The 72089-nt window shown below is 32.7% G+C and overlaps 3 protein-coding genes across 3 annotated transcripts in view; 2 read left to right on the top strand and 1 right to left on the bottom strand.

The window, feature by feature from the left end:
- The first annotated feature begins 4825 nt into the window (after positions 1 to 4825).
- Positions 4826 to 18306, top strand: LOC108545822 (bromodomain-containing protein 4). The gene is made up of 6 exons (XM_017897614.1): positions 4826 to 4837; positions 13078 to 13207; positions 13807 to 14064; positions 14806 to 15076; positions 15352 to 15693; positions 17745 to 18306. Exons 1-6 carry the CDS (start codon positions 4826 to 4828, stop codon positions 18304 to 18306), a joined length of 1575 nt encoding a protein of 524 aa, XP_017753103.1.
- Positions 18307 to 28573: 10267 nt separating this feature from the next.
- Positions 28574 to 32984, top strand: LOC108545823 (single-stranded DNA-binding protein). The gene is made up of 3 exons (XM_017897615.1): positions 28574 to 28585; positions 31647 to 31734; positions 32563 to 32984. The coding sequence occupies exons 1-3, from the start codon at positions 28574 to 28576 to the stop codon at positions 32982 to 32984; spliced, it is 522 nt and encodes a 173-aa protein (XP_017753104.1).
- A 29093-nt stretch (positions 32985 to 62077) lies between these two features.
- The window catches only part of tll (nuclear receptor subfamily 2 group E member tailless), a 15540-nt gene continuing 5528 nt past the window's right edge, over positions 62078 to 72089 (bottom strand). Inside the window, exons 2-4 of the mRNA XM_017897612.1 lie at positions 64941 to 65177; positions 63818 to 64041; positions 62078 to 62749 (exon numbers count right to left, since the gene is read on the bottom strand). Of these exons, the coding sequence (XP_017753101.1) occupies positions 62078 to 62749; positions 63818 to 64041; positions 64941 to 65177 (1133 nt within the window). The remainder of the gene's footprint in view (positions 62750 to 63817; positions 64042 to 64940; positions 65178 to 72089) is intronic.

Here is a 72089-nt window from a genome sequence, read left to right on the forward strand (position 1 = left end):
GTCTTCGAATTACTATTTTTCAGTAACGAAAAAATCGCTGAGTACAAATGGTTAATATTTTACGTACAATTGATATCTTAGCTTCGCGAGGTTTTTTGACAAAATTCTTCCACTTCTTTCAAACGAATTTGAGCAGTTTTTTAATTTTTTGCACTCGAGGGGCGACCCTCAGTCGCCATTTAATCGGATTCCAAAGATGGATGTTAATTAGTATATCAAATTTACAATTACCCAACGATGCGTGGAATATCGAGGTAAAATAATTCTACGTCTTAAATTGCATAACGAGGGGCGACCCTCAGTCGCCATTTAATCGGATTCCAAAGATCGATGTTAATTTATATATCGAATTTAAAATTACCCAACGATGCGTGGATTATCGAAGCAAAATAATTCTACGTTCCCCTTTGTATACGATTTTGCATTCACCGTTTTAAAAATATCCTCGACTTTATGGCAGAAAGTCTTCGAATTACTATTTTTCAGTAACGAAAAAATCGCTGAGTACAAATGGTTAATATTTTTCGTGCAATTGATATCTTAGCTTCGCGAGGTTTTTTGACAAAATTCTTCCACTTCTTTCAAACGAATTTGAGCAGTTTTTTAATTTTTTGCACTCGAGAGGCGACCCTCAGTCGCCATTTAATCGGATTCCAAAGATGGATGTTAATTAGTATATCAAATTTACAATTACCCAACGATGCGTGGAATATCGAGGTAAAATAATTCTACGTCTTAAATTGCATACGATTCCTTATTTACCGTTTTAAAAATATCATCCACCTTATGGCAGAAAATCTTCGAATTACTATTTTCCTGTAACGAAAAATTCGCCGAGTGCAAAGGGTTAATATCGAGTTTGGAGTAAGAGGATGAACGATCACGGTGGTTAATCGTGGATAACGTGATTAGGAGGTGGAATTTATTCTTGTGTACGAAGATAAATATCTGCTGTCATGTTATGTAAGCTTTTATGGCGACTGCTTCTTACGAGCATCAACTTTCCTGACTGTCGTGAGAACTGTTTAATGGTCAGGGTACTCTATGAAATCATTTCTACGCGAAAAATATTGTGGTAATGTTTATTTTATTTCTTTTTGTGGCGATGAGCGATCTCGTGTCTTGTATATTATAAAATAGCAATATAACAGTGTTTGAATATAAAATAATATTAATAATATAAAGTAACTTTTTGTTCCAAAAAGATATTTTAAAAAACAAATTTGTGTATATCGTTAATTAAATTGATTAAAGACAATAATTATCGAGACTCCAAAAAATAAATTCATAAAATATATAAAATATATTATAAATTAGGATATGTTATATTATATGTACTGTATATTATAAAATAGAAATATAACAATGTTTGAATATAAAATAATATTAATAATATAGAATAACTTTCTGTTACAAAAGAACATTTTAAAAAGCAAATTTGTTTATATTATTAATTAAATTGAAGGAACTTTTAATGCATATATCTATCAATTTATATACTAACTTAGTATATAAATATTGCATAATGTGTTAATAACATATTATACAAATACAATAATTATTGAGACTCCAAAATATAAATTCATAAAATATATAAAATATATTATAAATTAGGATATGTTATATTATATGTACTATATATTATAAAATAGGAATATAACAATGTTTGAATATAAAATAATAATAATATAAAATAACTTTCGTTACAAAAGAATATTTTAAAAAATAAATTTGCATATATTATTCATTAAATTGAAGAAATTTTTAATGCATATATCTATTAATTTATATACTAACTTAGTATCTACATATAGGATAATGTATTAATAACATATTATGTAAATACAATAATTATTGAGTCTCCAAAAAATAAATTTAACTGCATTATAAATTTAATTAAAAAAGATATTTAATGTAGGTACAATATATACCTTCATACTAAGTTTATCTATACTAATTACTGATATTCTACTACAAGCATAATACAAGATAATATTATGATTAATATATTAATATAATCTAATACCAATAAATAAATTAACTTTAGATAGTCATTGCTATAAAAACTCATCTTAATCTTTCTTGTAATCAAACATTCTTATTACACGACTGCAAAAAATTGGAACATAGTAATCAACCTCTACCATTGGCCATGTTTATCTCATTCGCTTTTTAAAAATAGAAAATAGGATTTTTTGTTGTCATTACGAGATTAATCGAGGAATAGCGCACTACATGCATATCGTATTATGAACTGCAGGTTTAATGTAATTACGACTGAATTACGCGAAAGTACATCTCATTGTGCTCAAAGTGTTACACGAAGAAGCAGCATCTGCGAATGACGAGCATTTGCGTTATTTGTTTGCAATGATTACCTAAGTTCAACGTGCACAATCGCATTAATTGATGTACGCGGTCGCTGCATAGTAACCTTTGAATGGTCGCTGCCTGGGAAACGTGTCTTTGAATCGCATTCCTCGTCGACGGCTGCAGCATTTTCCAACGATGCAATCGGGTACACTTTTACGAGTAATGAGAGACTGCGGTACACGTACGCTCGTGTCAGCTTCGTAACACTTTTAATAGTTTTTGAAACGCGAGATGGGAATGCAATAGTCGAATGCAATTTCCGCGAGCGCTGTTAAGAAGGCAGATAAACGTCGATCAAATGAATGATCGAAATATGCAAACGAGTGTACGATTTATTACGAAACTGAATTAAAGAAGACAATATCGTAACGAAATACCTTGTAGAGAACAATGAACTTAGCTGGTCCAAGTTTATGTTAGCAATAGCAATTGAAATTGATTAAAATTGAGTTATTTAATTAGTAGAAACGTAGGTTAATTGTATTTTTGATGTTTGACTAATATTTCTCAATATATATTATTCTATATACTATTATATAGTTGGTCCAAGTTTGTGTTAGCAATGGTAATTGAAATTGATTAAAATTGAGTTATTTAATTAGTAGAAACGTAGGTTAATTGTATTTTTGATGTTTGACTAATATTTCTCAATATATATTATTCTATATACTATTATATAGTTGGTCCAAATTTTTGTTAGCAATAGTAATTGAAATTGATTAAAATTGAGTTATTAATTGGTGGAAATGCAGATTAATTGTATTTTTGATGCTTGACTAATATTTCTCAATATATATTATTGTATATACTATTATATAGTTGGTCCAAATTTGTGTTAGCAATAGTAATTGAAATTCATTAAAATTTAGTTATTAATTAATAGAAACGCAGATTAATTATATTTTTGATGTTTGACTAATATTTCACAATGTATATTATTATATATACTATTATATAGTTGGCCCAAGTTTGTGTTAGCAATAGTAATTGAAATTCATTAAAATTGAGTTATTTAATTAGTAGAAATGCAGATTAATTGTATTTTTGATGTTTCACTAATATTTCACAATATATACTATTATATATATTAGTATTATATTTCACAATATATTTTATATCGATTAAAAATTAATAGTAAGTTATATTAATTATAAGAATATATTAATATTCATATTTTTAATATACTTATTGAACGAAGATTGAGTAAAATCTGGAGAACAAAATTGTGAAGAAATTAGTCAATATTCCTGTATTGTGGCGAATAATAAAATTTATTATTTAGTTAATATTTTAATTAAATTAGCAACAATATAGCAGAATATTAGATAAAAATGAAATAAAACAAATTTATTTTATGATTTCACGTAGATACATATATAATAAAGGAAAAATGAAAGAAATTTATTCTATGTTACATTATTTGTAACTCATTATTCATTTATTCACAGCATCATGATTTGTACCAAAAATAAAATTAATTTAATATAAAATACAATACTAATACACTTTAATAGTAATAACATATATCGTATAATTAACATAATTACAATATTATATATATATAATATTAATCATTAAAACTTCAATTTAGTAGTACAATATTTCAGTATTATTTAAAAAACAATACTGAAGTATCATGCAAATAATTGCATATTAAATTACAAATTACATTCTGAATATATTCCACATTTGCTATACTTAAACCCACAATTATATTTTCCTTTAAATACATAATTTATATAAATTCCCCAAAATCCATTTTTCATACCTTATCATCAACTACAACATCACTATAAAAGAAAAAAAAATCCTGAACGAACCTTCTCATCCCAAAACCCCATCTACATTTTCAATATTTAAATACTCAATTCCACTCTTTTTTAAACACAATTTCTATAAATTCCAATAATTTCTATAAGTTTCCCGAAATCTGTTTTCCATACTTCAACATCAACTACAAAGAAAGAAATGAAAATGATAATTCACTATTCCATCCTAAAAGAACCAGACATACACCTTTCTCATCCCGAAAACCCATAAAAAATCTCAACCTCTAAATTCCAATTTCTCCTCTCATTATTCCGCTTCTCGTTCTCTAGACCAAGTCAAAGCACTTCCTCCTGCTATTCCGGTACCACAGAGTATCGATGGCCAGCGGTCGGCCACACAGGCATTGTTCCGTTCATCTAGGAAGAATGATGGCCGCCGGCAGCGGGGCAGGCCAGCGGCGCGGACCGCGGAAAAAGGCTGCACGCGAACTGAAAAGCCAGTTCCGTGGCACGGTAATCCGGGGAGCCGATAAAACCGGGGGCTGGTGGAGGTGGCAAGAAGTCACATCCCCGTCGCAGAAAGGCGCCTTTTACGTAGCCGCCTATAAAGTTGTTCCGGTGACCGCGCGGCCGCCTCAGATACACTCCACCCTTGAACGCATCGAGCTGCTTGCTTTCTCGCCATGAATTTCATCGTGAGTAAATCTTTTCCGTATCTTTTCTACGCTCGCTAGACATTACGATTACGCATACCGGCAGGCTTCCACGAAACTTTCATAACCTCTTATAATTCATCCAGTCCGTCTAATTTCTACAATGTATTTATTCCGAATCGCTCGTGAATCTAGAACGTAAATCGTGGACATAGAAAAGTGCGTCTCGAGCTTCCATGTATTTCCTTGGGCTAAAGGCGCGTTTAGAATTGAGGTTAACTCTACGATTTTATCGGGGATTTTATTTTTAAGCTATATAGCAGTGAGATAGGAGTATACGTGTATTACGAGTGCAGAATTATTTCTTAATTTTTATTATTTCTTATTATTTATTAAGTCGAAAATCGAAACGTGTCGCGTGCTGTTAATTGTTATAAGTTCTCCTGCATAGATTCGCGGTTCTCGCGGCGTCGTCAAAATGGCGGCCGCCGTCGCGCATCTTGGATTAATTAGACGGCGCAGGATCGTGCCGGAAGGAAAGTTAGTGCTGTGAACGTGGCTCGAAATTAGTCGTGATATCGTTTTCAACTAGGATTACGAACTGTGGAATGTCTTGAATGTATGGTAGTAAGCGTGGTTTCATCAAAAGCACGGAGTATAAGGATACGAGAGTTGGATCTAAGTTACGGTACATTAGACTTTAGATCGTTTCGAGATTAGGCTAATGATTTATTAGATCGATTCGAGGGTAGATATGTAGCTAATGATTCATAGGAAGGAATTTGAAAGAATCTAAAGTAGTATTACGTTCGTAAAATTCTGTCATGATTGAATATCATAGTAATCGATCCAGTTTAGGTATCCAACGATAGTTATCGTTAAAAATGGAAGCAATTAAGTAACGATTTATAGCAGAAGATTTTGATTAATTTTGCTATGGTTCTAACTAATCGAATGCAATTTATGGAATAATTAATGTTAATGATTTTGCAATAATTCTGATTATGTCTCGTGCTGTTAAAAATAGCGTGGATCAAATTTATATAAAAGCAGATAATTAGTTTGTCCAATTTTTAATTTGCTGTATAATAATTCTATAATTTATATTGAAGAAGAATTGTGTTAAAAATCATCACTTAAGTTCACTTTAAAGTGGATAACTCGAATTTCTAATTTTGCAAGACTATTTTAATTCGTTTTTAGTGTCAGGTAGTAACTAATTCTGCTAGCAAGAAATGCTAACGCTAATTTATTTGTCTATGGTTAACAATGCATAATTCTTTTCGAACTGTCACGCTTTCGCGTTTTACGAGTACAGCAAACTGAACGTGACCGTAACATCATTTGCGTTGGTCCGAACACGAGTGGATAATAATACTGGGTTTGGAATTGAAAGGGATAGCGGGATAATTGCTTCGATGTTTATCGATAATTGTTGATACGTGAAAAGGAGACCTAACCGTTTATTAATAGCACGTAAATTAGGAAAGTACGATTGTTAAATATTTTTTCTTGCTATCTAAATAGGATAAGAAAAATTATAGAAAATTATATTCAAATGAAGGTGAAAGTATACCTAACGCAGCACAGTCGATAATTTCACGTGTTTAGAGTGGATTGATATTACCTTGAAGAACTTTCTTCAAATTCCATTGTGAATTTGATATCCTCTGGACCATTAAATTTATTCACTTATGAAATTAGAATTGTAAATGGAATAATGCATAAGCGTTAACGAATGTCAAGGAAGAGCAAATTTCTAATGATGTACAATGAATTATACACGATATCGATTTTATTTCTTTAATGGAGATCGATCGTGCAGATTTTATAGTTAATTTTTATAGTTAATTTATTTTGAACGGTAGCTCGGCTGAAGAAAGTCAAAAAGATAATGATAGGCTATGTTATTCATGTTTGTAGCCTTTCTTGCTCTCTTTTTACAATCACTGTAGACACGCAGAATGAAAGTTCCACAAGAAATAAGTATAGTTTTGTATCCTGTACTACTTTCAGTTCCAATTCTTCTATCTACTTCGCTGCAATTTCTTGCAGTTCTCTAGCAATTAAAACGAAAATGGAACACGTATGCTTCGGTCTTGCTAGTAAAAGTGCTAAAGTTTCCTTTCATTCTCGATGGAAAATCGAGAAGTGCGGTGTATCGTATCATATAGATTATTGCATCTATCGAAGGTGAACTTTTACAAAACGACCAAGGTTTATTAAGTTGTGGCAAATAAATGTAATACTTTCACAAAATAAGTAACAACTTTAAATTACCGACAGCTGTATGCTGAAATAAATAAGACACTTTCACGGGATAAGCAAATAGTAGGTAAATAATAATTGAATAAATAGAATAGAAATAAGTGACATTTATAACAGACTGGATTAAATGAAATGCTTTTAGAAAGTGACTGAACATTAAACTGAAATATTAATATAAACAAAATAGTTTTGCAAGGTAATTTATATTTATAAAACACTGATAGAAATAAATACGGTACTTTTATAACATAATTAAATTATTCTATAATAATTTATAAAGCACTAACGTAAATAAAATATTTATAAAATTAAGATATTTTAAAGAAATTTACAATTTACAAATAAACAAATTTACAATACTTTTAACTATACCCTCGCATAATTTCTTATCCTAAATAAATTATGTCCAAATTGTACAATTGCAATTACAATGAACATGTAATATTAGCTACGAATAAAGTAATTAAAATAAAAATTAAATTCGTCGAAATTAAATTAAGGAAAGACAAATTCGACAGAATTAAATTAAAAATTTGGAAAATTCATGGAAGTTAGTTTAAGGAAGAAACAAATTCGACGAAATTAAATTTAGAAAGAGGAATTCGAGAGAATTAAATTTACAAAAACAAATTCGAGGGAATTAAATTTAAAAGAGAAACAAATTCGACAAAATTAAATTAAAAAAAAATAAATTTGGGGGAATTAAATTTAAAAAGAAAACAAATTCGACGGAATTAAAATTAAGAATTTTTAAAATTCATGAATGTTAGTTTAAGGAAGAAACAAATTCGACGGAATTAAATTTGGGAAGAGGAATTCGAGGAAATTGAATTTAAAAGAGAAACAAATTCGACAGAATTAAATTAAAAAAATTAAATTTTAGAGGATTAATTCTAAAAAGAAAACAAATTCGATGGAATTAAATTTAGAAAGAGGAATTTGACGGAATTATATTTAAAATAAAGAATTCGACGGAATTAAATTTACGAAAACAAATTCGAGGGAATTTAATTTAAAAGTGAAACAAATTCGACAAAATTAAATTAAAAAAAATTAAATTTAAGGAAATTAAATTTGAAAAGAAAACAAATTCGACGGAATTAAATTTATGAAAACAAATTCGAGGGAATTAAATTTAAAAGTAAAACAAATTCGACAAAATTAAATTAAAAAAAATTAAATTTGAGGGAATTAAATTTAAAAAGGATACAAATTCGACGGAATTAAATTTAAAAAGGATACAAATTCGACGGAATTAAATTTAAAAAGGATACAAATTCGACGGAATTAAATTAAAAAAGGAAATACAACAGAAGGTTGGCCTGGAAAATGAATATTTCGTGTCGCGATGGATTTTTGCAATATGGAGTTGACAGGGGGTCGCTTCTGGACAAATCTAGAACCCGTAACATGGACCCATTTTTTCGCGTGTAATCGAAGCAGGCGTGTCTTGTCGGTTAATTTATATTTCACTTTCTACAAGCGAGCGTGTAATTCTTGCAATGGTGTGCCCGATAGCTGCGCGCCGCTGCCTTAGTCCCGGTTTCCAGATAGGTCTCGTTCCTTTTTCTTGCAACTAGACTGGAATGCTCGGAGGAAAGGTATAGCAACTCGTCGCCTTTTCCCGATTACGGAAACTGCCGTTGCTAATCGAAGACACGCGAAACTTTCCCCTCTGGAAACTGGAATTTTATCCACTTTGCTCGATTGAACGGATAACCGCCGAAATTTCGCTTCCACGAGGTGGTTTGCACGCGAAAAGGAATTTCGAATAACCTGATTAGCTGCAGCGAAGGTTCGCGAAAGATCTGCGCGTAAACGGTGCAGTCGAGTTTCTTGAAATGAGAATTTTTATGGGGTTTGCGAGTTTTGTTGATTGTGAGGCATGGTCTTGGCTCCATTTTGTAATTAACGATAGGTCTACTGAAAAAATTAAAATTTTTAAATTACTTTGCATTTTTTATTTTTGCTGACACCAGAAATATTTTAGAAGCTTTCTATGGGAATGTTAATGGTGATTTTTGAAAAGTCAGAAAGGTAATTATATGTATTTAATTATAATTATTATACTATTGGCTCTTTTATTTGTGAATTAAATTAAATTAAATTATTTATTTTTGGGTGAAATAAATTTGAGTTAGGTTAGGATTATTATAGTTCCTGCTTGGTTACAGTTTAGTTTTTCATGGGGTTTTGCCTTCTTGTGTCTGGTGGAAAATGATACTATGTGAAATATATATGGGTACTGTTATTTTAATTTGATTTTCTATGCAGGATCCTAATTTTCATTTATTGATTTATAATACTAATTACAAAAATATTAAATATTAATTAGAATATAAATTAGAAAATTAATTAGATTAATGTTAAATTAATGTTGAACTAGTATTAAATGAAAGTATGGATAACTATTAATGTGTAATGTATGCTTGATTCATTTGGTATTTCTAGTTTATTTCTAATTAATTTCTAGGTTACAGTAAATTATTTAGTAAATAAATAGTTTGTTGTTTATATTAAAATTACTTACTTATTATTATATTACTATAATTACTATCATATTCTTTTACTGCAGGGTTTGTCAAAATAAAGCATACTTCAGTATTAAATGATTGTTCACTTAGAATGTCAATCTGAGAAAAAATATTATCTTTTATCAATAGTAGATAGGTATCGATTTCTCTTCGAACATAATCAAGTAACATAATACACACGTTCTTCCATGCACAGAATATCATTACGTGGGATGCTGTGGAACTTGATAAATCATTTTGATAAACGAAACAGATTAATCCCGATTTACCACGTTTAATTAATTTAATTGGCACTAACGAATGAATTAACTTTATCTAGCAGCAGGTAGTGCAGGTACTCTTATGCCTTGTTTGATCTACCATTTGAAGTTAATTAAGTCGATTGTCACACGCAGTATGTGAAATTTAATAATAATTAATTATTGAAAATTGTTCTGTGAATTATGTACATTTTAATATTAAATTAGAATAATAAACTTTTATTTTACTAAAATTAATAAGTAAATAATAAAATTATTAAATAAAATTCCCCTTAAGCAAAATTTTCTTTTGTAACAATATTGAAGAACAATACATAAGAGTGATTCATATAGATATAAAGATGAAACATTTAAGATTTATTATTATCATTACTATCTAGATATCATTATCATTATTATTATTTAAGTTATTCATTTCTACATCAGGGTGATATATAACATAAAAATGGAAAATTGAAAATTTAATATTATTATTTAAATATTATTGTCACTATAGCAATACACGTGTTATCCAAATAATAACTAAATTACTATTACCAATTCGATATTAATTATTAATTAATTATTCTTTTAATACTTTCCATGCAATTTTTATGTCTCGTTGATATTCATTATTCATTATCTTCAATATCCCCAGATAATTCTAAAATATAAATAAGTTCTTCTAAATATTTGTAATTTTATATACAATAAGTTCTAATTCTAAGTATAAAATTAAATATAAAATATAAAATATATCAAAGTATGGTATCGGCAATGCCTAATTAAATCTATTTCTAAATAAAATCTGAAGAAAATCGAGAAATTCGCAAAATTTTTACGTGACTATTACCCATCAAAAATAGAAAATCAGAAAGTAACCAAGCGTTTGAGGTATCGGTTTTCGTTATGCTCCTGAAACACGTTATTATTAACTTTGCCTGATCACGAAGAATCTGGTCTTGAAGTCACCACTTTCCCTTGCAGCCACGTTGCGCCGCTGTCGAAATGCAATTCCATATAAATGCATACAACCGGTGGGTAATCATGGCTGCCACTGAACCATGCGCCACCGTATTAGATAACACCGTAATTAGAACCCCGAGTTTCGCAATTGGACCTTAAAATTCCATTCATTGCTACGCTTCCGCCGATTTACCGCCGCCATTATGGCTGCATCGAGGATATTCAGAGCAAAACCTCACTGTCAAGGATATTTATGCCCTATAAATGATCTTAACGGTGTTTCACCAAAGCTGAAGCATTTAGATCCTAAACCTAATTACCGTGGATTGCTTTTGCGATTAAAGAAAAGGGAGAATAATAATTTATTTCTATTTTTCAATTATTTCTTTTTAATTTTAACCCTGTGCACTCGAGAGGTGAGCTTCAGTCACTGTTTCATAAAATTTTAATAAATTTTCATAAAAAGAGCGATATTAATTAATTCTTTGCGCTCGACAATTTTTTGGTTAAAGAGCTGTACGAGTTGAAAAATTTTCTGCTATAAGGCTGATGATATTTTTCTAGCAGTAAGTAAGAAATCGTATAATAATTGGCAGGTAGAATTATTTAATTTCGATACTTCGCATACTGTTACATTATCTTAAATTTGATATATTAATTAATATCGAGCTTGGAAATTTTATCAAATGGCGACTGAAGGGCGCCTCTCGAGTGCAAAAGGTTAATATATCAAATTTTAATTAATATATTTACTTGCAGTTTCATCGTATCAAATTAAAATTACTATTACCTATACTTAAGTATTATCCCTTTGCACTCAAGAGGTGATCTTCAGTCACCATTTCATAAAATTTGGAAGATGAATATTAATTAATATATCAAATTTAAAATTACCTGACGATGTGTGGAATGTGGAAGAAAAATAATTCTACGTCTTAATTTGCATATAATTTCTCATTTACCATTTTAAAAATATGTAAGTGGTAGTGTATGATAAATAATAAGGAAATTAGTTGAACATGATTAATAAATATAATGGGTAATTTTGACGAGTTTCATTATGTTAGTGGAAAAATTGGAGTTAAATGCAGAAATCGAAATTCTTATACCCAAAATAAAAAAGAATTATGATATAATGATTAGATATATCTTTTTCTAGATGATTCTAGTTGATAGTCATCGTAAATCATTTAAATTTTGTTTGATTTCATATTTAGCTGGGAATAATTATTATAAACGATGGACACTGTTTTTGTATAATAAAATTATTAAAACACAATATTTTTTATTTTATTTTTTCTTTATAAACATTCTTGCATGTTATTATTTAGTATGCTTTATAATTAATTTTACATCGTTGACATAAAGATACAGAAAAATAATTTTCATCATTTATAATTGTTATTGGTAATCAGAAATGATTTTCGTCATCTATAATAGTTATTTGTGACCAATAAGAATTTCAATCACTTTTAACGTGTAACAATTGGAATTTTTTTAATCATGGCATTTTTTGATGAATTTTTTAAACATTTATTGGTAGATAAGAATTAACATTAATCTTTATAACTGTCATTTTTGGACTTTGATCAAATATTAGATGGTTGTAATTGTCGAAATTAATTTAGAGCATTTTGAAGGACTATAATTAGAAAGTGTGCCACTGTTGACTTATTATGTAAGACGAACCTTCTTTTTTCGGATAGCACAAAACACTTATTAAACATGTAATTAGTGGTTTGTTACTTAATACGTTGAATTAGCTTTTCCTGATGGGACCACTTGTTGGATTATTACATATTAATATGTAACAAGCTGTTCCATTCAGTAAGAAGGTAATAGTAAAATAACAAGAGGAAAAGATAGTAAGAATCTGTGAATGAATGACAAGTGCAAAATGACAGAGAAATATTAAATATTATTTCTTAAAAAGAGGAAATATGTTATTTGTTCTGCTTCTTTTGAAATGACAAAGAAATATTAAATATTTCCTTTTTTATTAATTTTTGCAATTCCAAACTATTTTCATCTTAAAATATTTTCCATCTTTAAAGTCGTATTTTAAGTCATATTTAAAAAATAAAAATTATCAATATACCTGGGATATGTTTAAGAATAATCACATGTTCCATCCTATCACTATTTCTTAACAAAAAGGAAATGTGTTATTTGTTTTGATTTTTTAGAAATAAATTTAAAAATTCAAAAATTTTGGGGGAAAGATATTAATTTTATAAAGATGGAAGAGTGAAATTTGAATTATTATATTTTGCAGATTTTCTTGCTAATAACACTTCCTGCGTGCTTGGCGCAATTCTCGATACAAGGACCCAGTGACGGGAATCGAGTCGCCCAGGGCTTAAGAATAGAGGAAGGGAAAGGAATCGAGTACACAGATCAAAATGGTAGAACACAGATAAGAGATACTGTTACCACGGGGAGAAAAACCTTTCCGCATAATTTATTCTCGTATATGTCCTGGCTAATACGAATTTATGATCAGATTTGCTCGAAGTCGGTTGCCAATACCGTGTCAAAGCACTGTAAACAGTTGATCCGAATGAATTACGTCATAACGGAAATGTTTTTCTCCTTTTTGATTAAATGAACAACGAATTGTATTTCAATCGTGAGCTTATTTAATCAATAATCATAATATAACGTAGAAATTTTAATTCTTTCAATAAATTCTGGAATATTTTTAATCTTTATAAATAAATAAAATTTGTAATAAATAAAATTATACTTTAGAAAATGATTAGAAAATAGCTTGCTATGAAAAATATTCGTTCTGTTTATGTTAAGTAAAAAATAAAATATTCTGTCAGAAAATGATTCTTCTTTATCATTTGAGGATAACCATAGTGGAAGGACAGTGAATTTTTGCCCTTATTTTTATAAAATATTTATACCAAAAAAGAAATTTAATCAGTTTGTTTAATTTCCAATTAATATGTAATTTTAGTTATCGATGAAATTAATGGTGAATTTTTCCATTTTGCAGAGTCACACGATGGTGGTTTTAGTATCCAAGGAGCCACAGATGGAAATGCTCAGATACAAGGTGCCAGCGATGGCCATTCCACTTTTCAAATACACGGTGCCACTCAAGGTGTAGCTGAAAGATATAACGTACAAGGACCCAGTGCAGGAGGATACAACATTCAAGGAGCGACAGATGGACATAGTCAGTCTGTCATTCAAGGTGCCTACGATGGTAATCCAGGTACTACGAAATCTCTTCAGTACAACGACCCCAGTGGTAAGTAACTTACACGTATTACTAAAGTAACTACCAATTCTTTCACGAGTACGATTGTATGTGTATGGCTGAAAAATTTGCAATAAACAACATCATGCAAACAGTATGATGCACGTAGTAAGAAAAAATTTCAAGATTATGTCAATAAAAGTAGAAAATAATTCAACAATACATACGATATTTACGATATACGTTTATTGTAGATACGAGCCGTGGTGGCGCTAGTGAGTTAAGTGGAAAATCGTCTTAAGTCTGCAGAAACGCTTTCTCGTGAAAGGGTTAATATTTAAATAAGCATCGTATCTTTATTAATTTCGAATTCATTTCTACATACAAATTTTCTGAATAAAATTGATAAACAAAATTCATAACATTGTTAAATAATTTTGATAAATTGATAAATATTACAGAGCAATATGAGAACTTACAATAAATTTACTTTTTTAAGATGATTATTAAATAAATTAAATAGAAAATAGAAATAAATTTGTTTTCTTATTTCGATATTTCATAGAAAATAGAAAATATTATTTAAGCATGGAATATTATTTAATAAACACATAATTCAGGTGTTTTGGGATATATTTCTTCTACGTCTCTTCTGAAAAATGCTAAATTAATTATTTAAATCCGATATGAAGTTTTTGTATAGCAGCGTGAATTAAAAATTATTTTAGAATAGGAATTAATTTACTAAGGAAATTTGCGATATTGGAAATTAATTATAAATTCTGTTACAAGGTTTAAGGGTCAACTGGAGATCGTACGATCGTCAACCAAGACCAGCGGCACAACCGGAAGCACAGTATTCGGAAGCTCCGATTGCAAGCGTGCCAAGAGCACCACACCGTCAGAGAGCTCATGCACCAAGGCACCCACAGCCACCACCACAACCTGAACCAGTTGCCTTTCAGCAATCGAAAGCTTTAGATCATGCACCTTCGCATATCAAGCATTTGCTTCAATTACAACAACAACTTCCATACGTGAACATCATCCCTGAACCGTTTAGGTAATTTACAGGCTTTGAACTTCACCCTTTTGCAAATCCAATTTACTATCTTACAAATCTAAATCATTTTGTTGCAAATCAAATGCATCCGAATTTATTTATAAATTTAAAATTGTTATTTAAAATTATTAAAAAATATATTTAAAGATTCTCATGACACTCAAATAGAATCCATTTGTGACTCAAAATATCTGTCAACTTTTATTTCACTAAGATAGTAGGATCTGTAGAGTATTGTTTACATAAAACCATCCATTTTTCTTTTTCTTTTGTAGATATGAGAATTTGTTATCTACACAAGGCGTACATCATCCTCAACAAGTGTCAGGTCATTACCAACCTCAGCCTCAATCTCAACCTCAATATCTGGAAGAACCTGTACCAGAACTACGACGTCCAACCTATCGTGGTAAACCACGTGGTCCGCCTAGACACAGAAGACAGGCACAGTACAAACCGGAAGCTCCTGGTGCATCACAGCAGCAGTATCGCAGACTTCCGCAGCCACCGGCTGACCCTCAGATCAAATACTCACCTAACCTGCCTCCTCAGTTGCAGCAACTGTTGAAATACCAGGCTCAAACTCCCTATGTCAACTCGATCCCTGAACAGTACAGGTGAATTTGATATTTTATTATTAAACTACTATTTCGTGATGTCATTTTATTTAAAAACCAAAGCTCGAATGGTGTGAGAAATAATTGGTGATAATTGTTACCGAAGGGTTTTACCAGAATATTTTATTCTATTTTATTCTTCGCACAAATCTTCAAATTTTATTCTCCTTTCTTCTCTTAATATTCAAGAGTGTTTTTAAATTATATAAACGAGTCGAATGTTATAAAAATATTTTAGTTGTCCAGTAAAAAGTATTTAAAGTTAATATTAATATTTTGTTCCAAATATATTGCATTAATAAATTATTAAATAATTTTAAAAATATTATTAAATTAAAGTGGAATGTGAGTTAAGTGGACATTGGTAGATCTTAGGAGCTATTATAGTAATAAAAAATAACTATATTACTGTTATAGTAATCATAAAAATTGAATAAATTGCAATTATTTAATAAGAATTCTTCGGAATCAATTTCGTGAATCAGTATCAATATTATCACGATTTTCACACCTGTTTAAAATTAAAAATATCTATTTATTTGTATTTATATATTCATGTTCTATAACATTATTATTTATTAATATTATTTCATGTGCTTATTACCATACTACTTGCTATTTTCCATTCTTACCTATCATTAATGACAAATTTCAAATTATTTATGCAGGATTGATAATAAAAAATTAATTATTCTTTTAAAATAATTTTAGGATAATACACTTTATTATAAACAAAACTTAGTTTCTATTGAAATTAAAAGATATTGATTAAATTCAGTATATAGTATAAACTTTATACAATTTTTCATTATACTACAATATAAACTTACATCATTTAAAATGTTATAAAATATTAGAACTTTAATTGTTATGCTTTCTTTTACATATTTAACATGACCCATGTTATGACGACCATTGGTAATCCACGGCAGCCAGCAGAAATTAAACTTTTATTAGGTGAATAGAAATATTATTTGCTGTACCGTTTAAACAATATAAATGCAAGATAAAAAGGTAGAATCAGTTCATTGCAATATTCTATTAATTAAATGTCTCATTACATCTTCTCTATATAAATTTAAATATCTAAAATCTCTCGTAAGAAATATCAATCCATTTACTATGGCAGAATTAGGCATTTATTCTGCTACTGTATGAGATATTTGAGTCGTCTTCATTCACAAATTATTATTAATTAAAATACAAATTAAAATATCACAAATCAAAAGCAACTATATATTGTATTATAATTATTCAATATTAAGAATCATTTAATTTTACAATCTTACATACAAAATTTCAAAATACAAATTTGCACACAAATTCACAATACAAATTTCACAAAAACGTTTAATAAAACATTTTTCCATATCAATATCATGTTACTATATACATATATTAATATGATTGACAAAATAATTATACAAAAAGAAGAAATAGTCAATATTATCTCTACTATATCTACTATTTCAACTGTTAATCATCCACCCAAAATTATCCTATTGATATTTTAGCTGGTCGTGTTTTTAATTTCAGAAAGAACGATACTTTTTATTACGTTGTATATTAACATAAAATAATTATCCAAATACTAGAAAGCAAACGTATCATTAATAATTACAATAACTAAATTAATGTATCCATTTTTATCTGTGATAACCGATTTTATTTTTACTATTTAACCCTTTGCGCTCGACGATTCTTTGGCTAAAGAAGGGTACGAGTTGAAAAATTATTTACTATAAGACTGATAATATAATATTTTTCGAGCACTAAATAAGAAATCGTATCATAATTAACACGTAGAATTATTTCATTTCGATATCTAGCACGCTGTTACATTATTTCAAATTTGATACATTAATTAATATCTAGCTTCGAAATTTTATCAAATGGTGACTGTAGGGCACTTCTCGAGTGCAAAGGGTTAATCTGTTTCGAACTCTCGAAGCCTATCCCTTCCATTTCTTCGCAAACATACGCCATCTTTGAACGAAATCACCGCAGTCATCTTCGACAAATCCAATAATAACAAAGAAATCGATTTGCAGATTCAATCCGGAGCCATCGGCGCAGATGCAACTAGAGCAGTTCCGCAATTACTATCAAGACCTACTGAGACAGCAACCAACATCTCCCGTCGTGCACACGGTGGAGCAAGCGCCAGCCCCCAGGGGCCCACCACGAGGGCCACAACATGCAGGGCACAGAGAAAGAAGACAAGCACCTCACCAGCACCAGTCGCAGCTGCAACGACAGCCATTGCCAGCCGAACCTGTGCCACGATACTCCACCAACGTTCCCGGTCACATCCAAAGCTTGCTGAAGTACCAGTCTCAGATCCCTTACAACATCATTGCTAACCAGATCGAATATCGTCTCGAAAAGCCATACGTGCCTCAGCCTGCACAGCCTCCGTCACCTCCTCAGGTTCGGTATCAACCTCCTGCTACTGCTGACTCGTACCAAGGTCAATCCAGTGGTTACAGCCATGCGTACGCTCCTCAGCCAGAGTATGCTCCTCAGCCAGAGTATCCGCAGTACACTCAGGCTCAGTTCGCACCCCAACAGCCTGGGCACGGCGTGCGTCCGGTCACTGAGAGCCAATACTAATGATAATCGTTGCTTTTCGATTAATTGTTCGTATTCTTACTTTATTTCATCTGGTATCGTTCTCTATCCATCGCTTCGGATGCTTGGATCGATCCTCTCGCGGTTTGCGTCTTGGAAAATATTGTCGCCAGTTTGTCATTCAGTGATGGGATTGCTTGTGAAATTTGACTTAGGTGCAGCAATTTTCAGTTGCTCATTAACCCTTTCAATGGGAATTTTATTCTTTGCAATTTTAGGAGAGGAGAGGGGAGGGGAGGAATTGTTTGGTTCGTTTTTTGGTGAAGCTGTGAGTTGAACAGAGTTGGTTTAGAATTTGTAAAATTTGTAGAAATTTTGAGATCTATGTGTATTTTTGTAGAGTTTGGGTAATTTAAAAAATTGTGAGGTAGAAATTAAAACTTAAAAATTTCTAAAGTTTGGGGAAGGAGAGAAATTGTTTGATTTGTTAATTGCTGAGGTTAGCATCTAAAAATAGTTGGTTTCGAATTTATTTCTAATTTATTCCAAATTCCAATATAAAATTGCTAAATTTTGGGGGTCAGAGAAATTCTTGGTTTGTTAATAGGTGAAGATATGATTTAAAAATAGTTGGCTTGGAATTTACAGAATAGGGATTTATGAAATACAATTTATAAAGTAAAATTTCTATAAAATTGGTATGAATAGGTATAAATTGGCAAGATAGAATTTTAGGAAATAGAAATTGCATAAGATTGGAATTATTTCGATTACGTTTGCACTGAAATACAATTTATAAAATAAAAATTCAGTAAAATTGAATAAATACGAATTGGCAAGATAGAATTTTAGGGAACAGAAATTGCATAAAATTGGGATTATTTCGATTACGTTTGCACTGCGACAATAATTTCATCAATATGCTATTCGTTTTGCGTGATATGGAGAAATTACGGAGAAATCGACGCTTTCGCTGTGATTGTTTTCTAATACTGCCTGAAATATTTAACGATTTTTATGCACTTATACATTGTACTTAGGTTACTCGCCAACTGAAATACTCGAATAATATTTTAAACGTTATTATATGTCTTCCTTGTTAAAAAGCAATTCTCCAAGACGAATTTAACTTTTGCCCGAGAGTTATACTTGTGCTAAAAATAATAGATTTTTAGTAATGCAAACGGAAACATCATTCTCCTTTGACAGTAGCAGCGAAGAATAATTTATTCGTCGATGAGAGGAATTTCTTGTCTGCTCTTAAAGACGTAATATTTATTTCGACAGATTAATATTGTTTTCTATTTTGTTACGTATGTAATTATGGCCGGTGATACAAACAGTGTAACTTTGTTGCTCGACTATTTTTTATGTTATTAAAAAAAGTAATTTCACACGAATTCATACCCTCTTTCTCTACAGCACGTTACATCTAACAAAGTTCTTCTTGCGAAAAGAAGTATCACATGCACAGAGAAAAGCAGAAAAGATTTCGAGGTTAGCAATACTATACTTAGAATTACACCTAATTAACATTTACCTAACATGTTAATAATATTCTCTGCTAAGTTTATATTTACTTTAATTACATATTTGTTACATGTTATACTAAATTAGGTAAACTTATTATAACCTTCGTATACACAGAGATCTAATCCTTTGTACTCCAGTGGCGCCGCTGCGGCGAGATTACGAAGCTGCAATTTATTATTTCCTCCTATTTTCACAAATCAAAATGAAATGTGAGTAAGTCTATTTTATAATATTCTTTTATTCTAATAATAATATTAGAATAAAATTATATAATTATATTCTTAAAATTATATATTAATATAAATTATATAATTATTATTATAAAATTATAATAATATTCTTTTATTATTAGGTAAATTCTTTTCCTTTATTTTAGGAACTAAATTTTGAATTTCAAAATGTTTCTCATTACAAAGATATTTCTTAGAGTCACTCATCGACCTAACCAAAAATGCATGGAGTGCAGAGGGCTGATATAACCTGCCACGTTTTCTTTCCGTTTAAACACATCAGAGCTCCGAACAGCAGTACCTTGAAGTGAAATAAAGGAAATGAACTGCTGACGGAAGCCATTTGTTGCTCCATGAATTTCCATGTACGGAAATCAACGTGGAACATACGCTTCCGGTGAAAGAAGACAAAATGAAAGCTATGGACGCCATTTTATTTGCGTCGTTCAGGACCTACTGCGTTACAGTAAATGCGTCAGCTTCTCGATTAACAATAACTATCATGGTTAAATTCAAAGAGCATTATTTAATAAGCTTGCCTGTTTTTATAGTTTTTATACTTCGATGTTTTTAATAAAACATTTTTCACCCAAAATGTACCTCAATTAATTATATTCGTCTAACGAGACTGATCGTAATCAACCGGTCTTTGAGGCTGTACCAGAAATGGTTCAAGTTTATTCACGTGACGTTTGAGTCGAGATAAATTATTTCAGCTTTAAAGCAGGATTATAAATAATTACACGTAGCTACATATTTACCATGGCGTTTATAAATTAGTTTTATAACGCCACGTAATAGAGTTCAAGGATTAATTCGATGTAACGAGGGTCACGTATAACCTAAACATTATGATGAACCATAGGAAATGAGGATTATTAAAGAAATTGTTGCAAGTTTCACGTACTCGGTTTTGCATATGATCTACTTTCACTCGAATAATTTTTCTGCATTTTCTAGTCGAGTTAATTGTTCTTGTGGTTCAATAATTCAAAAAATTGTTCGACATTTGAGGTATCAGACTAGTCAGAATGACTAATTTCAGATTTTTTCTTCTTTGTATTTATTGTATAGTTGTCTTTGGCAAAATTGAGATGGATTTTTATTTAGTAAAGTATATACTCCTATTCATTTATTTTCGTCATACAACTTCATATACTATAATTTATACGTAGGTATGTGTTTATATTTAAGTATACATTAGAGATCGTTAATTATAGTATTAAAAAATTGTTATCTTCGTGTACGTATTTATTTGTATATAGGTTCATTACAGGTTGTTAATTCTAGTATTGAAAAATCATTTAAAGATAGCCGGAAATTATTTTAGAATTTTTTTTTAGAATTTTATAGAATTCTTAGAAAATTGGAAAAGGCTTATGAAGTTGTTAATGTTTCATAGTTTAGAAACTAGGGTAATTATTTTAATGAGGATTATGTAAAATATCAAATCAAAGAGATTTTGATCAAACGATTTTTATTTAATTGTGCGTTATTTATATTATATTTAGTATTGCTATTCCTAAAGATTCGAAATTATTTGAGAACATTACAAATTGAAATAGGTAGATATATTATTTCTATTGCAAGCAAATTTTTTAGAATTTATGTCGAACATATATGTTTCTTCAATTATGATGTTCCTTTTTAAATATTTTCTCTTATAAGATGAGGCGAAATTTAAAATTGTTTTTACATTTACTGTAAATGATACGATAGCATCTTATACTTCAAAAATTGAAATATTCTGGAATAATCTTGTATTTTTGTGATTTTTAACAGAATACTTTTCTTCAGGTGTGATGCATCGCAGTTTAATAATTGTACTAAATGTTCATAAGGCGAAAAAAAATTTTTTTTTATAGAAAGCAAAAAGAAAGTATAATTTTTCTTGCGTTTTTAATATTCTAGAAATATTCGATTGGACAAAACGGTAACATTTCACATCGTGCTAGATCATGAAGGCATACATATCGAGAAGTAGAACGGTGAACGTGGAACAGCATTAAGGTCAGATTGTTTTTGCGAGCAAGTCATCGATTAAATCACGCAAATTTTTCTTGGAATATAAAGTGCCTCCGTAGAAATGGTGCACTTTGTGCGAGATATTAATGTGACCGACTTAGGAATACGGAAGTGACCGGTGCATATGCTTCCTGTAACCGGTTGCTGTACCGTTACGTGACTAGAAATACGTGTTTTACCCGCGACGTGTTTTACTTATTCGTGATTTACATTTACGTAGATATCAATTTTTTGACTTGTCAAATTGAGTTTTTCTTCGATTTTAATTTTGGTCGAATTGTATATTTAATGAGGTATTTCCGAATTTAGCAGTGTATTTAAATAGATTCTCAATTTTGTGGGATACTTGATTAAGGGATATAATAATGGAGAGGTGGAAAAATAAGAAGAATTATATTTCTTTTTATATTGGTCATTTAATATCTCAGAAGAAAAATAACGAGGACAAGAAGTTTACAATTATTATGTTTTATTTCTGGAATTTATTTAATTTTATGTTACATAAATTTGTGCAAATTATAGTGTTAGGAAATAATAAGGTAAAAGTTAAGAATATCGTTTGGAAAAAAGATATTTCGAGTGTCAAATCATGCTTGTATTGAAATATATGTTGAAATAGTTTTATTAAATTCAGAGGAACATGAAAGAGTATACTTATTATATTTTATGTTAAACTATATTTATAACATTTATAATATTTATAATATTTGCAATATTTATAGTATTCATAATTTTTACGATTTTTACAATTTTTGCAATATTCATAATTTCAACAATTTGTACAATATTTAAATTAATCACAATTTTCATAATATCCATAATTTTTGCAAAATGTACGATATTCACAATTTTTGCAACATTTACAATATTTTACAATAGTCTAATATAATTATAGAAACATTAATAACACACTTCTCAATTTTAATCGTTTCAATCGTTTTATTTAGAATTACATTTAATTAACATTTACTTAACACGTTAATAATATTTTCTGCTAAGTTTATATTTACTTTAAATACATATTTGTTACATGTTAATAATTTCAACAATTTGTACAATATTTAAAATAATAATAATTTTCATAAAATCCATAATTTTTGTAATATGTACGATATTCACAATTTTTACAATATTTACAATATTTTACAATATTTTAAAATAATTATAGAAACACTAATAACACACTTTTCAATTTTAATCGTTTTATTTGGAATTATGTCTAATTAACATTTACTTAACACGTTAATAATATTTTCTGCTAAGTTTATATTTACTTTAATTACATATTTGTTACATGTTATACTAAATTAGGTAAACTTATTATAACCTTCGTCTACTCAGAAATCTAGTCCTCCGTACGATATTTTACAATACTCAAAAATAATTATAGAAACACTAATAGCACAGTTCTCAATTTTAATCGTTTTACATTTCAGTCGGTAGCTTCGCTTCATTCAACATAGTTATGCCAAAGAGAACAATTCGAAATTAATTATATGCCACATACTTCATGAATGATATACCTATATACATAACAGTTTTGTACCTTTTTTATTTTCAAAGTTTCTCTACAGAAAGTTGCGGTTCGCTTCTATAATAACAGATGCAATTTAAAGAATTCGATTAGCCTAGCAGACAGCTGAGAAAACCGGTTTCGATTAAGTAACAATCGACCTCTCGTCTGATCGATTAACTAGCAGATTTTCAACATTCTGACCCTTAGAATCTCACCCGGATACCTTTTCCGACAAACGAGCAAATCCTGGTATCGTTCTTCCTTCCTGGAACTCATAGTTAATTATCTTCCTCGAGGTAAATTCCAGGGTGCACAGTCGTCAATCGTGTTTGAAGGGAAATGTTGATCGAGCGACTTTCACGTAACTTCAAATTAACCTCTGATATAATACGTACTTGGGAAAAGCGGTTCTGGTTTTCAGGCGGACTAACCAAGTCCTTTTTGCAGGGAAAGTTCATTTAAGGGATGCCAATTGGTCGTTTAGGTAACGCAGTGTAGCTTGAAATCTGAACTATTGGCGAAAAATTTGCAGAGTGATAACAGGGCTATAGGAACATTGCTGATAAAATCGCGTGAACGTAAAGCAATGAAATTAGGTAAACTATTGGGTAAAGCTTACCTAGTTAAGTTTAGTTACTAGTTTAGTTACTAGTTTAGTTTCTAGTTAAACTTGGGTGAAGCAGTAAAGCAGTAATTAGGTGAAGCAGGTAGTAACAAAACCGCACGAATATTATGCTGGTAGAATTATGACAATGTTGCTAGTATATTCTAGTAGTTAAATTGTATAATTTTTATGTTACTAGTATAATCATTGATGTAAAATATAAATATTATATCTACTAGTTAAATTATACAGATATTGTTGGTAAAAAACAATGCTCATTCGAGGTTTCAAATATTGAATAAAAAGTTATTTAAGTATTTTTAATAATAACTAAAATTACGTAAATAGTAATAGAAAATAATAAGAGTATTATTAGTAAAATTGTATAAATGTTAATAAAAAGTTATGCAAAAATACTAACGAAATCATGTGCCTAAATATTGGTAGTGAAATCATGTAAATATCACATGTAATTAGGTGAAGCAGTTAGTAACAAAATCGCATGAATATCATGCTGTTAGAATGATGACAATGTTGCTAGTATATTCGTATAGATATTCTAGTAGATAAATTATAGAATTTTTATGTTACTAGTGAAATCATTGATGTAAAATATAAATATTATATCTTCTATTAAATATAATATTAAATAACTATTAAATATTGTTGGTAGAAGACAAACCTCATACGAGGTATCAAATAGCGAATAAAAAGTTATTTACATATTTTTAATAATAATTAAAATCACGTAAATAGTAATAGAAAATAATAAGAATATTATTAGTAAAATTATATAAATGATATTAAAAAGTTATGCAAAAATATTATCGGAATCATATGCCTAAATATTGTTAGTGAAATCTTGTAAATATCACTACCAAAATCAGGTAAATATTACTAGCAAAGTCGTGTAAATTGTGTCAGTAGAATGTTGTATTTATAAAATATTTTTATTAAATTTATGGAAATATTATTAGCAACGTATGTAAATAATACTAGTAGAGTTATATAAAGACTGCTAGCAGTAAAATAACACAGATAGTACTAGTAAAAATCCCGTAACTATTGCCAATACGTAATCATCAAAATGTCACTAGTACTCTCACATTCCTGTCTAAGCACCTAATAGAATGTTATTTTTTGAAACGTAATTTAAGAAAATATAGGAAACGATGCATTATTTCTTCAGAATGTCGTGTATTATAATAGGTTCGAAGAAAAATTACTATAAAGACACGTTTTAAAATCTCGAGGAAGTTAATTACCCATTTATTTATAATAATTCGTGTAATCCACTTTGTTGCAATTTTTAATCTAGCAATTTTTATAACGTTCTACTAGAGTGTAGTATTTATGGGTTCAATTCACTCAATAAGGCCAGTTATTCCAATTAATACTTGGCATTACTATAGTTCACCGTAAAAACATATTCATGGCACATTTACGTGGCAGTACAAAATGCGAGAATCACGAGCACGCGATCGACTTTACAAGCAAAATGCTAATAATAACACATAAAAATAAATGACTTTTACATTTTAATAGCAGCAACTTTCTCGCGACTCTACATTTTTACGAAGGCACGACATACAGATATTATACTTTGGAAATAAAATGGTAATATAACGGCTCATGAAATAATCGATAAGAAAGTTAAGGAAATAAAACTATTACCTTGCATGTATTAATTGCAATAATATAAGTTTATACATTTTTCCAAGGATACGAAATTATAGAGTACGTAATAATTTGACATAATAAAAGCTAATATCGAGACTTAGAAAATATTATAAAGCAATATTAACAGTGTGGTTTGTAATTTATTATTGTTAATTAGTGTGCACATATTTTGGTGATTTTGAAATTTTTATTATTAACTTTATTATTATTATTATTGACATATTATAGAAAAAGAGAGATTTTTATTTTCTTTTTCAATATGAAAATAGAATCTTAAACTAGGATTTATTTATTGTATTTCAAACTCGACTATCACCAATTAAAAGAGTATGAAATTTCATATAAATGCATGTTTAAATTTTTTAAATTAAAGGAATTTTTAAATTTTAGTTTTTAAATGTTTAAATACTATTTTATTTTTATTTTATTTATTGATTTATTGAATATTTAGAAATTTATTATTATTGCATTTCGTTTTAATTAAAGAGTGATCAGGAAATTATTGTTTTATTTAAAAATATATATTTTATTTTATTTAGAGATCCTTTAATCAAATAAAATATGTACGTGAATAAAATTATTTCATATTAAGGCAACAAATCTTGGCGGTTTATAATAAAATACTAGAAAGTGCAGATTGGACTAATGGACTACTTCTTCGGATAAAGTAGTTTGAAAAAGTTAAACGAGTAAACACTTCTTTGACCCACTGTGCATAAGAAACTCAATCTTGTAAGAAAAAGTCATTTTATACGCAAAATTAGTACAACTAAGAAAGGAAATTCAAGGATATTGAACTCTTGGTATAAACCTTTCAAAACACATTTTGACATAATCACTAATCAATATGTATTTAGCTTCTTATCAGAAAGTAGTACAAAGAAATCTTCATTAATATTTACACAAATAAATATCAAACAGAAATATGTAATGTACAAAATTTTCACATAATTATCTATGTATTATGTATGTAACACATAATTATTATAAAATTGGAATACTCTATATTTGCCATGCAGGAAAAACTTTAATTAATTAAGTTAAGTAATTAAGTTATAGGAATAGATAAATTTCATTTCCTAAAATATTATAACATATGTCAATACTTCATGTAATATTATTCTATATAATGTACAATTATTATAAACTTGAAAAAATTTTATATTTACTTACAGGACAAATTTTTATCGAATCAGAATATGCAGGTAAATAAATATCTTTCATTTCCTAACATGTTATAACATATGTATATAATAATATATTAATTATTATTAACATATTATCATGTATTTTTTTTTAGATACATCATACAAATTACTAATTGAGTAATTACCAACTGTACACTTGGATGTCAAATAATTTCGAGTTCATCGACCTCTGACCCAGTGACCCAGCAATAAATAGTCAGTCCACCAGCAAGAAGTCTGTCCAATTCTTAACGAAACATTCATTGACCCTTGACCAAGTGGAAAGTAATCGAGTCTAAGCGGACAGGAATTCGTCATTAATCGAGGCATAGCTACGTATCGAAACGTCACAGTTGCAGGCTTTCTGGTACACCTAGCCGGATCATTTCCTGGGTAACGGCGACAGAAATGCTGCATGCCGTGCATACGGGGCGCGTTTGTTACGTGACGAACGGGCGGGGGACCTGCAGGATGGGGAAGAAAAAAAAATTTCAGTCGAAACCGACCAACCGTGAAAGTTAGTGGTTGGCCGGACCATTTACCCTGGAAACGCTCGCCCATATAGAAGTGCGTCGCGACGCGGCCGCCAGTTTCGTTCAGCTGCCATCCCGAAATCGCCTACACCTTCGCCATGAAGTTCATCGTGAGTACAAGTTAAATTTATATCTTCTCAATTGTAGAAATTAATTTTAAAAGGAATTATTTTTTTCTATTTTTGTAACTGCTCTTTGCTTTATATTATTATCGTGTTTTTAATTTAACGACGTCTTTGTCATGAAGTTCATTGTGAGTACAACTTAAATTTATGTCTCCTCAACTGTCGAAATTAGTTTCAAAACTGATTACGTCTCCTATTTTGTAAACTGCTCTTTGTTTTATATTATTATTATTTGTTTAATTTGTCTACGTTTTTGTCATGAAGTTCATCGTGAGTACAAGTTAAATTTATGTCTCCTCAACTGTCGAAATTAGTTTTAAAACTGATTACGTCTCCTATTTTGTAAACTGCTGTTTGTTTTATATTATTATTATTTGCTTAATTTGTCTACGTTTTTGTCATGAAGTTCATCGTGAGTACAAGTTAAATTTATGTCCCCTCAATTGTCAAGGTATTATTTTGTTCTATTTTGTTAACAGCTCTTTGCTTTATTAAATTAATTTTTCAAAGTGCTTATTTTTTTCTATTTTGGTAACTGCACTTTGCTTTATTTTGTTATTATGTTTTTAATTTGACGACATCTTTGTCATGAAGTTCATTGTGAATACAACTTAAATTTATATCTTCTCAATTGTTGAAATTAATTTTAAAAGTGCTTATTTTTTTCTATTTTGGGAACTACTCTTTGCTTCATATTGTTATTATTTTTTTAATTTGTCTACGTCTTTGTCATGAAGTTCATCGTCTCTTGCAAGTTAAATTTATGTTTCCTCAATTATTGCGATTAATTTTAGAAGGGATTATTTTTTTTTTATTTTCGTAACTGCTCTTTGTTTTACATTGTTACTATCTTTTTAATTTGTCTACATCTTTGTCATGAAGTTTATCGTGAGCAGAAGACAGCTTTATATCTTCGCAATTTTTGAAAATAATTTTGGAGATGATTACCTTCTTTGCTTTGTAAATTGCTTTCCATTTTGTATTATCATTGTTAGCTTTCTGAGTTGTTTACGTCTTCGTTGTGAAGTTCGTCGTAAGTACAAGTCAGTTTTGTATCTTCGTAATTTTTAAAAATAATTTTGGAAATGATTACCTTCTTTGCTTTGTAAATTGCTTTTTATTTTGTATTATTGTTGTTATTTTTTTAATTTGTTTACTTCTTTGCTGTGCACTTCATCATGAGTACAAGCGAACTTTATATCTTCGCAATTTCTGAAAATGATTTTGGAATTAATTATCTTCTCTGCTTCGTATTATTGTTATTGTTTTAATTTGGTAGTATACACTTTCCCCATGAAGTTGATCGTGAATACAAACTAACTTTGCTTCCTTAATTAAATATATAAATATAATAAATTAAATTAAATACGTAATTAAATATAATTCCTTAAAAATAATTTTTGGAATAATTGTCTTTGTGATTTTGTAAATTGATTTTTATTTTACATTGTTACCATTGTCTTTTGAATTTATTCAAGTGCTAAAGGTAAATTGGATAAGTAGTCGGTATGCTTTGTGCAAGGAGAGGATATATATCTACGCTTTTGCTTTATCTCGACTTATTTAGAGGATGAATTATGTGAAAATTGTTCCATCAAGTGCTTGGTTTCTCTGCTTTGCAATTCGATGTAAGTTGTATTGTTTATCAACGAAATGGAAGATTAACGATGATTAATCTAATCTGCTGACTCCGTGACAGTTTAGAGATTTATTATACATACAGTAGACAGTGGAAATTAAATCGTGAGTAATTTGGATATGATTGTAGGGAGTAGATAATCTTGATTGTGTGTTTATTGTTTCCTGGTGATAGTTAATGAGTGATTGACTTCCCTGTATCCTGACTTCAATAATTTCCCTTGTTTTTTGAATAATATAAAATATAAAAAGCAATTATACCTTGATGTTCAATATTAATGCACAATGCTTTATTAGTATATTAGTTAATTATAAAATATTTACAAATTGATATTATATTTTATTAATAGCAACGATAAATAAGATTTAGGAATTTTTTATTTATGAGAACTATATTTGTTTAACAACTTTGTAAAAATTTATTTATCAAATATTTTTGACAACTTTTATTTGTTTCTGTCAATCATTTTTTTCTCGGAATTTTTTTCTAAATAATTTTTCTAAACTAAAAGTTCATTGCATATTTAAAAAATTATAGATCTCCATTTTGAAAATTCAATTTGTAATAATTTCTTTACAAAATTTAAATATGGTTATCACGTTAATTCATTTACCAAATTAAATTAAATCGTAAAAATATATTAAACTCAACAAAATAAATAAAAATTTCATTTCCTTATCTCAAAAATTCAACTCTCAAAAAATAAAATTGCCTAATATTAAAATAAACTAAGAAACTCCTATTACCACAAACTCAACGTTCATTGAAACGTATTATATCAAAAAATAAACCTATATCCCTGCTCTCTAGTTTTCTAGACCAATTAATCTCGTCACAAATTACCATGCCTAAAGGAAAAAAGACTAAAACATCGCTAACCTTAATATCCAAGTTTACCAAACTGATTAGAAATTATCTGACACAGTTTCACCTAATTATTTCGCATAAAATCGCATTATCGTAACCGAGAAATCGCACAGGTATAGCTTTCGAAAGGTGTGTGCGTGTGGTATCCGAGTGTCGAATGCTTTCATCCTTTCGCCTCGTGTGAACTTATTCCACGAGTATAGCTTGGTGTATGTAAATAAGCGAACACGAACTCCGTGTGCAATGGTGTGCATCGTGAGAGATCGGCAAACTATGCTGGCCAGCTTTCTCGATAGCGAGCCGATTTTTCCTTCCATCGTTATCCACGATTTTCACACGTACGCGATTTTTTATGCCATTTGCAAGAAATAATTTACACCACCTCTCATGCTGTTCCATTTTCTTGACGATACATTCATATCCGTTATGGGACTCGATGTGGGTCACGCTAGAGAGCGAGCTTTTGTTGCTTTATGTCGGCCATTTTTGCGTCACGGGCCATTTGCTTAATAGACGAACATAGAAAGTAGCAGATACTAATTAGAAATTCGGAGGATATAAAAATTAAATAACACGAAATGGTGACGATTTTATAGATAATTAACGTCATATAAATATCGCTTTACAAATTCCTTGGTAATTATAAATGACACTAAGTGTAACAAGAAATGGTAAATTAATTGAAGATATAATTATGTTCTTAAGTACGGTTGATAAGATTTTGTTTTTAGATTTCAATTTTGATTCTAGAAGGATTAAGGAGATTAGTTAACACGTTCGTCACCGTGTCACCCATATCTGGGTGAAGAGTATGCTTCCGTGAGGACCTCGTCACCCAAATATAGGTGACGATCTTCTTGTTCAAGTTAAATAGGATTTTCAGCTGGATTTTTCAAAGGAATTTAATGGAATACGCACTGAATTATAAATATAGGATATACAACATAAAAATATGAAAAATATACACATTATACTATTCTTTTTATTAATTTACTAATAGGATAAAATATTACATTATACTATATCATGTGGTATTCGTTAAAACAGTCTAAACACATTTGAGGTGATTTTGGACAATTGGAACAATAGGTCGTAGTGTTTTTACATTTTTCGTAATTGCCTGTCAATATGTTTACGAGTGGTAAAACTTTAACAAGTCTGCTACTCTGTTCTATCGTTTCGTTATTTGCAAAATTCAAGTTTGTTGATAGTAATTCAAAACGATTACAGGAAATGGAAAATTGTAAATAGGGTCCATTGACCAACATCTAACGAGCGGTGTCTGTACTAGATCCATCCAAATCATCAGTCCGATAACGTTCTAGCGCACAGACAGTAGGATTTGGGCCCCGCGAGAAACTCAACCGAATCGCGTCAATCGACGAACGTGTTAATGAATTGAGTAAGTGATACGAGGTTTCTAATGATTGTTTTGTATTTTAGGTTTTAATATTAACCGTGGTGCCCATTTATGCCACTGGTGACATGTTTGGTGACCTCTTGGGACAGGAACTTCACTATGCAACTATTGGTAAACTATATTTTTCAATATAAATTTTACATACTTCTTCATTACATGTTTACTATATATATCATTTATAAATTGTATATATTTTTTAATTATACGTAGATTTGTGCACAGTAATTTTACAGCCTTCCTATTTTTCTTAATTAATGTGGAACTAGTCACTTCCCTCAATTATATATATTTGTCTTTTCCAAACTTATATTCGAAATGTATTATATGTGTAAGAATCACATTTCGAAACTTAGAAACAAGAATATATGAAAAATCAAAAATATAATTTAACACTAGATTTACGGAACCCGTCAATTTGACAGAAGGGTTGCTCCAATTATACGATGGTAACAGATTTAGTTAACTTATATTAAGACTGTTAACCCTTTACACTCGAGAGACCCCTCTCAGTCAACATTTAATTAGATTCTGAAGATCGATGTTAATTAATATATCAAATTCAAAATTACCCAACGATGCGTGCAATGTCGAAGTAAAATAATTCTACGTCTTAATTTGCATGCGATTTCTTATTTAAGAAAATCTTCGAATTACTATCTTTCTGTAACGAAAACATCGCCGAGTGCAAAGGGTTAATATAATATACAATTGTTCTTAAATTAAACTAATCGTTAAGAAAAAAGCACGTGGTTTCCATTACCTGTCAATTTGACAGGTGTCCTTAGAAAAAGGTATACAGAAATTACAGTTAAATAAATAAGAAATAGAAGATAATTCCAATCTAATTAATTTATACCGTTGTAGTTAAAAGGTAAGAAGAATTATTGGAAAAATTTCAGTTCCAAAGATTAGCCTACTAATATAATTCTAAACTTTCAGATCACGTTCGCGATAGAAGACAAGCCGGCAATTACCGTACAGTGAACCAGGCACCAGCGCAGATCCAACAGCTCCTGCACGCGCAGAACTCGCGTCCACCCATCATTCCAGTCCCATCGCAGCCAGTTCCCAAACTGGGTTCAAATCAACCGGCCCAGCCTCAGCAAGTGTCGCAGACGCAGGTCTCGCAGTACAGACCGCAAGTGACATTCGCGTCTGGTGTCCAGCAGCCGGACTACAGAGGTATCCCAGCGTCTAGGGGCCAGGGGCATCCTGCGCAGGCGCCGCAGTACCGCCCTCTGCCTCAGCCCAATTACAACGCAGCGCCACAGCCGCAGTATCAGTCGAAGCTGCCGCCTCACATCCAACAGTTGCTCCAATTCCAGAGCAGTTTGGGTAACTCTATCCCCGGAAGATCGTAATTAAGCACGGAAAGTAACTTTGCTTCATAGAAATTAATGGTTTTCAAGGTCGTCGGAAGTTGTTTCTTTATTCGAGTATTATAAGTAACTGGCCCGATTTTGTTCACAACTTTGGAAATGCTGTTTGTTTATTGTACTTACGTTTTAGCGAAGTTTTAGTGGAATTTTTGTAACGAGAGAGTCTAGTGCAGGATTGGCTGACTTTTGGCGAACCTAGTGGAGAAGTGGGGAATAGGATTTTAGGAGATTCCTACTGGTATTCGTAATTTGAAATTGCGAGGTTGTATTTAATTTATGATGTTGATTATAATAAAGGAGGAATAATATTAAGGTAAATAAAAATAAAGATCATTGAGCTTGGTATTATTTTACTGTGGCTTCTTTTAATTCTTGTGTTATTATTGCAATGATATTTCTCTTAGGATTGATTGGAAATTTCAGTAATTGAATTTCGAATATTTTTTAGAAATATTTAAATTTTGTGGAAATTGAATTTATTGTTTGCGTAATAACGGCTTGAAATTCTCGGAGAAAATTTAACAGAGTATTTGGAAAATTGCATTTCAGAAAATTTGGATAGGAAATATAGATAATTAACATAAAAATCTTTCAGATTTGTGAATTTTTACTTATTTGACACTTCCACTTTTACACCCTATACATTTGTCCTTAAAACAATAATCCACCCCAAAATTTCTCAACGGTGATCCATCTCCGCAATTCAGGGGACCCCATATTCAACCTTAGAAAATTTGAATAGTAAAAATATAGATAATTACCATAAAAAATGTTTCAAATTTGTGAATTTTCACTCATTTGACACTACCACTTTTATACCCTATATATTTGTCCTTGAAATAATAATCCACCCCAAAATTTCTCAACGGTAAGCCATCCCCGTAATCCAGGGGACCCCATACTGAACTTCAAAACATTTGAATAGTAAAAATATATATAATTACCATAGAAAATCTTTCAAATTTGTAAATTTTCACTCATTTGACACTCCACTATTAGACCCTATCTACTTATCCTTGAAACAATACTCCACCTCGAAATTTCTCAATGATGAGCCAATTAAGATGCCCGCAACCCACGGGACCCCATAGCGAATTTTTGACGTTGCTCAAAATTATCTAAACTAAGTAAGCCTAAATAGAAAGAGATAAAAGTACAACACAGACATCTATGTGTCTATTTCACAAATTCGAACTTTTAGAAAATGAAAGGAAAGCAAGATTAGTTCATCATGGAGGTTAGGAACCCGGCTCCAAACGAACACCCACAACACGCTCATAAAAATTTCACCAGAAAATCGAAACTACGTTGCATCGAATATTTTTATCGATATCATGTCGCCCACGACCAACCAAAACGTGATTTATTATCGCGTAAGACCTGGACCCAACGAAGCGAGCCAAAGGGGTTCAAGGTGGTACGGCATTACGTCAAATTACATCGTTAAACGCGCCGGTTCGCATTAAGCGCACTCAATTCGTCACTCGAGAAATCAAGGTATCATCGCACCGATGAATCCGCACAAGGGGCGGGTTTGCAGCGTTCCGGGTCGTGGCAGGGACGGCAACCCCCTCGCCGTCGCCCTCCTGTCCGCGCGACAACCCACACGTTGCAGTCTCCGACAGAGAACAGCCCCTAAACTGCGCCCGTACCGCAGTCACACCACCCTGCCCCGATTTTTACCTCCGTGCATGCCTTGAATACGTCCCCCGGATGGACTCACCGACAAACAGGGAAGAGGATTAGCGAGTCCATTAAAGTCGCGGACTCTATTATCCAGAGGGCACGGCCACGGTGACATCAACCGCCTGTCAGTGGCGTAGGAACGTGCTTTGATTTTTGTTCCGTGTCCTGCGTACGTTACTATTTGCAAAGATTTTGTTTGCGATTGTTTTATTTGTTCGTGTTAATTGCTCGACAGTGGCGTAGGAACGTGTTCTACATTTTATCGTGTATTTTGTGTATCTTGCTATTAAGAAAGATTTTATTTTTTAAATGTTTTATTTGCTCGTGCTAATTGCTTAACAGTGGCGTAGGAACGTACTTTGCATTTTATCGTATATTCTGTGTATGTTGCTATTAAGAATGCGGGTATTTTATTTTTTAAATGTTTTATCTGTTCGTGTGACAATTTGACAGTGGCGTAGGAACGTTCTTTGCCTTTTGTTATCTATTTTGTATACACTGTTATTTAGAAAGACTTTTTTAAATTGTTTTATTTGATACTGTTGGTAGCTTGACAGTGGCGTAGGAAAGTAATTTTGATTTCTACTATGTATCCTGTATTTTCTTTGGAACGTTATATTTGTTTTATTAATTGTCTGATAATAGCGAAGGAAAGGAATGTGGTTTCTGTATTGTATTGTATTTTACATTGACTTCCCTGTCATTGCATGAGGAAATAATTGTTTAAACGAATCCAATACATTAACAAAACTTCTTTTTCTAAAAATCAATTACAAAAGAAGGTTCTCTTTAGTTTATTTTACTGTCCATTCATTTATTAAGAATTATTGTGTACTATGATATACTGAATAGAAACTTTTACCTGTTCTGTTATAATTGTTAATATTATCTTCTTTCTTTTGGAGATTAATTTTTAGAAAAATAAGTTTTGTTGATTTACTGGATTCATTTAGCAATTATCTTCCTATGTAAAGACAGAGAAGTTAATGTAAAATGGATTCTGTAAAGAATTTTTTAAAATACATTTAAAAAGTTAAAAATCTTTCATTACTTATAATATATTTTAATCATGACCAAAATTAGGGTAGTCATTTGATTCAGGTATTCAATCCATGTTCCAACGATTTGAACGAAAAAGAAAAAGGGCAACCTCATTCCAATCTACCAAAATTTTACTCGTCTTCTAACAATTGAAATAAAATTTCTAATTTATAGAAGAAAATGGAATAAAGTTTCCACTATTCCATCACAAAATTCCCGAAATTATTTTCCATACAAGAAATTTTTCCATACAAGAAATTTTTCCATACAAGAAATTTTGCCATATTTTGTACACATCTTCTTCAGTAATAAATTATATACTACTCCAGAGGGAAGCAATCAGTTTCATCGGTCAATCAAGCAAATTCTCACCCCCAGCCGCAATTACCTCGAGGCATAAACCGAAACTTTGACTCGCACGTACCACAGCACCCTGTTCGAGCAACGCTTGTCTCTGGTTTCACCGTGAACCGATTTTTGCTTTTTTTCAAAAAAGAAGGCAACGTCGGATCGACGCCATTGGCAGGGCGGCGGGGCGAGGGGTCACGGAGGCAAATTACAAAGGGAGGATTACCGGCAGCTGGGCTACCAAGCAACCATCTCTCTTCTGCCTCTCGCTCGCGAGCCATCCACGTCGTTCGAGAGCTCTTTGTCCTTCGACGCATTGGTAACATAATTATCGGAGTTATAGCAAGCCAAAACCCAAGCCGCATCTGAAGGGGTCGCATGTGACGCCTGGTCACGGGCCTGATACCGTATGCACTGGCCGCATGTGCACGCGAGACCTTCTGACTGGTAATTTGCAACGCGTCCTGGCTCTGAGGATTAGGTGAGATCCGAGTGTCTCGTTATAAGATACAGTGTCCGTAGTAAATATTCAAGGAGTAAATTTGTGAGACGTATAGTAGGTTCGAGATGTCTCCATTATGAATTTGTACAGGTTAAATGTCGAAGTTTGGAATTATATTATGAATCATAGTAGTAATGAGAAGTGTACAGTATAATGGTAGTGCAATTAGATATGGCGGGTTTTCATGTGCGTGGACGGAGTGGAATTTGATAGTGATGTTTATGGAAAACATTGATTAAATTGATAAATTTAATTATAGATTGCTGTATGATACCAATACTGATATTACGATAGCAGTTATGTTGAGATAGGTGTATTATAGTATTAATATAGCATTATATGATATTAACATCAAGATAGCAACGAAATTCATATGACACTATTGATGGAATATTACATTTAATGCAGAAATAATGCTAATGTAACAATAATATAGCACTATATTACGCTAATAGTAATGTATATTGTATTAATAGTGCATAATATTAATGTTAATGTAGCAATGGGCTGAATATAATAGTAATTTAAATGAAGCAATAATGCTAATATAATAGGTACTGAATAATACTAATTTTAGTATAGCAGGTATTATATAATACTAATACTAAGACAGCAATAATAGTACACATTACACATCAACTTTTAAGTTTCAGAATATTAGGAATATAGATAATGATATACTGATAATAAGATAGATCATGTAATTTACATACTAAATAACTCCTAAATTAAATATCGATTTAGATACCTATTACATGTCTATAAAAATTGCAATATATCGATAATACAAACGTCGCACGATATCAAACGTATACTTACCGATGAAAGTTAAGAAGCAAAGTCGTTATTTGCGAATTTTTCGCGAATTTATTTGAACTCCTTGCAATATTAAAATTAAAAATAGGATAAAACGATAATAAAATAAATTTTCCTCCGAATATCTCGTACAAAACCTATTTTTAATTTCAATTTAATTATCTCAAGAAGTAAATCATATACAAAAATTGGCAAATCTTTAATCATTACTTTGTTTCCAAATTTTTGCCAGTCAGTGTTCATTATCAATAGTCAATTCGCGAATAATTGTCCAACGAGGAACAACTTTCCCGGAAACAACGTGCGTTCTATACTTTCACCAAAATCTAGTCCAAAGCTCTCAACAATACGACCATAAATTTCAACTTGACGATTTGACTTCTGTATAAAGCATAAATGAAGCATAAAAATGGCAATGATCTATAACATAGGCAAAACGTAAATTTCAGTCGATTCGATTAATACTCTTGCCTTCCTCCGGCAGCTGGCTCGTTAGGTCCCTCATTGAAAACGAGCAGACCCGTGTACACACTTTGTGCTCCTAATTACCATTAGGCGATACAGACTGTACTCGAAACAGACTCTACGTAGCGGTGTTTCGCAACAGTGCGATTTGCCGCAATCGCCGTGTCACGTTTTTGCAACGAACGCGAGGACACACGCGAACAGCGAAACGAGGGTCGACCGTTCATTGTTCAGACGGTGAATGTTGGTGTGATGAAATGTGAAAGGAAACGTAGTGACGAATTCGCGAATTGCCTGAGTTGATAAGGAATTATGATCAGAATCAGGAGCTAAGGATAGCTCACTATGGACGATTTTGAGGGTTATGGGAAATTTTGTGAAAGTGATGTCACGAATTTGAGAATTACTGAACTAATATCAAAAATGGGAGCTAGGAATAGTTCATTTTGAATGATTTTGTGAGGTTGTTAGAAATTTTGTGACATTCTAACTGTGAATTCGTGAATTCATTAAGTTGATGAGGAATTATGATTGGAAATAGAAGTAGAGAATAGTCCACTGAGTGTGATTTTGGGAATTACGTGAAATTTTGTAAGATTGCAACTCAGAATTTGTAAATTAATTAGGTTGATAAGGAATTATGGTTAGGAAGCAGAGTTGAGAATAGTTCACTGAGTATGATTTTGGGAATTATAGGAAATTTTGTAAGATTGTAACTCTGAATTTTTAAATCACCTAGGTTGACGAGGAATTATGGTCACAGGAAGCAGAGTTGAGAATAGTTCACTGAGTATGATTTTGGGAATTATAGGAAATTTTATAAGATTGTAACTCTGAATTTTTAAATCACCTTGGTTGACGAGGAATTATGGTCAGGAAGAGCAGTTCAGAATGGTTTACTGTGAGAGTGATGTTGAAAATTATCGGAAATTTCGTAAAAGCGAAGTAACGAATTTGCGAATTACTGAGTTATTATCACAAATGAGAGCTAAGAATAGTTCACTGCAAGTAATTTTGAGAAATTATTAGAAATTTTGTGACATTCTAACCATGAATTCGTAGCTTGACTAGGTTGATGAGGAGTTATGGTTGCAAATAGAAATTGAGAATAGCTCACTGAGTGTGATTTTGGAAATTATGGGAAATTTTGTAAGATTGTAACTCTGAATTTTTAAATCACCTAGGTTGACGAGGAATTATGGCCTGGAAGAGCAGTTCAGAATGGTTTACTGTGAGTGATTTTGAAAATTATGGGAAATTTCGTTATAGTGAAATCACGGATTTGTAATAATTATTCAATTATTACCAAAAGTCGGAGCTAGAAATACTTCACTTTGAGTGATTTCGAAAAATTATGACAAATTTTGTAATTCTATCGGTGAATTCGTGAACCATCTAAGTTGACAAGGAATTATGGTCAGCAAGAAGAGCTCATAATAATCCTCTATGAGTGTTATTGAGAAATTATTAGAAATTTTATAAGATTGTAGTTGCGAATTCGTGAATTCTCTAGGTTCGTGAGGAATTATGATCAGAAATAGAAGCTAAAAGCAGTCAATTGTCAGTAATTTTTGTGAAAAATTTAATATTATTTGGAATTATGGGATTATAGGAATTTCTATGAAAATATATTTCAGCTAAAATTGTTACCAATAGGAATTTTAAAATAAATTTTCACCATCAGAAATAATTCAATTAAAAATATTTTCGATATACATACCAATATTATTCGTTGTCCAACGCAACGTATGCAGGAATTTATATTGAAAAAATAGAAAGCTAGTATTTCAAGTGTTATTTTAATTATTTTATACAAACATCGCTCGATGATTCGATCTCAGTGACGATAAGAACTGTTTGGAAGATTGACGTGCGAATTATGGGGCACAAATCCAACAGGATTTAGTGCACTAATGTCGTTCGATTTTTCCATCGCAAAGCGGAGTTAATAACTTTCATAACAAGATATAGAAGGAGCGTGTGAAACGGGTTGCGGTTCGCCAGAGTGTTCCAATAATTGCGCCTAATCCTTAGGGTGGCGGCACGCGGCCAGCAATCGCAGGCAAATCCGTGTCAACCCTCTCGTTCCAGCTTTTTCTCGCTTCAAACCTACTCCAAGTTCAAGGTTCTGTCATTCGTAATTCTTTTTACGTATTATTGGACATGACGAAATTTATTTGCAAACTATTTCAATATTTTTAAGAATATTTATTGAATCTACTTCTTCTGCTTATAACGTTATGGCAGACAGTGAAGTATAATAAAAATTATTCTCATTCAAACCTACATCAAACCTTCGCAAACGTTGTTTCAATTTCTTCATTACTTCTTCTTTCTCAAAAATTTGTTATTTGAAATACATGCAAAATTATATTGTCCAGTGAAGATGCAATTAACAGTCTCCTTCTTCAAACCTAGTCAAACATTCTTCAATAATCCTTTTATTATTGTATTCAATTTTCTTCTACTTTAAGAATTTATTATTTGAGACATATTAAAAATTCACGTTTCGTTCGCACAGGTATGTTATTCAATAAAGTTGGAGTATAAAGTTATTCTCTTCAAACATAATCAAACCTTGACCAATATTGTTCCTTTCTTTTCTTTTGCCCTTTCTTATTCAGGAATTTGTCATTTGAAATACATGCAAAATTGTATTATCCAGTGAAAATACAATAAACAGTCTTCTTCTTCAAACCTAATCAAACCTTCTCCAACAATGTCCCCATTATTTCATTAATTCGTCTTCTTCTTTAAAAACCTATCATTTGAAACTTATTCCAAATTCATGTTTCGTTCCTAAAGTTATATTATTCAATTATGTTGCAATAAAAAATCCTTTTCTTCAAACTTAATCAAACTTTAACCAATATCGTTTCCTTCTTTTCTTTACTCTTCCTTTTTCAAGAATTTGTTATTTGAAATACATGCAAAATTGATCCACTGTAGTATTATTCACTGAGTATTATCCACTGAAGATACAGTTAACAGTCTTCCTTTTCAAACCTAATCAAACCTTCTCCAACAATGTCCCCATTATTTCATTAATTTGTCTTCTTCTTTAAAAACCTATCATTTGAAACTTTTTCGAAATTCATGTTTCGTTTCCAAAGTTACATTATTCAATAAAGTTCCAATAAGCAATTCTTTTCTTCAAACTTCATCAAACTTTAACCAATATCGTTTCCTTCTTTTCTTTGCACTTTCTTTTTCAAGAACGTGTCCTTTGAAACACAAGTAAAATCCGAATATTGCAAAGTTACATCATTCAGTGAATTTACAGTAACAGTTTTCTTCTTCAAACCTACTTAAACATTCACCAACATCCTCCCTTCCCAGAAATCTCTCATTAAAGCCATACAACTCCTAAATTTACGCTTCGCTCATGACCCTAAACATGGACTAGTGTCGTTACACAGGAAACGTACAGAGAGACAAGAAGCAGTACGCACACGATGCAAGGGAATCCCCGGTAAAACGGTGCCGATTTCGCCGAGCCCCTGACCCTTTTTTCAGTACCGCGAGATCATTGTGAAAAGAAGCTAGACCGGAAAAATCCAGCATGGCCGACGAGCGACAGGGGCCAATCATTGCGTGTTCCTCGGCCAGCTGCACGTCCCTCGGGGATCGGAGATATTTCGACAGTCCCTTCTTTGCTTCGAGACGCCCTAACTTTCTGATTTTTGCCTTACGAAGTCAGCCATTGTGATGGGACCCGTTTCCCCCGAACATCGGTCAGAATACGTGGATCCTTCTTCGTGCGGTCTTAAGCCTGCAGCCAGCACGCCTGCATTGAGTTTGCCTACGTTACACGTGAGCTTTTTGTCATCTTAATCGCGCCTTTGGAACGCGACCACGCTGTTTTCGTGTACCTTGTCGGCGTGCTAACAGCGGCCATGCACGAAAGGGATTGCGCGACACAATGGAAGGGAACGAAAATCGAGGCGAACTGGATCTCGATGTTTGCAGAGATACCAAGCTGGGGAATAGGTCTCGTAGATATGGAGAATGTCGCTTGCACGTGGGTCCTGGAGACGTGGTCTCTTTGGGAATGAGTGGCCTTCTTACTCTCGAGGAATCGAGTCATGTATTTTCATAGAGTTAGGTTAGGTTGGCTCTTGGCAACTTGGCGAGGTATTTAACGCGAGATTCTGGTTTGGATGGGGTAGTATTCGTTGATGGTAGACGGAGAATATCTTCTCAGTGTTAAACTTCGTTTAGGCAGACTGAAACTAGGATAGTGGGACTAGGATAGTGTCTGTTTTAGCAATTGAGGTTATGTTATTCTAGCAATTTTGGGAATCTGATGAATTGGGCGAAATAGAACTAATGAGAATAAAATACTGTTTACATTACTACGTTTCAATGATAAATTAGTGTTGATGATATTCAGTGAACACTGTTTTAAGAATTACTGGAATTGACACTGGATACTGTGGACAAATTTGCACAGTCTGATGTTGATATTGACGTAACTTTATAATAACAACAACTTAATTATAGTGATTTTAGAAGCATCAAAGGTAAACCCAGAGTATCCATTATCTATCTTCTAATCTCTATATAGTGTACATAACCTATATCGATCTAACCAATCCCCAAAACGCAATACAAACCTGTTACACTTCTTATCTGAAAGGAAGATCACCGAACTTCAGCTGTACCCCCAAAATCAATCTTACAAATCACCCTTTCCCTTCTGCCTTCAACATACTGACTATAAGAAGTCTAACACACTCTGTGCTAGGTCGCTTCCAGTAGCCGGAGCTTCTACACCTGCCAGTCCAGTCGGCCAATAGGTCGGCGGAAGGTTCGACCAATTTGAACAATTAAAGTCAGTAATATCGGGAAACAGATTACGAGACGGACGATGATCCCGGCTCGTTGAAAGGACACCGTAGTTAGAGCTAGGTCCACCTAACAGTTCAGCGACACGATCCTCCGCGCGTCTAGGGCCCTGCTAATCCCACGACGTGGTAACGCCGCAAAATCCGTAATGATCGACACCTGTGACCGAGTTTCTTGGCTCAAGGATACCGAAATAATGCCGAAAGGGTGCTTCTTAGCTGCTTTCAGCTACGACCATGTCAGGTGGAACGAGGCTGGACCCCCCGTGGTACCCTCTAATGCACTTTCACGTAGTTAGCTCAGTTCGTGTAACTGCGTCCGCGCTCATCGAAATCGTTAACGCGAAACCTGTTAACCGATTAAACGGGTTCGTTAAGACGACCTGGAGCCTCGCTTTTCACGCTGGCCGAGTTAATTATTGCGAACATGCCGGCTCGTTAATAAGAGTATCCAGAGTGCACAAAGCTGGGATTACGATAAGACGATTCCTCGGGGATCATCGGAGCGGATCTCTGGAGCTGGTCGATTGTGTGTTTGCGTTTGACGTGTGCGTGCCGGAGTGTGATTGTTCTAGCAGATCGTGGGCTAGGTGTATAGTAAGCGTGAGTTGCTTTGCTAGTGGTTTTAATCGGTTTAATTTCGACGTGGTGGGTTAATATTGCAATTACTCAACGTGCTCAAATGGGATTTTAACCTCTTCGTCTATAATATCGTGCGAGACTCGTGGTATGGAGTTCAATTGGTCCGAACACGAATATCACGAATGAGAGACGTGGTTCATAAATAGGGTCCAACATGAACAATTCGTGGCTAATTTTTGTAACGTCTTTTTGTTTCAGATACGTATCATTGTTGAAGTGGCTGGACGTGTGACAGACTCTGCTGATTATGGCACCATCGGAGCTTAAATCGTAAGTTAAAGGGTTAACATTGGAATTGTTAACGTTTAAATATTAAATGGATTTTATGCTACCAAAATGGAGCAGGTGCTTTAGGTACAATTATTTCGTATTCGTACAGTGTATCACTTTAATTAGAATTGCCTACGTGTAATACTTATACGTATTTAGATAAATATATCTAGTTTTTCTATTAACAAGGTATACTTTCAGTCATATTTAGAATTTAAATTGAAAATTTCAGAGATTTAAAGAGCTTGTTCAAATTTTAAATTCACTATGGTGACAAACTGCATTATTATCTTTAGGTATAACATTTGATGTTGAAAATAATATTTTTAAAAATTTAAATTCTTATTTGTGCAATGATTCTAATTACAATTTACACTGTACTTTAACAACCTAACCTCAAAGACTAACAAATTGAAAGATTGTTAAATTCTTACAGCAAAACATGGCAAAGCGTTCTAAAACAGGACAAATTATAAGATACCTATTTCAGAATTAAGTTCTTCTAAGAAAATTTCAAGAACTCGATACCAAACTATTACAGCAAATCTAATACGACAAACATAATAATAAAATGATAAAGAGAGATACTTAAAAGAGGTGAAAAATATGTAATAAATATTTATAAATATATTCCGTATGAAAAGCTCGCAGAGAACGAACCGATCCATCATATCGCAGAGGAAATATTTCAGTTGGTCTGACAAAGGATTAACGCGAAGGCGGAGAAAAAGTGGCACGTGACAACGGGCAGTGACGACGAGGAAAATAAAGGAATGAAATCACTCGACAACGGATACCCTATTTCTCGATCCATGACATTTCACTGAGCGACCGGTAAGGGTAGTCGACGGGGCACGATCAGAGCCCGATATAATTTATTCGGACAATAAGCGTGCGTCCTTCCGATCCCCCCACCCAGACGCTCGAGGCATCAGTGTCATGGCGGTGATGAGCCCCTCAATGACAACGACCAACATAATCTGTTCCCATCAGCCAAGTAGACATAATGGGCGCGTCGACGGGGTCTAACAATGGAGCGGCATTTTACAGGAGAGCGCCGCTGGAACTTGAAAAACCCCCACGTGAATCGCTACGACCAGAGGAAAAAAGTGGAGCGAAAAGTAGAAGTGAAAAGGGGAGCGAATGGGAGCAGTCTATTACGATGGGCAAAAATTGTTGTCCGAACTGCGAGGTTTTGTTTCGTCTGTGGTTTCGCTTTTGACAGATCGCATGGTCGAACATTGGCTGCTTTGCGGTTTGTATATTTCTCAGTTTTTGATTTTTCATCATTTATTATTGTGATTATTCTTTCTCATATCTTACAAGTATATAAATAAATCCCACACATGATATATGTGCTTATGATTATGAAAGTAGTCTATGTCATCGATTTAAGAGGAACGATTTTATTATTTATTTCGTGTTGCATCCATTTATATTGCGATAAAATATATTTATTTTCTACAAAATAGTGAAGAATTGAGTTTGTAGCTTTATCGCAATTAATTTTATAATTTATGGCGTATTTAAAGGCCGAAGCTTTTAATATTTGGGAAGCAAATATAAGTGACTTAGACTACTTTCATGATCACAGGCACATATAATTATATGTATATACATATACCTAATTACTTGATTGGGTAATTAAGGTTGATTTAATTTGATGATAAGTAAGATAGTTAATGATTTTTCTAACTTAAATGTTGATCATGCTGGTCAATTAGCTGCATGTCACGTAGTGTACATTTGTGTTTAATAATGATGAATGATAGCATTGATATATTAGTGTAAATGATATATTAATATATTTAATATTGATATACGATACAAGTATGATATGGGGTAATGAATTTTCTATGGTATAGTAATTATTAATTTTGGATAGTAATTTTAAGTCTCTTAAGCTAAATTAGTAATGAAGAAGTATTAGTTTGAATCATTAATGCAGAATTTCTAAATTCCGTCTGAAATCATTCAACAGATTTTTGAAAACTATAATTAGTCATGAAGTTGGGGATTAATTAAATAAATATTTATTCAAATAACTATATAAGTAAAAATTACTTGGTATTTATAAATCTAAATATGAGACCAAAAGTTAGGTATTTATTACTAAAGCAAATCTAAACAAATATAAATAAACTTATTTGTTATTTGCAAATGTAGCTTCAATTCTTAGATATTTATTAACTATCATTTACCTCATTCATTTTACCCTCAATTTACCCAAATATTAGTGCAAGAAATTGCATATTTTTATATTTTATTTTATCTTCATCCTCCTTCTTAACTATACAGGGATTAAAAAATCGTGACAAATGGTGTTCACCAACATGCAACATCCTAAAGTGCAAATATCCGCCCCGCACAAACTCACCCCCTTTTCTGCCCTCGGTGTCACAAACAACTTAAATACACAGACGACGTTATTCCCGGGATGAACGGGACGAAGAATTCGTCCCCCGGACGAATCAGCCAAATATTTTGGAGGAGTTAAGAAAAATGCGTTAGCCAGAAAGATCGGCGACGTCGCGAAGGGTAGGAGGGCCCAGCTGGCATCTCTTAACTGCTCGCGTAAAACACGGAGGGAGCGCTGCCGTGCCTCGCTCGGAACCGGTGAAAATGTACGTACAGGCCATCCACCGCTTTGCTTTATTAAATTCCTGACACGAAACGCCCCGGAGCACGTGCAAATATTCATTCACGACGAAAAACTGGGGGCGCGCGCCTTAACGCTAAATTCAAGGCGTGCCGACGCGTGTGATTTAGCGGCGACGTTCAGCAGTCTTCCCTTCCTTTTGGGTTATTTCAGTGTACCTGTACTCGGATCTTTTTATTACGCAGGTGAGTGGGATCTAAATTCTCATTTTCATATTAATGGTCATTTAAACGGGAATTTTAACGAAGCTGAGAGTTAGTTTCTTATTGTGGATGTTTCCACGTGGATGTGGGTTTGTATACTTTTGTTGTAATTTATTTTTATCGAATATTTTAGTGTACTTATACGTGGATCTTTTTATTACGCAGGTGAGTGGGATCTAAATTCTCATTTTCATATTAACGGTCATTTAGAAGGGAAATCTAACGAAGCTGAGGGTTGATTTCTTATTGTGGATGTTTCCACGTGGATGTAGATTTGTATAGCTTTGTTGTAATTATTTTTATCCAATATTTCAGTATACTTACGCTTGGATCTTTTTGTTATCTAGGTGAGTGGGTTCGAAGTGTTCATTTCTCCAATTAATGGTCATTTAAATGGGAATTTTAACGAAGCCGAGAGTTGATTTTTTATGGTGGATGTGGGTTTGTATAGTTTTGTTGTAATTTATTTTTATCGAATATTTCAGTGTACTTATACGTGGATCTTTTTATTACCTAGGTGAGTGGGATCGAAGTGCTCGTTTTTCCTATTAATGGTCATTTAAACGAGAATTTTAATGAGATTGAAAGTTGATTTCTTATTGTGGATGTTTCCACGTGGATGTGGGTTTGTATAGTTTTGTTGTAATTTATTTTTATATGTTGGATTGAATTGACGGACACGTGTGATTATAAATAAAATAACAAACGAACAGATATATATTTAATGATATGAGATGATATAAAATATAAGTACAGTATTTCTCTCTCTCTCTATTCACTATTAGGTAATATTGTTAATTTGCTACTGCCACTCGAGACACGTAATGCCTTCAGTCTAACGATCTTTAGCCATGATCTTTGTTATTGGTTGCTCACTCGTTATAACGGGGAATTTTGAATTTCTATGGCCTATATTATATAATATTTCTGTGTATCTATGTGTGGACTTTTTTATTATTTAGGTGAGAGGGATCGAAGTGTTCATTTTTCCTATTAATGGACATTTAGAAGGGAATTATAACGAAGCCGAGGGCTGATTTCTTATTCTGGATGTGGGTTTGTATAGTTTTATTCTAATTTATTTTTACCGAATATTTCAGTTTACTTATACGTAGATGTTTTTATTACCTAGGTGAGTGGGATCGAAGTGCTCATTTTTCCTATTATTCGTCATTTAGAAGGGTATTCTAACGAAGCCGAGAGTTGATTTCTTATTGCGGATGTTTCCACGTTCATGTGGGTTCGTATAGTTTTGTTGTAATTATTTTTATCGAATATTTTATTGTGCCTATTGATGGATTTTCTAATTACTTAGATGTGAGTGAGGTCAAAGTACTCCTTTTTTATATTAATAACTATTTGAAAGGAAATTTTAATGAAGCTGGGGGTAGATTCTTTATTTGGAATGTCTTCAGATGATTGTGGGTTTGTTTAGTTTTGTAGTAACTTATTTGATGCAGGAATTATTATATTTAGGTATATTAGGTATATTTAGTATACCTATGCGTCGGATTTCTTTATTTTATAAATGAATGAAGTTGACGTATTTATTCCTGATCTATTTAATAGTCATGTTGATGAAAATTTAAATAAAGATGGTACTTTAACCTATATTAATGGATACATTACATAGTTTCATAGTAATTTCTCTGATGCAGCAGATTCTATATTTCTTCTCTTCTTTGAGGGTAGTTCGAGGGAAATTCGGATGAATTCTTATTAATTGATGTTCCCATAAGAATCTGGAAAACTCCCCGTTTCAAAGTAGTACCAATTTTATTAAACTATTTAGTACTCATTTAACAAACTAATAAAACAAAGTAATTCTCCATTTAACAAACTAAAATATATATATATTTCTCTCTCGCTAATTTTTCTCTAAAGACCTTCTATATTCTGAGAATCTATTCCCCATTTCCATACACACCACATAGTCAATCTTACCGATAATATAGCGTCTCAATTATCTGCTCAACACACGCACACATACACATACACAATACCCTTAAAAGTGAAAGACACTCAAAAGAACCCGTTCCTTTCCTGATCCACGTTCTCCTAGGAGTGAGGCAGAGGGTCTCCCAACAAAGTTACCAAAATCTAGATCGGTGAAGTGCATAAATCTAGCTCCCAGTGCAGCGGTTCTCCAGTTGCTCGCTAATTGACTACAATGCCCGCCGCGTATGGAGCGCATTTTCTGTTTTGTTACCTCAAAACAAAGCGGACAATGAGGCTGATCCGTGAGAGGCCACTCGACCACCGTCGCGGCTCCCACCCCTAGCGGATCGCTGTTGGCCGAGGCCTCGACAGGACGCGGAGGACGACGAGTCGCTCGAGGATCAGGCGACGAAATCGAGATTGTAACATATAGTCGAGTGCCCTTTGTTAACCCACCGACGGAGAGCGCAATTACATCCTCGCCCTCATTGTGTCTCGACAGCTTTTTGTTACTGTTTTGTCCGGTTACCTTGTTCCGAACGACAGTAAGGGGGAGGAATGGCCAACTAGAGAGAGGAAGAGAGAGGAAGAGAGAGAGGTGGAACAAAATTGCAGTGAGGTACATGGACTTTGGAACTTACTTTCACAAAGGTCTGACTCAGTTTTTTCTTCTCGCGTGGTAATTATGGCGGTGCAGATCTGGGGATTTACTCGTGCCTGTGGTTTAGGTTAGGTTTGACGAGTTGAGTGGAGGAAATTACTGGTCAGGCTGTTGGTACCAATGATATGATAGTTACGAGCTAGAGAGCTGTTATTTTACGCTTTGCGTGGAATTTGGACAGAAAATTATTTGAATTTCGATGAGATTTAATCTGGGTTTTGGTATGTATATTTTTATAGGTATGATTTTTGTATAGATATTGAGACTGTTTGTGGATATTGACTATTTTTGCAAAATTGGTAAAGTGTTATATCTTCGCATTCTTTCTAAATGCAATAGAAACTCATGAAATACCTGTTCTAGAATTTTTACCATGAAGGTACTACATTTGTTTATGATAATGTAAATAAAATCAGTAATGCGATATTAAAGAACTAATAATATAAAATTGAATGAATATTTCTATTTATAAAAATTATAAGAACTACTGCATAATAATATGAAACGAATTAAACAAAAATAAAAAATCACAAGGAGCAGACAATGAACATAACCTACAATAAAGCAATAAAGATAAAGAGGAAAGAAACATAATTAAAGCTATTCCTAATTAATTTTTTTTCCATCAAATTTCGAATCAAATTCAAAATCATTGTATATCACAGTATAATAACAAGAAACAAACGAAATAAAAGTACCAACTTACAGACAACAAATAGTGGACATAACCTAAAATATATCGAGTTTTAAAACTAATCATGAACCAAAAAGAAGAGATACACAATAATATTAGGAACATATGAAATTCTGTACCCAATTTTAAATAAAATTCAAAACCATCACAGTATAATAACACGAAACAAACGAAATAGAACTATCAAGTCGTAGACAGCAAATAACGAACATAACCTGAAAATACCAAGTTCTCAAAACGATCATGAATAAAAGGAAAGGGATACACAATAAAATCAACGAGACAAGAAATTCTCTACCCAACTTCAAATAAAACCCAAAATCATCGTCACGTAGTAACACAAAATCAAAAAGTTGCAGGCAATAAGTAAAGATCCTAACCTCCCTCGGGTCCCAAAATTGTCCCGAAACAATAGAAAAGCGTATGGAATAAAAATAGGAAGACAAGAAACAGTGGAAGAAACTCGCATACCGTGACAAATAAACAAGATTTTCTTCATGCATGTAACATTGTTGTTCAAACAAAACAGAACTACCAAGTCGCAGACAGCAAATAACGAACATAACCTAAAACATACCAAGTTTTCGAAATGTCCACGAACCAAAAGAAAGAGATACACGATAAAATCAGCGAGATAAGAAATTCTCTACCCAATTTTAAATAAAATCCAAAATCGTCGTCACAAAATCATAATAATCATAATAACACGAAATCAAGAAGTCGCAGGCATTAAGTAAAGATCCTAACCTCACTGGAGTACCAAAATTGTCGCGAAGCAATATAAATACGTATGAAATAATACAAGGAAGACAAGAAACAGAGGAAGAAACTGGCATACTGAGACAAAGAAAGAAGATTTTCCTCGTGCACGTAACATTGTTCCCTTCATTGTTCCTCGAAATGACCCGCGTGTTACTCACCCCATTGGGCGTCTTGTGGCAAGGTGCTGACGTGCTCCACCGGTGGGAACCACTTGTCGACTTCGTGGTCGAATGTACCGGGTATACACACGCGCAATTACGCAATTGTATCGATACGATTGACACAATGGCCACAGCGGTGGTCTCCTTTATTTTAAGCGAAGGAATTCTGGTGTGCAGCCGACGACGAAGTCCCATATCGTTCTGCTCGCCGCCATTGTCGCCGTTGTTTTCGTCCTTATTGCCGCTGCTACTGGACTCCGTTGTGATTTCCATTCGTGCATTCGACGATCTCACCATCGAGATCGGGGATTATTATTCGCTCGGTTGGAAACGTTACAGTAATACATGCTGAAAAGCTCTGCCTCCTCGAACAGAGAAGCACCACTCTTCGGTGGAGTGGCGCACAGGGGTGGCCCAGAGCGGACACCCAACGCAGGAAATTGTAACATACGGTGGGTTCGAGGGTTTCATTAGATCGAGATGTTAATTGCGAGCGGCACGATGCGATTTCGTTCTTCTTGTCCCGATTTCTCCGATGAATTTCCTCCTTTTTGTTCTCCACGATTCTTCACGACTAATCTCTGCTTTGTGATTCCCTTCTCTTTAGAGCATTCTGTGGGCTGTTTGCTGTTGCGAGACTGCCGTGTAATATTGCAATATTGTAATGCTTATATCATTATATATTTATATAAATTAATTTTTAAAGTTAAATTTTTGTAGATGAGTTATGGTATATATGAGAAATGGTATAAAACAGGGGGTTAATCTGTATTTGAAAAGTGAGATTTGATTTGTTGCATCGAAGCTGTATTGAAAATTTATATAGTTTTATTAATATTCATATGAGATTTTCGTTATGTTATTATATATTTGTATAATATGATTTGTATTTAATAATCTTTGAAAGTCGAGGTTCAAACCAGTTTTATTTTTGTTTGCATTTATTGAATTGAAGTTATGATATGTAATATATTAGTTATTAGTTTTGATATATATATGGTATAGAGATGGTATATGGTATGGTATGGATGATGGTATATATGGTATGGAGATGGTATAGGACGGAGATTAATCTGTGCTTGAAATGTGACATTTGGTTGGTTATATTAAATCTATAGGTTTTAATAAATTTTCTATAAATATAGAAAATTAACTAACACTATTAATGATCTTATAAAATAATCGTAAAATATCATTTTACTATTTTCATCATTGTTGCTAATATTTTCATTTTGTGCATTATTATTTCGTATATTAAATGATGCTTAAAAGAGTTCCAATTCTTTTAATTTACTCTACACACCGGAGTCATTAAAATCCTCTTCGATACTAGCATCCTAATTTCTTTATTTCATATACTAAGTGATATTCAATGAAATTAGATATAACGATAGGCGTAATAATAATGACGTATATTTAGATGGCAATATGTAGTGACCACCCTGTATATGAGAGATGGTATGGGAGGGGGGTTAATCTGTGTTTGAAAGGTGACATTTGGTTGGTTATATTAAATCTATAGGTTTTAATAAATTTTCTATAAATATAGAAAATTAATTAACACTATTAATGATCTTATAAAATAATCGTAAAATATCATTTTACTATTTTCATCATTGTTGCTAATATTTTCATTTTGTGCATTATTATTTCGTATATTAAATGATGCTCAAAAGAGTGCCAATTTTTTTAATTTACTGTGCACAAGGTAGCCATTAAAAATATCTTTGATACTACTACCCTAATTTCTCTATTTCATATATTAAATAATACTGGATAAAATTGAGAAGGATCAACTCGCGTTCAAAAATTTCGCTCGCTACCCTAATTTCAAAGTATCAACCACTTGGGAAGTTGTTCTGTTTCTCAGCCAATCGTATCAGTTGCTTTGTTTCCCCATCTTGTTTAAAGGAACACGTCGTTTGCTTGTGCTCATCCGAAAAAATTCCACGAACTGTCCTGCGGCCACGGCTACCTTGCAGCCAACGTTCACCGATACTATTGGGCGGACTGTTTACCTGAGTAATTTGTCAGAGTACAATGTTTGAATCCTCGAGCCTCCAAGGAACTCGGCGGTCACCTTTTTAATCCGTGCTTTGCGGCCGTGCAAATGGCTGCCTGCTTCCTCAGGTTCCGATTACTTACTCGACGATTAGGGACGGCCAAGCTCCCTTCATCGTTTCACACTTTTCTTCCCATATTTTTCCTTCCGAATATTCATTCGTGCCTGCAATATGCAAATATTGTTGTTATTTATATTCTGCGAATTAAAGATTTGGAAACATAGGAGAATATTACTCATTTATAGATATTACAAATATTATAATTATTGTAAATATTATATATGTAATATATTTAAATTAATATTAAGTTTATTACATTTATAATATTTGCCTTAATATATACAGTAATATTTATCCGAGTATATATGTACAAATTTCCGAATTAAATAATACAAATATTACTAAATTATTTATGCAATATTTCTGTAAATACAGGGTGTCCCAGAAAAACGTATATACATTTTAATATTTTATTCTTTCTAATTTATTTTTTCTTTTCCAGGTACAACCCATTTAAAATAATGGCTGATTTTAGTTTTTGTAAATAACGAATTCATTTGGTTGTAATAGGTCTATTTAAAAACAGAGATTAATTATGATTCACGGTTAGACATAGAGATGAAATTTAATCCTGCTCTTCCAAATATTAAAAATTAGAAAACACTATCAATAAAAGCAGTACAAATTCTTTGGCATCCATTTGTGTATCCTTTTTCATCATCAAATTCATCCAATTTTTAAACATTTAAATGCAGAATAAATTATTCTATATATATAATCTAACCCCTTCTTACAATTATTAATTACAATAGTAAGTTCCTAAAATAAAGAATCTACAAAATTATTCTAATTTCAGTTACTTAAATTAGTAGAATTCATTCATCTAAAAAGAGATAAATTTAAACAAATCTAATATGAAGTAAACTAATTTATTGACATGATTTAGTCTATTAACATGATCAGTGTATCTTAATAAAGTGTTTCGTACTTAATTAGCACTCTTCGATTAGCAAGGTCCGATATGTTTATCTATCTCGTTGAAATTAAAATCGGAAACTACCTACAGCACTTTCTGATACCACGATAGTTTACCTAGCAACAACGTAAATACCTACTTTCGAATCATTATCGGTTACGCGTAACACAACTTTCGAGGAACGACTGGAAGTTCGTTGTTACATCACCGAATCCTTGGGTTGTCCAAGGAAGCAGGCAGTTATCGAGGTGCTGAGTATCGATGTAAACAGATTTATGAGCAAAGGAACACAGTGACTGTTGAGTGGCAACATTTCAGAGCTCAGTCATGCGGATCAGAAGAGTCACTCGAACGCTGTCGGAGCTAGCACCGACATATTTTTCGTCCCGCATCGAGCATTGATCTTCGCCAAGAAAAAATTCGTGAGAATATTTTCACATCCCTCGAGTGTCCGCGTTTTCTTCTCAAACGTTTCCTGTCCAGGGTTAATCTGTGCTTGAAAGGTGACATTTGGTTGGTTATATTAAATCTATAGGTTTTAATAATTTTTCTGTAAATATAAAAAATTAACTAACACTATTAATGATCTTATAAAATAATCGTAAAATTTCATTTTACTATTTTCATCATTGTTGCTAATATTTTCATTTCGTGCATTATTATTTCGTATATTAAATGATGCTCAAAAGAGTGCCAATTCTTTTAATTTACTCTACACACCGGAGTCATTAAAATCCTCTTCGATACTAGCATCCTAATTTCTTTATTTCATATACTAAGTGATATTCAATGAAATTAGATATAACGATAGGCGTAATAATAATGACGTATATTTAGATGGCAATATGTAGTGACCACCCTGTATATGAGAGATGGTATGGGAGGGGGGTTAATCTGTGTTTGAAAGGTGACATTTGGTTGGTTATATTAAATCTATAGGTTTTAATAAATTTTCTATAAATATAGAAAATTAATTAACACTATTAATGATCTTATAAAATAATCGTAAAATATCATTTTACTATTTTCATCATTGTTGCTAATATTTTCATTTTGTGCATTATTATTTCGTATATTAAATGATGCTCAAAAGAGTGCCAATTTTTTTAATTTACTGTGCACAAGGTAGCCATTAAAAATATCTTTGATACTACTACCCTAATTTCTCTATTTCATATATTAAATAATACTGGATAAAATTGAGAAGGATCAACTCGCGTTCAAAAATTTCGCTCGCTACCCTAATTTCAAAGTATCAACCACTTGGGAAGTTGTTCTGTTTCTCAGCCAATCGTATCAGTTGCTTTGTTTCCCCATCTTGTTTAAAGGAACACGTCGTTTGCTTGTGCTCATCCGAAAAAATTCCACGAACTGTCCTGCGGCCACGGCTACCTTGCAGCCAACGTTCACCGATACTATTGGGCGGACTGTTTACCTGAGTAATTTGTCAGAGTACAATGTTTGAATCCTCGAGCCTCCAAGGAACTCGGCGGTCACCTTTTTAATCCGTGCTTTGCGGCCGTGCAAATGGCTGCCTGCTTCCTCAGGTTCCGATTACTTACTCGACGATTAGGGACGGCCAAGCTCCCTTCATCGTTTCACACTTTTCTTCCCATATTTTTCCTTCCGAATATTCATTCGTGCCTGCAATATGCAAATATTGTTGTTATTTATATTCTGCGAATTAAAGATTTGGAAACATAGGAGAATATTACTCATTTATAGATATTACAAATATTATAATTATTGTAAATATTATATATGTAATATATTTAAATTAATATTAAGTTTATTACATTTATAATATTTGCCTTAATATATACAGTAATATTTATCCGAGTATATATGTACAAATTTCCGAATTAAATAATACAAATATTACTAAATTATTTATGCAATATTTCTGTAAATACAGGGTGTCCCAGAAAAACGTATATACATTTTAATATTTTATTCTTTCTAATTTATTTTTTCTTTTCCAGGTACAACCCATTTAAAATAATGGCTGATTTTAGTTTTTGTAAATAACGAATTCATTTGGTTGTAATAGGTCTATTTAAAAACAGAGATTAATTATGATTCACGGTTAGACATAGAGATGAAATTTAATCCTGCTCTTCCAAATATTAAAAATTAGAAAACACTATCAATAAAAGCAGTACAAATTCTTTGGCATCCATTTGTGTATCCTTTTTCATCATCAAATTCATCCAATTTTTAAACATTTAAATGCAGAATAAATTATTCTATATATATAATCTAACCCCTTCTTACAATTATTAATTACAATAGTAAGTTCCTAAAATAAAGAATCTACAAAATTATTCTAATTTCAGTTACTTAAATTAGTAGAATTCATTCATCTAAAAAGAGATAAATTTAAACAAATCTAATATGAAGTAAACTAATTTATTGACATGATTTAGTCTATTAACATGATCAGTGTATCTTAATAAAGTGTTTCGTACTTAATTAGCACTCTTCGATTAGCAAGGTCCGATATGTTTATCTATCTCGTTGAAATTAAAATCGGAAACTACCTACAGCACTTTCTGATACCACGATAGTTTACCTAGCAACAACGTAAATACCTACTTTCGAATCATTATCGGTTACGCGTAACACAACTTTCGAGGAACGACTGGAAGTTCGTTGTTACATCACCGAATCCTTGGGTTGTCCAAGGAAGCAGGCAGTTATCGAGGTGCTGAGTATCGATGTAAACAGATTTATGAGCAAAGGAACACAGTGACTGTTGAGTGGCAACATTTCAGAGCTCAGTCATGCGGATCAGAAGAGTCACTCGAACGCTGTCGGAGCTAGCACCGACATATTTTTCGTCCCGCATCGAGCATTGATCTTCGCCAAGAAAAAATTCGTGAGAATATTTTCACATCCCTCGAGTGTCCGCGTTTTCTTCTCAAACGTTTCCTGTCCTCGAGCCAATCGAAACTATAACGTTCTTTCGCAGGAAAAATAATATGGCAATCTTAAACCAGACGAATGGAAGAATAGGAATTTCCGTTCATTTTTGTTCAAAATTTAAGTTAATAATTTAGTATCAGAATTATTTATTTTAATTCTTGTCGTGTCGAAAATGAAATAAATAAATTGACAGGAAATAAATAACATTTATAGCATTAGGGGAATTTGTTTAAAATATTTTAATTTCTAAATGGGAATACTATTATAATAGTAAATCAAAATTTAAGGGTAGGTTTCTGGAAATATTAAAATTCAAAGACCTTTTGAAATTCGCTTGAAAATTCTAATTTTTGCATTTTTTCTATATTCGATATTTTTCTAAAATTTTCTCTGAGGAAAGATATGAAATCAGGAGTATTTTTTGAAAAATAGAGTTGATGAAAAAAAAGAAAGTGTAATAGGTTCAGCAAATGTTCCACTTATTTTTATTCCTCGTGTAACTATATTTAATTAGGAGATACAATCGTCATCTGCAAAAATCGTATATTAACCTAATCAATTATTTAGGCCAACCAAATATGAATAAAACAAGACAAATTAAATATTTCAAGTTTCAGCCATAGCAGGATAGGAATTTTTGTTCTTTTTTATTCAAAATTTGAGTTAATAATTTAGTATCGTAATCATTTATTTTAATTCTTGTCGTATCGAAAATTAAATAAATAAATTGACAGGAGATTAATAACATTTATAGCATTAGGAGAATTTGTTTGAAATATTATAATTTCTAAATGAGAATACTATTATAATTAAAAATTATATATATAAAACAAAAATTCATTGATCCTAGATCATCGATCCTTTCACACAAACATTCCTCACAGTCATAACACACGTTCTATGGCAACCACTAGCAGAGGAATAATTTCCAGAGGATCATTGATCCTAGATCATCGATCTTTCAACACAAACATTCCTCACACTCATACCACACATTCTACGACAACCACTAGTACAGGAATAATTGCCAGAGGATCATTGATCCTAGATCATCGCTAGAAATAACATTCTAGCGGGGGTATTCTTCAAGGGGGTGCGTGACATTGGCGCACAAAGAGCGCGATGCAGACTTCGTCAACCAACTTCCATTGGATATTTCGAATGCTTTCTCACCGGTCAACCAAGACGATTATTTACCCGCCTTAGTGATTACACGTTGGTCTACCACCGTAGGAAATACTCTCTAAATATACCGACAGCCACGGAGAGCTACGGCGCGGGCAACCTTTGTGCGGAGATTACCACTCAAATCACCGTGAAATTCTCGTGAAATGCGTTTCATTGTGCCGTGGAAAGTGCAGGTCAAATTTAGATGTTCCTGCTGCCGGGGAAAGTTTTTTCCCTGCCGACGGGAACTAGGAAGACGTTTCGAAATTTTCCCTTCCACGAGCATTAACTTCTCTTCCATTCCTATTTCACCATTCTTTATTTCTTCCTTTTTCTTTTTCTTTTCTTTTTTTTTTTTTTTTTTTGGGGGGGAAGAAAGGAGATGGATTTTTATTACTGATTTGTTGTAACTGGTTAACACTAGATTTACAGAACCCGTCAATTTGACGCATGGGTTGCTCCAATTATACGATGGTAACAGAATTAGTTAACTTATATTAACACTAGAACTACCGATCTTTAATGGATACCTAACTGTAACGTACATAGAATGTAGTAATTTCAGCGATACAATGAATATGAGTGAATATATTGATTACAGTTCTTTCTTAACCCTTTGCACTCGATGATTTTTTGGCTAGAGAAGAGTAGAAATTCAAAGATTCTCTACTAAAAAACTAACAATACTTTTTTGAGCATTAAATAAAGAATTGTATAATAATAGAATTGTAGAATTATTTGATTTCGATACCTCGTACACTGTTACGTTACGTTAAATATGATATATTAATTAATATCGATTTTGTAAATTTTATTAAATGGTGACTGAAGCTCACCCTCGAGTGCAAAGGGTTAAATTTAATCCAACGCAAACCTTTCGATATCTCGATTCGAACATAAATAAACTTACGCCACTTTCAAAATAAACAGCTCATATATTCAAATTTGTGCTGTAATTTTTTGAATAAAATTACAGGGTTTATTATAAGGTGCAGGGAACTAGTTGCAGACTGTTATATAGTGACGAATGTATAAAATTTATTATTCGTGAAATATGAGTTGGTACCAATTTTATTCTTAAACCAGGTGTATGTGTTCGGTGATTGCAAAAAGAAAAATTCTGGGACCAATCATTTTCACTGGGTTGGTAGTACTAGTGTTAAGACTGTTAATATTGTAATTGTTTTTAAATGAAACTAATCGTTAAGAAAAGAATGACACGTGGTTTTCTTTACCTGTCAATTTGACAGGTGTCCGTAGAAATAGGTATACAGATAGTGTTCGTAAACCTAGCGTTAATATCTTCAGGACGAATATTGTGAAATGAATTTGTGATTTGGAAAAGAAGGGTAGGGGGCAATTTTAGTTTGTTGATTTTTAAGATGTTAAAAATTTATAATATATTCGTGTAATAAATATATTGTTTTAAATTGCATAATAATGATCGAATATTTAGTATTTAGTATTCAACACTTTGCAGTATGCAAATGTTACTATGGTGAATAACTACTATGGTTACTACTATAAATAGCTACTATGGTTAATAATTTGCAATTTGTTATTTGCTTTTATTTTCTTCAAGGACCATGTAAGTGAGGTTAGTCAGAAAATAATAAAATAAATTTAGGCATTTATAGTGTTTCCTCTATTAAAAATGAAACTCTCGCTATTATTCTTAATAAATTCCTGAATTAATATTTAAAATTTAATTTCTGATTGTCGATATTTAATTGTTAAATATTGTCGAAGTCCCTTTAAAAAATGCATTAGGCCACGTATGCCTAAAATAAATTTAGGCATTTATAGTATTTTTTCCATTAGAAATGAAACTCTTACTATTCTTCTTAATAAATTTCTGAGTTAATATTTGAAATTTAATTTCTGATTGTCGATATTTAATTATTAAATGGTGTCGAAGTCTCTTTAAAAAATGCATTATGTCACGTGTGCGTTACAACACAATACTAAATTAAAAATAAAGAAATTCTTCACATTATTAACTATTTAATTATAATATATTTGTAATAAAGCTTGGATTAAATAGAAAAAGGAAAATTGGAAGAAAGTAAATTTGTATAAACCAAAATCCATGATTCGTAACATTTTATTTACACATCTTTAAAGCTCTATTTACAACGAGAATGGCGCCATAGGCGCGATAATATTATTTTCATAGAATTAAACTAATCATTGCCGCACAACGTTCATTCGCAGAGGCGTAAGTACCGTATCATACAATTTGTACATTTCGCGTGTCCTTGCTAATTTATGCAGCTTTCCTGGCTGCTTCGGGATTCGCCTAAAATCTTCGATTATCCCTGGAACTTCGATTCTGAGATACCGATGAGGAAACTCCACATTCGGAGGGGTTTCATATTGCCACGAACGCGACTAAAACAAAGTAATGTTTCGCAGGAAATTACAACTACCCTAAACATCTAATATCCTTAACCGAAATTACGTCTTTCTGATCTCTCTTTGTTTTGATATAATTTCGAGTTAACCCTCTATGGGCCCGTGTGACTTTCAAGTTATCGCCTTGATCACTCCAGATCGCGATTTTTCTTTCGGTATATTTGTAATTATTTTTACACTACCTCTTGTGGGGCCATTTTTAAAAATTCTAATTCTTTTTTATTTACCGGTTACTCGATCATGATAGGTTAGATTCTCTATGGCGCTCTATAACCTTTTTCCCACAAGATGGCGTGCAAAATTATCTTGTCTATCTATTGCACATTATCTTAGCACAATAGTACAAACGTTGTTAATTCAGACTTTCAATATGGATTCGTTATTACAAAATTGTCAAAACTGTTCAATTTATTGCTTGTTATTTATTGATTTCATGTTATATACAATTCTTATAGCCAAGAGAAATATATATATATATTGGGCCCATAGAGGGTTAATTTATTCGTTCATCAATTCGTTGATTCATCTTTGCTTTATGCTCGATGAAACGTAAATTTGTTCGAGTATCTCGTTAGGGCCGTTACAGGCAGCTGCTAAATTATTGCGGTTGTCGTACCACGTACGTGCTTCTATTCCAATATAATATAATAATACAAAAATAATGGATGTATTATCGATTCAAGTACTTTCTCCTCGTGTATTACCCCTTGTGATATGTTTCCATCACAGCTGATTTTTATTTATATTCCTCTGGATCGAGTAGAAATACGTTTAACTCTATCACTTTTGCACTTGTTTGAATAAATTTAGAGTACTCGGATGAGGCTCGTCGTTCCACACAGTCATCCTGATTTATAGTTCGTTCAATTCCAAGAAAGCATGGAGGAACATTCGTTTATCTCGCAAGAAAATTTCTTCGAAAATTTCTTTGGTTGTTTTTATTCTATTTCAAGATTCTTTAAAATTTTTCTTCCTTCAGGGGAGACCAATTGGATCTCGTTTAAAATTTGATATTTAAAAATTTGCGAGATCGAACAGTTTGTGCTTAAATTTTGAACATTTTCTCCTGAATTTATCAAAAATTATAGTTACGAGTGGCTCAGCTTCGTGTTATTCATGAGAGTTTTCACTGATTTGTTTCAACATATGTTTGGAAATGATTGTACAAACTGCTTCAAACCTTGTCAAACTTCGTCAAACATCCTCTTCGAACTCGTGAACTATCGTCTCTTTTCTTGTTTGAATGATTGGTATGTCTAGTGTTCTCAATTGCAAATTTTGCACTTATCACTATGAATGTTTCGTGATTAAACATGGTAACACAAACTGATTCAAACTCCTTCAAATCTCTCATTTATTTCTCTCACTTTCCCCAAGCATTTTCCAAGTATTTCTGCATTTTGAAACTGTCCATTCATCCATGAAACATGATTCACGTTTAACAACAGATGCACAAACTGCTTCAAACTTCACCAAATCCTTCCAAACACTCTTTAATCTCACGAACTCTCATTTCCTCCTTGCTTTTGCAATTCCCAATTTAGAATCATTATCATCTATTCACTAAGTACGATGTACATTTGAAACTAGAGCTTCAAACTTCATCAAACCCTCGCAAACATTTTCCCAAACTCCCCTCTTCTAGCTTTTCCAAGGAAAAATTCTCTTGCTATCCACCGAACACGGTTCACAATGAGAAGCAAGAGCACAAACTGCCTCAAACTTCACCAATCTTCGTCAAACATCCTTTCCAAGCCTCGTTTCTTCTTCCTCGTTTAAATATTCGATATTTAACGTCTTCGACTCGTCACAATTCAGAACGAACTCATTCGGTTCAAGCAGCCTTGTACATATCGCAGATGATCCTCTCGATCGGGATGACCCCGATGGTTCTCCTGAAGAACAGCTCCTCGATCGCGTGAGCAGAAACGGAACGAAGCGTGGGTAGCAGCAACAGCAGCTTTCCAAACCTCAAAGCACCAAAGGAGGCGCCACTGAGCCTCTGTCCGAGTGCCAGTTGCGCTCCATCTCTCAGTCTTGCAACTGATGCAGCGTCTCTGAGCCTACTTCCGGTACTCGGTGACGCTGACCCGTTGCTGCTCCTGCTGCTAGGCAGAGGTTCGCTGTCCAATCCAGCTTTGAACAGCACGATCGCTCTGATGCACGCGAACTCGTGCTGATCGAGGCTCATCGCGTGGAAGCCAGCCAGGGTTTCCCTGAATCGATTCACTTCCACGGCCAGACCGAGACCCTGAGGACCTGGCGGGAGCAGAGCAGTTGGGTCCAGGGTTGGCAGTATCTGCGCGGCTGCGAGTAGGAACAGTTCTCTCCAGGAGGACTCCAGAAGAGTCAGCTGGTCCTCTATGGTTAGGTTCGTCCCTGCTGCGAGATCTCTGGCCCAGTGGACGTTCAGGAAAAGTAGTCTGGCTGCTTGCTCGCAAATGGACTCCGCGGTTATCGCTGGGATCAGCGGCAGCGATGGCAGACCCGCCATAGTCATTGGAATCTGGAAGTTTGAACAAGATGAGATTTGATGGATGAGTTTGGGACAGGATAGCTTAGCTTCCGAGGTATAATTCTTGAAAACATTTTTTAGGGATTTTATAGCGATTATGAGTATTCGAAAGTTTTCAAGTTTCCAAGATAATACGAAATTGTTATTGTATATTTTTATTTATAATGATGATTTGAAATTGCTTATAAGTGGTTATTTAACGCTAGGTTTACGGAGGCAATCTGTATACTTATTTCTAAGGACATCTGTCAAATTGACAGGTAAAGGAAATCACGTGCCTTTTTCCTTTTAGCGATTAGTTTAATTTAAAAACAATTATATATTATATTAACAGTCTTAATATAAATTAACTAAATCTGTTACTATCGTATAATTGGAGCAACCCTTCTGTCAAATTGGCGGGTTCCGTAAGTCTAGTGTTAAGGTAATAATATTTATTAATTCATTTTATAAATTATGTTATATACAGGCACGATATAATAAAAGCATTTATTAGAAATGGTTAAATAACAGTGGAGGAAGTATTTAATGATCCAAAATCGATATTTCGACCATGTTTTCTTCTCGAAATATCTCGAATTTGTGAAAATCGAGTTAAATATTATTTCTCAATCGTCTTCTATTAATTAACATTTATGTTCTTCATTTTAATTCATTTTTACGTCATTCTCACTTCTGTTTCGTAGATTTTAATAATCTAATTTTCGAAATTCAGTACTGTGTTAATACTAAACCTATCACGAGCTCAATAACCATTTTTAAATACTTTAGTCACTTGACTATGCAATTTTTCTTTTAATATTTCCTACTCTATAGGTACAATAAATTATTTATTTCCAATTATTCCACAGTTTCAACATTTTTCTTTATTCATCTATCCTTTTCTTCATTCACCGGTTATTTGAACAATGGTGGTAGGTCAGTATTAACAAGTATCACGTGATAGTTATCGCGAAATTAATTCGAATTCTGTTATTATTACTACTATTACGTAATATAAATTTTCAGAAATATGTAATTTAGCGATTAAGGACATATTATTTGCTGAACTGTTCCTACCTTGGACAGGGCCATGCTGTTGCAGTAAACAGGATGTGGAAGGGGATGATGAGGGGCTGGCGCTGCCACGGAAACTCGAGGTTCTGTCGGTGGTTTGGGCAAAGCTAGATCCAAAGCCGCTGCTGGTGGGGGCACCATGTTAGCCATCATTTCGGGTTCTTTAAAGTACAAAGCCATCTGCCTCCGTAGAGTCGAGTTTCGTGGGCCACGTTCGTGTTGCACAGCTGGAAAAATAGGAAAATTTGCATTAATACGCCGTTTAGCACACATTAGGGAACCGTGTTTATTTATCCCGTGCTTTATGCCGTCCCGGGAAACTTATATCCCCCGAGATAGCGTAGACAAGTAACGTTATCTTCGAGCTGTTTAATCTTCCGTGGACTATTTGACTTAGAAATGATAGGGAAACAATCAAATCTACGCCTTCGAATATTTGAAGAACAATCTGTTGGTGCATCTTCGTGCGAACGGAATATTATATCGTGTATCGGTTCGAAATATTTTTTAACGAGATACGAAACTATAGTTATGAAAAGTGATACATATATTTAATTTCTAAATAAATTATTTTTGTCATAAACTCTTGTTCATATTCTAATTATTATGTTGCTAAAATAATAATTAAATTAATACCACTATTTATAACTACTTGTAACTTATATAATTTCTTAATATAACTAGTTAAATTAATTGAATTAAATAGTTAAATATAACAATTTATAGTCAATTAATTAATAAATAGTTAGTAATTAATATTTACTAACTTAATGATTCACATATTTAATTTCTAAATAAATTTTTTGTCATAAACTTTTGTTCATACTCTAATTAATATGTTATTAAAATAATAATTAAATTAATACCACTATTTATAACTACTTGTAACTTATATAATTTCTTAATATAACTAGTTAAATTAATTGAATTAAATAGTTAAATATAACAATTTATAGTCAATTAATTAATAACCAATTAATCAATAAATAATTAATAATTAATATTTGCAAACTTAGAGAAATAGAAAATTTGTTGTCCCCATATTAGATGTTTTGAACTTAAAATTGTTCTCAATATTTTATGTTATGATTGCTGAATAATTTTTAGAATACATAGTTGAACTTACCATCCTTGTTCATACCGGCTTGAATGCACTTGGCCAAACGACACGCTCTACATTGGTTCCGATGCGTCTTGTCCACCATGCAACCACCTTTAGACTTCGCCTTGCAGACATACTGACGATTCCTCCGTATCGATCTCTTGAAGAAACCGGCACATCCGTCGCACGCAAATATACCATAGTGTTTTCCCGAAGAATGGTCCCGACACACCTTACATGGAATGTCGTAAAGAATACGACCTGAAACGACACAAAAATATCCTCTTTATCCTCCTGAACGAATTCACTAATTAAATAAAATTAATTTAAAAATAATTAAAAGAACACGAATTTAAAAAAAAAAAATGGACAATTTATTTTTAATAGCCACAGGAAACAAAAATTGACTGAGGTACAGATATTCTCTCTTTTTATCTGAATTTTTATCTTCATTTCCCTCCTTCTTTGTCTCTCTTATTAACAGACCCAGTGTTCCAACTTTAATTCCTAAAATTTATATACATATATTCTCTCTTTTTATCTCAATTTCTATCTTCATTTCCCTCCTTCTTTCCTTCTCTTGTTAACAGATTTAGTGTTAAATATTTAATTCCCAAAATTCGTATTACAGCCAGCGAACTGACGAATCTACTCGCACCTATATAATAATCAAACACCTATGCACCTTCAATCAATCAATCTGCCAATAACTAAAAGAACAGGACTTTTTAAACAAGGGACAATTTATTTTCAATAACCATAGGAAAGAGGAAGTGTATGAGGTACAGATATTCTCTCTTTTTATCTCAATTTTTATCTTCATCTCCCTCCTTCTTTGTCTCTCTTATTAACAGACCCAGTGTTCCAACTTTAATTCCTGAAATTTATGTACAAATATTCTCTTTTTATCTTCATCTTCCTCCTTCTTTGCTTTTCTTGTGAACAGATTTAGTGTTAAAAATTGAATTCCCAAAATTGATGTACAAATATTCTCTCTTTTTATCTTCATCTTCCTCCTTCTTTGCTTTTCTTGTTAACAGATTTAGCGTTAAAAATGTAATTTCCAAAATTCGCATCACAGCCAGTGAACTGACGAATCTACTCGCGTCTATACAACAATCAGACACCTATGCACCTTCAATCTGCCAAACGTTCGTGAAAAAGGACTAACTCGTGACCAAATCGATCTCTGCCTAAACGCCTCATTGTTATCCGTTTGCGAATAGCGAGGAAGGCAGGAGAAAAGCGCGTTTGAGCTGGAAGAATAGCAGTATTTTGGATCGGAACCCGTTTACCATCGAAAACACGGATCCCGTGAATGACGTCGCCGATGAATGGATCGATTTGTCGCCAAGTTAGAGCGACCTCCTGGACGTACGCGCTTCTATACCTGTTCGTGCTGGCCCTCTGTACGGGACAGCAAGGGTGTGGTGCGTTTATAATGGGGGTACCAACTCGTTGTCACGGGCTCCGCCTACGCCATTGAGCCCGACGAGGCTCGTGAATGGGGCTGAATGGACCGGATGTGGCTGCTGCATTCAGCAGCTCTTAAGTGAGCAGCCAGAAACACGACACTTCGCTGGTATCGCCTGATCTCCCTTGATCGGCCTTCCCTTGGCTCCTTTATCTTACTTAACGTGGATCTTATTATGGGAGAAGGTTAAACGTTTTCGTGCCAGCCTCTTTTTTCCCCTTTCACTAGGCTAGGTCGTGGATGGATAGAGGCTCGCGGGATAGCACATCGGGATGGACCATCCCGATGTGCCGTTGACCAGACAGTTTCTATACTGCGTTGCAGGAAAGAAGTCATCTGAGAAACTTGTAGGACCGAATCCCCACCAGCCCAATCATGTTAACATCATGGCAGAAGTAGAGTAAAACGCTCCCCTTATTGGTAGAACTGATCCCTTCCTATCAGCCCCGTCATAGAACACCATGTGACGAAGAAAGCGAACAAATCAACGAGGCAAAGTGAGACAGATGCAAAAAATAGATGCAAGAGCGTAGACTCGTCCCAAAGCGTAGTAGTGCTTCCAATTCATTGTAAGTTAACTCTGAGATAACGTTTCTTACGCGAATATCTTACGCCCACGTTAACGTATCACGTTGCCGAACTTGGAGATAGTAGTTTTGGGAGTGTCGTAGAAGAGTGGGTATTACTAACAAGAGTACAGGCGGTGCAAGTGGAATACCCCTCTTGCCTCGCAACCGAACGAGATGACTTCTTTCGTGCAACGCATAGTAGGTCTGCGTTTCCTTGGCAGACGAGATTTCGATACATGTGTCGATTTTTCGGTTCTTTCGAGTCAGGTTAGGGGTTCTATTCGGCGAGGTTGCTCGAGAGCCTTGGTGGACGGTTAGGGTGATTTTGTCAGGGTCTTCCGAGGGATGGATATTTAACCCTTGACACTGGACGATTTTTTGGCTAGAGAAGAGTAGAAATTCAGAGATTCTCTGCTAAAAAACTGACGATACTTTCTTGAGCAGTAAATAAATAATTGTATAATAATAGAATTGTAGAATTATTTGATCTCGATACCTCGCACACTGTTACGTTACATTAAATTTGACGTATTAATTAACACATTGAGCGCCGCCCTTATTCGTTTGTTTCCGAACAATGAGTAGCTAAAGAAAATATTTCAAACTTATATATTTTATATATATTATAATTAATATATCAAATTCGAAAATTACCTAACGATGTGTGGAATGTGGAAGAAAAATAATTCTACGTCTTAATTTGCACATGATTTCTCATTTACCATTTTAAAAATATCGTCGACTCTATGACTCTATGACAGTTTCCTAATTACTATTTTTCTGTAACGAAATAGTCGTCGAGTGCAAAGGGTTAAACCTAAAATTCCAAACTCTGCTGTTCTTTTCTTTTTCCAGTCCAACAGGATGAATAAGCATTTTTCTGTTGAGATTGTTTAGAAAGTGACTATTTTCAGTTGTTATCATTTAACTATATTACTGACTATGTGATTATTATAATTATTGCTAGTACTTGAAAACTTAGAGCTAATGAAACTAGAGAGGTCCAGGTTAGGTTAAAGGGTCTTATCTATTATTCATCAGAATTTCTTGTGTTGTTGGGGTCAATGAGGAAATAGTTTTGTTCAGCTTTCTTTTATTTAACGATATCGTTAATTAAATTGATAATTAATAATAACGACGAATTTTTATTCGATAAAATGAGAGAAAATTTTTCTACTATACAAGGAAATTTAATTTGCAAAGAAGCGAACTCTATCGATTCGACTAGAAACGAGGAATCAACCTGTTGCTCTCGCCAACAGAATTTCGTCAGACGATGTTTTTGTGATTAAAATTTATCCGTGTTTCCCGAGATTTTAAATTGTCTGCGCACAGAAGGAGGAGACTCGAGGCAAGGGTAAGCGTGTTTTCGCATAAAATATGGATGAAAACATACGCATGATATGAAATACGATGCGCGCGTACTAACTACTGCAACAAGCGGGTTGCAATGACAGGGGTGCACCCTTGCACGATACTGGAGACCCTTTTCTCCCACGATGAAGGGAAAGTTGAATCGCAAACACGTATACTTCTCACATTAAGAAAGAGTTTCGCTGAAACTTCAGTGAATAACTTTCCACGAAGCTTTTAGTGGCTAGAATTTTGCCAGTATTATTTGAAACGAAGAAAAATGTCACCAGCCCTCATCTTCTACATAAAAACATTTTTATTAAGTGCTTTGACAGTCTTATTCAAAAATTTTTTACAGAGAAGGTACTAGGTAGCAATATACTTAAATGAATATAATTTATGGCCAAGCTATTCATTTCTCTCCCTCGCTCATGTATGGAATTATATATAATTTGATATATGGTTATATTGTAGCAATAGGAAAGTTAAAATTGCATAATTAATTGAAAAGTATCTGTACGATTTTACATCGTGGAAATAACTCTCCATTTTCCTTTGGAATAAAATAGAAATGTCAGAAACAATCTCCTAATTCTTGATAATATCTCCTGAACTAAGACTGATGTACATAACAAATGGTCTTTTAATAAATTCAATAAATGGTCAATCAGTTTATTAATAAGTTCACCACTAACTGTATCATAACCTCAAAAAAGATCACCTGCTTGGACCACAGTAGAAGATTAAGAATATATACTAATAATCCAAAAACATAGGCTTCAGTGCTACCTAACTAAAGTCACCTAAGTCTTAAAATGGATGAGAAACCAACGAATCGCCAGATGTGCCCTAAATCCTGTCAATAACTTCAAAAACAGCAAAGCAACTTCTATGGACTACAAAAGAAGAACGAAAAAATTACAAATAGGCAAAGAAAAATTAGATTTGAAATACTAATTGAAGTTATTTAAGCTTTGAAATCGACGAAGATTCAAATAATTGTTAAAATCCTATCAATAACCTCAAAATAGATCATCTTCGTAGACCACAAGAGAGGAATAAGGAGAAACATCGATAAACTAACCTAAAAAAGGGCAAGTTTTACAAAACAGCAAAGCAACTTCTATGAACTACAAAAAAGAACGAAAAAATTACAAATAGGCAAAGAAAAATTAGATTTGAGATACTAATTAAGTTATTTAAGCTTTAAAATCGACGAAGATTCAAATAATTGTTAAAATCCTATCAATAACCTCAAAATAGATCGTCTTCATAGTCCAGAAGAGAAGAATAAGGAAGAGCATCGATAAACTAACCTAAAAAAGGGCAGGTTTTACAAACTCTCTTATATTTTCTAAGCCTACTTTTTCATTCATGCTTATATGCACGTGTTTATCTCGGTAAGAAATTGAAACTAACTCGCAGTGCCAGCAGAGAGGCGTGCACGTAGGAACGCACATGCTCGCTCGCCGTGTAATCACACGATGCGCCCTCTACGAGCCGATATTCGAGCGCTGCATCAAATTTGCATTCGATCGACGTGGCTCGCGAGTCATTCGCGATTGAATTTTTCATCGTCGTGGAATCAAGGTCTATGTTTTACCGAGCGCTGGTCATCTTTCTTTCGTCGCTTTCCTTTCCGCTGCCTCGTCAATCATTTATGGAATTTTCACAGTGATCGAGCTCGACCCTAGGCTCCTCTAGGAAAGGAGGGGCGGCGCAGAACCGAATGCGCAGAAGCGCACCGCTCGCTCACGATTAACCACACGCAATTCGCGTGCCCGTCGAATGAAAAGGGGACTCCAACATTGACTGATTCTCCTTGCCTTTTCTCTCTCCCTTTCCGTTCTTAATTTACTTTAATTTTCCTCACTGCACTCACTGGGGCTTTTGCTTCGAAATATCGTACTTTTCTTTCGGCATTACTGTCGTTTATATGTAAGTACTGGCTCGCTCCGGTTTCTTCGAAACGACTGCGCATGCGTGTAGTACAATGGCGGACGAAAGGAAGTTTAAACGTTGGGGGCGGCACGGAGGAACATCGTGATTTGAGAAGAGAAATTATATTTTATGACAGTAATGAATCGTACATAGATATAATTACTTTTATTAGTGTATTATAATTAGTATGAATGTTAGAGATATACAAGTGGTAACTTTAAACTTCTCTTTCGCCCATTACTATAGGTAATTTATATGTGGTGATATTGTATTTGATATTAAATTTAACTACATCATTTTTCTATACTCGTAGCAAGGCAAATTTTCATTTTATTAAATCGTAATTCTGATTGTGTATAATATTATAATGTGAAAGATTGTATACAATAATCAAAATAGTATATTTTCTCTGTAAATATTGTTTCTAAAACTTTCTGAAATAGGTAATTGAATTATCAAATACGTAAAAGTTATTTAAATATAAAAAATGGAATCATGAATTTTCTAATTACGAATCTTGCATTTTCCTTTGAGTATAAATAGAAGAGTCAAAATTTTACATTATAATGCAATATATTATGCAATAATTAAATATTTTACAAAAAGATAACTAATAATTGTTGACACCGTGTAAAACGATTCTATTTTTTAATTTCCACATTCATTGGGTATTTCGTTTGAAGATTGTTTGAAGATACGAAAATTGTAAACGGTTGAAGTTTGCACCCCTAAGATCACGATTGTCGTCAGGGGATTAATTTCGTGGTCGATTCGAACACCGGATGTGATTCACTCTGACGAAGCGTCATTTTATAAATTTTCATTGTTAGAAGCTTATTGGTCGGGTAACATCGACGATAGAGGTTCGTGACGATAACATTGCGGGAAAAGTTTGTCGCAATTCGGGGTGAAAGGGTAAAAAAGGGGTAAAAAAAGGGTGAATTATAGTGCACCTCTCGTCGTCGAACGAAGAGTTGAGCGTAATTTCAAGTTCTGTCAGAATTTCCTCGTAATGACTAGATAACTTCTTTTGCGTGCTATCGGTGCTTGAACATAGCAAATTCATTATATTTTTACCAATATTTCACCAATATTTCTGTGCTCAGAAAAATTAATTATTTGAACTTTATGAATATTTCGTATGCAATGTTATACGTGATTATTTATTTTTATCTATTCATTTATAATAATTTTTATATTTATTTATTTTATATTTCTTTAATTATTATGAATTAAAATTATTTTCCATATAATTTTAATGGAAATTGATTATCTAAATTATATAAATATTTCACGTTCAATGTTATATATGATTTATTATTTGTTTTTGTATAATTAATTTTAATTATTTTGTATCTAACGACGACTATGTAAATGAAACTTTAATTCTTCTTTGTCATAGTTTTACGATGTTTACGTATGTTAAACCTCCCATGACAGTAGCTTCGAAAAGAGGTAGAGGACAGCAATTTTATTCACAGGAAGCAAACAATATTCAGAGGCAGGTTGGGATAATCTTTCTTTAAAATGATGCGCGATGAAAAACCTTGAAAATTCGAGGGTTAGGGAGCTTTTACCTATAGTATTAACAGAGTGAAATCTTTTGGGTCGACTGTATGGTTTGTAACAACGTTGATTTAAATCTTTTTTTAATCAAATGTTACAAAACGTATTTAAATTAACAAGAAAGCAAATGAAACTGATATTTAATTTCAGTCATCATTAATTATTTATTTTGTTATTTCCTAATTTTTTATTTATTTTCTTTCTAACAATTTATTGTCATCGAACCAGATGTCTATTAATAATGTAGAACTGGTGAAGAATAGCTAACTT

Source organism: Eufriesea mexicana, unplaced genomic scaffold, assembly GCF_001483705.2.
Source record: "Eufriesea mexicana isolate 0111107269 unplaced genomic scaffold, ASM148370v2 scaffold580, whole genome shotgun sequence".
In the NCBI taxonomy this organism is placed as follows: domain Eukaryota; kingdom Metazoa; phylum Arthropoda; class Insecta; order Hymenoptera; family Apidae; genus Eufriesea; species Eufriesea mexicana.

Coding starts and splice junctions, on each gene's coding strand:
- LOC108545823 (XM_017897615.1), top strand. Junction 31,735..32,562: donor ACTTCACTATGCAACTATTG/GTAAACTATATT, acceptor CTAAACTTTCAG/ATCACGTTCGCGATAGAAGA.
- LOC108545822 (XM_017897614.1), top strand. Junction 13,208..13,806: donor CGAGTACACAGATCAAAATG/GTAGAACACAGA, acceptor TCCATTTTGCAG/AGTCACACGATGGTGGTTTT. Junction 14,065..14,805: donor TCAGTACAACGACCCCAGTG/GTAAGTAACTTA, acceptor TTCTGTTACAAG/GTTTAAGGGTCAACTGGAGA.